The 72089-nt window shown below is 41.4% G+C and overlaps 1 non-coding gene across 1 annotated transcript; it reads left to right on the forward strand.

Moving 5' to 3' along the window:
* Positions 1-8223: 8223 nt before the first annotated feature.
* Positions 8224-8296, forward strand: Trnar-ucu. The gene has a single exon. It is a non-coding gene; the product is annotated as a tRNA-Arg (tRNA).
* The last annotated feature ends 63793 nt before the right edge of the window (positions 8297-72089 follow it).

Genomic DNA, 72089 nt, shown 5'->3' on the forward strand with positions numbered 1-72089 from the left:
AATTGTCCTGCCAAAGCAATGACTACACCGGCTTGAACCGAAGGCAATGCCCGATGGACAGGCTACTACGGCGAAACCCAACAAACTGGACTAGTAGCAGTCCATTGCATCTCTCCTCTCCCAGTCGTGCAACACTTGCCACTGGATCAGGAAAAAGGAAAGAGAGCCAAGATGTGTGGTTGCAGCCTGCACTCAACCTCACCATAAATCAACGCATGCGCAGCAAATACGCCCAACTCATCCTTACCTCTCATCATCATCAAACCCTATACCCCCCAAAGCCCTATGGCGACGGACGAGTGGCGACTGCCGGTGGTCTCTGGTCTTTAATTCTGCACATGGAGCAGCACAGATAAGTTGGTCGTTTATGCACTGGGATTTAGGCAGCAGTGCAATACGGTCCTGTCTGTGCGACTGAGCAACGGAAGAACCCTCTGCTCACCCCACACGGGGAAGGGGCTAGAAAGGTGCACCTAAACATAGTCTGCCTAAAGAAGCCCAACTTGACTGGGCAACCACGCAGTAAGGACATACTATGCAGTCAAAAGCGCAATCAAATCACAGATCCAAACAAAAACAAACCAAAACAACCTCTTGCGGTCGCTGCATGGAATGTCGGGACCCTTCTGGATGCTGGCACATGCGCATCCTGAAAGAAGAACTGCCACTTCATGGCAAAAAAGAGCTGGCTAGGTATAGCATTGACACCAGCAGCCATCAGTGAGTCCCAGTTCCCAGATGAGGGCTAACTCATAGAGACAGGGTCTGGCTACACCTTCTTCTGGAAGGGTAAGCCTGCTGCCGGAAGAAACATCATTTATGGAATTGGCTTTGCCATCCGTCCCAACCTCCTACACAGGCTAACTGAAATACTATTGGGATCAGCTTAGGCGCCTCATGACGCTGTCCCACTGAAATCACTCACGTCATGCGTTCTTCATCCAGTCCATACACCCCAACACTGGATGCAGAGGATGACATCAAGAAATCCTTTTATTACCGGGAATATCAAAATGGCATAACCTCTATCCCCAGAAGACAAGGTTGACTCCTTGACGACTTTAATGCCAGAGTTAAGCAGGAGAGTATAACATTTGGCAGGGGAATTTGTGGGGAAAATGGACTCAGCAAGGCTGTTATTATTTTCTCCTTCTCAGCAAGTGCTGCTCTAGCCTCCACTATCACCCAATACCTTGTTTAGGCAGGCCGACAAGTTCAGGGATCGTGTAGCACCCACGATCCAAACACTGTCTCATTGACCACATCATTCTCAGAGAATCAGAGATATCCTTAACACCGTGCCATGGTGGCCAGACCACTGTGACAATGATCATCGACTTATCCAACAAGCTGCTTCACGTCGCCCCAAAATGGCAAGCAGCAAGCCTCCAGGGTTTTAACACTAAGCGTCTGGAGGATCAAAGACACATACTTTAAACCTTAGCTCGAACATGGGCTTATAAACAATCCAACAGCAAACAAAGTGAATCCCAATTTGAATGGGGATACTCTAATACTGTTATGACAAAGACCTGCAGAGAGACCCTCAGCCAGTTCAAAAGAATACACCAGGACTGGTTTGATGAAAAGTGACCGAAATCAAAGTACTCATCGATGATAAAAGATGCTGCTTTTACTGACTGCAGAACAACCCTCAGCCTCCCGGACCAAAGCTGACACCTCCGCAAGGAAGCTGTACTGAACTTCGCAATCCTAAAAAGAATGACTGGTTTAAAAATAAAAGCGTGAAACACAAAACATGCAGATCAACACACAGATGCACGAATTTTTCAATTCCACTAAAACATTTTATACCCAATCACCTGTGTAGCAAACCCCCTTCATCCACTGCTAGTAACCACAAAAAAACACAACACTCCTTCAACACTGGAAGAGCACCACCATTCATTATATCAAAAACCATCATGGACCTGACTACCCAGCAGGTCCCTCAACATCATAGCTGACACCTCAGCTATCCTCCATCATATGAAGTCTACTGCCATCAAACCAGATGAAAAAAACAACAGCCTCAAGGCCCAGATGGAATCCCCAGCCGAGGTACTCATGCAGAGAATCCCTACTACCAGCCGTCTCCACCCTCCTGGAAAATATTGAAAAATCCCCAATCTCTAAAAGACGATTCCATTGTCAATATTTATAAGAGCAGGACAGAATTGGAATTCGCCTTTACCGTGGGATCTTGTTGCTCCTCATGTTAGCTGTAAGATTGTCGCCAGAAGATCCTCCTAAAGGCTTCTTTTCCCTGGGAGCAGAAAACTTTACCGAATCTCAGTGTGGTTTTAGACCAATAATGGCAGCACCACTGACACTGATCTTTTGCTGTCCGCCAGATACACAGAAAAGTGCAAGAACAGCGTCGTGACTAACATAAACTTTCATCAGTAACCAAACCTACACGACTCGAAATCAACAGAGAAGCCCTCTGGTGGACCCTCCAGCCGATTTGGCTGCCCACCAAAATTCATCTACATTGCGAGGGGCAACCAACGACAGCATGAACGGCAATATCTTAACACAACGACACCCATTCAAGTTCTTCCCCATCCAAACAAGGAAAACAAGGTCTACCAACTCTCTTTTCAAAACAACAGCTCCTTCCTTAATCGTGCCAATGCCAATTTAGCCAGCAGGGTGAACATCGAGAGTACCAGATGAAGGGTCTTTTCAACATAAAGACGACTTCAGAGGCAAGAACAAAGATGTCGGCAACACCGATACTAAACTTCAGTATGCAGACGACCTCGCACTTGTTTGCTCACACTAGACGCAACCTACAGGAGATCCTGAACACCTATGCAGATGTGTATACACTTCGGCCTTGAGGTGAATGTGCATGAAACTCAGATTCTCTTTCAACCTGCCCTGGATCAGACACACCTCCACCCACATCCATCAGCTTAACGGTACTACACTCTCTATGTTGCCCACTTTCGGTATCTCGGCTCCACCTGTCTACCACTGCGGACATCGATATAAATTCCAGCATCGGATCAGATGTGCATCTCAAGCCTTGGGCAGACTCCGAAATCACGATAATATTCAGCCTTGAGAAGCTGAAATTATCACAAAGCTGCACGTATGAAACGGTGCTCCTGCCTACACTACTATGTGGCGGTGAGACATGGATCACATACAGAGAACACTGAGCATAAGCACTACAAACGTAGTCTACGTTCCATCCTCCGAGTTCGCTGGAAGGCAAGAAGGCAATGCCAGCACAATCTTGCTGACACCAGTGTAGGGTATAAAGGCTACCGTATCCGCGAACAACGCTACGTTGGACTGGCCATGTTACCCGCATGGGCGACAATGAACTACCAGCTTAGCTACTTTGCAGTCACCTAACAAATACTAAACGTAACACTGCCGGGCGAATTGAAAAGGTATAAGGATGGTCTTTGAGACATAACTGAAAAAATTGCCGTGGGCCCCCTCTACCTGGGGTCGATTGCTCCCACATCATAACGCTTGGATGGTACCACACGAGAAGGTGTCAATACTTTCGAGTTAGCCGGCTGCAAACCGAGGAAGACAAGCGCCAACGTCGGAGAAGGCAACCACCGCCCTCACTAGATGGGGAGCCCTCAACATGTGCAACGAATGTGGACAGCGCTGCCGGTCCCGTGTCGGGCTCTTTATTCACCTCAAAACTCACTAACCAAGGTGAGCATCCCTAATAACCCATATCATTTACCATAGCTGGATGATCGTGCCATCGATTCCGAGTGACATCAAGTAGTAGTATTAGTATTATTATTGTAACTGTGTCTATAAATCTGCAGTCTCTTTTCTCTTTGCTCATGCATTATTGTGTGTGTGTGTGTGTGTGTGTGTGTGTACTCCTTTGTCTTGAAATGCAGTTACATACTGATCAGAGTCAAAAGTGCGTGTGAACCAATGAAACTGAGTCATAGGAATGAGTCGTATATGTGAGTATTTAACACTACCCTATACACCATAACGAAACACTCTCTACATTCTTTAACACAATCTTCAATACACTCTATCACACTCCAAACACTAACATAACCCGCCATTACAACCTCCAACACACAACAACAGACTACAACATAAACCCCAACACAATAACACACTGCAACACAAACTCCAACACACTGCAACACAAACTCCTACACACTGCAACACAAACTCCTACACACTGCAACACACAATAACAAACTCCAACACAATCTACAACATTTTTTATCACACTCTAAACACAACCTCCAATAAACACCAAGTCTACAACACAACCTCCAACAGACACCTCAGCATCCTCCAACACCCTCCAACACTCGCCAACATCACAATAACACCCAGAACCATCATCACCAACATTCTATACCTTGGAGAAAGGAAGGGTGGAGGGAGGGAAGGGTAGAGGAAAGAAGGGAAGGGTGAAAGGGGGAAGGAGGGAAAGAAAGGCAGGGAGGGAAGTGAGGGAGGGAGAGATAGGACAAGAATGGAAGGGTGTAGGTGGGGGGAGGGAGAACAGGAATGAGGGAGAACAGGGAGGACGGATGGAGGCAGGAACGTAAAGCTAAGCGGGAGAGGAGGGAGGTAAATGGAGGGAGAAAGAGAGGGAGATAAGGAGGGCAGGGAGGAGGGAGGGAGATAAGGACAGGAAGGAGGGAGGACAGGGAGGTCAGGGAGGGCGGGGGGTATGGAGGCAGGAACATAAAGCTAAGCGGGAGAGAAAGGAGGTGAAGGGAGGGAGGGAGGGAGGGAAGGCAGGTACCACAGCGCACCTTACATGTATATGCAAATGCTATGATATGCCAATGAAGAAATAAATCTACAAGAACATGAACTAAATCTTACACTCACTATACACAAGTCCTGGGCCGAGCTGCTCACGTCTGTTCACTGTTACACCGAAGAGCATCATTCATAAGTCTTCTGTGAATATGAATAACCTATAACACTCTACGGTTCAAAGATTAAAAACAAAATATCTATAAAACTCTCTGCAACTGAAAGAAATTAATAATCTTTAATACTTTCTGTAGTCAAAGGATAATAATAATGCTCTCTGCTGGTGAAAAGATAATAAACTCGAGGAAAATGATGACTTAAGAACCAACCTTCCATAGCACTGTTCAGAATCTAACTTAAAATCAATCCTATATCAGTGTGTGTGTGTATGTGTGTATCAGTGCGTGTTAGCGTGTGTGTTTATGTATCAGTGTGTGTGTATGTGTGTGTATCGGTGTGTGTGTGTATGTATTAGTATGTGTTAGTGTGTATCAATGTGTGTATTAGTGTGTGTTAGTGTGTGTTTATCAGAGTGTGTTAGTGTGTGTGTGTGTGTGTGTGTGTGTGTGTTAGCGTGTGTATCCATGTGTATGTATACCTAACTCCATAACTCCAACACACGATATATCCCCGTTACTCCTCTTCATTCCCTAAGGCACTGTGTAGAAACTATTCATTTGTATTAATAATCGTTCCACAGTGTTGTCATATGTTAAGCAGTTACTCTGACCTACATGTATTAGTGAAAGGTCCTCTCCAACATACGTACGTGTTAGTTTCACCTGCATAAACAAGTGAATTCTTTCCTTAGATGTAACTTTGTTTTTTATCTTTTTATTATAATGTTCACACTTATTATTCCCCACCGACCTGTGAGTACATAGTAACCAGGTCCGTTTGTATGTTTAACTATGGCTGCGTTTTCTGTTTTTATGATCGTCGAGGTGAGTACAAGAGGTACTAGTATACAATAGAGAAATTTACTTATTACAATACTTCCGTGGCCAAACTCATCACCGGGATCATTCAGGTTAAAGAACAATTTAACAACCTCTAAATGTAGCCAGACATATCCTCGACTTAGTTTTCACTCAGGCTAACTATGGTGATGACAAAGGCGAGTTGTCGGTTCTGAGTAAACACAAGAAGTACACTGTGCCACGTTCGTAGAGTGATAAGGTATAAATAATTTGTAATAAAAGTTCAATGTCACCAATTCCCCCGCAGACGACATTCTCCAACAAACTCACCGCTGCAGTCGATGGTAGTACAAAGGGTGGCCTCTTCAGACCCCAAATGCCATGTTCAGGTAAGTTTTAATAGTGTTTTTTTATGGTCTAAGTCATGGACATTTCGTAAGTGAAGAAATGTGCCGTGAGGAGCAGCTTATGGGCATAAAAAACTCCCATGTTCACACCAGCTCACCTGTCATGCATTCTTACCTGCTAGACTTTCTCATTTTTTCCCAGTGCATTTACAGAATATATCAGTACTAAATGGAGATACGAGTCAATTTAGAAGTAATGACATTGTCTGGACTTTGTTTTGAGAATGCATTGGGTTATATCATCATTTTTATTAATAAATGGGTACAATTTTACTTTAACTACCATAAGTATTTGGATGCGTAGATTCGAGATAGGCTATATAGGGTAAATTATAAGTTTTGGTCATCCTGTACTTAGACATGTAGACTACTGTATGTTTTTTCTGATGGTTTGCGATGAGTTATGAACAATTTTGACCTTTAGTTCTATCGGAATTACTAGTTTTGAGTTACTATCCCCCCCTTACCGGTGTATGTTAAGCTCACCGTATAACTTATAATATAACTCACCATGCCCTAACCTAACCTAACCTATGACCTGTATTCTCTTAAGCGATCGAAAATGTTTTGCGACAGGAATCTTGTAGAGATAATGTGTCTTATTGTTTAGAGTACTTAATGCCATAGTTAGAATCTTAAGGTTCCCCAGATGACGAAAACCAAAATAATACCAAAATTGTTTGGAATGTTTATACTATGAAATTTGTAGTAGGGGCAGCTAATATCCATTGAATTAGTTGATGTGCTTAGTAATATTTAGATATTCAATATAGTATTACTGTGTTGCACAGTAAAGCACAATTAATTATCTAATAATATTTATTTACAGAGCCGATCAACCGAGAAGGTTGGACAACTACTTCCAGGGTTCATTAAGGCAGATGAAAGAAATTTACCAAAAGTAGATGTCTTTATGATGGTAGAGTATCATCAAGAACTCCGCCATCCAGCTATGAAGCACGTTATATTACATCTGTCACCTGATCATCTCAAGCCCATCCCCCTGGCCATGGTCATCCCTAGTCCTTCCACAACATTAAATATAGACATCAGTGGCAAAAACTTACATTTTCCAGACATGAAATAGAGAACGGTGATGAAAACTTCCATGTTGGAGTTATCGGTCTTTTGCATCATTTTGGCAGCCAGCAAGTAAATACACACGATGATACTTGAGCAGTAATTTATATTAACCTAAAAATAAGGTACGCCTGTGTATATCAACATTGTATATGGCCACAAGGCCTGTATTACTGCTGGTAACAACACATACACCACAGCTGGCTGCGTCAAGGCTCATGCTCGAGCCAACCTATGACGTCACAACCAATCACAGAGCGTTTTCGCAGTCACGTGACTTTTTAGCTACTTTAACCCTTTCTTTTCTTTACGCTTTTTAGCAAAATTTATTTAAAAATATCATTACCATAGTCAATTTAAGCGTTTTCTTTACCCATTAACCTGTCATCTTACGAAAAAATTCCGACAGGGAACTCGTCTAATGGGAGAGCAAAAGATTTTTTTTACATTACTATTAATTGAGTGTAAGTAGCGAAGAGCAAAGGAGAGTGTTGGAAAACTAACATAAACTAACTGTCTATATACATGACTTGTCTGAGGATTGTATTGAATATCTATCTATCTATCTATCTAAAGTTCATGAAAACGACAAAGTCAACAAGGTGATGACTCGTTCAGTAAATAAATGTGTTTACTAAGTCTTGGTACCACCATTTATCGTTATATATCCACACATCTTAAGGAAAATATCGCTTATTTTAACACCTGTAATTTATAACAACAACAAAATAAAGAAAATACCATCGAATATAACTATAATACTGTACTTAAGGTGCAAGTTATACTTGTTAATACTTATTTGTCGGTTCTCAAATGGACAACACACCCATAAGCCTTAATTTTTTAGTAGTTGTTGCCGATTTTGGGGGGTTTGTACTTGTCTACTTATTTCTTTCAAGGTCTTAGTTGTTGATACACAGAAATAAACAACAACAATGTATGAGGCTATTATATTATAACAGCAACATCATACTGTACATGAACGAAAACAAATAAAATATTGAACTACTAACACTTCCTGTTTATAATCTCTATCAGTCCCCATGGCGCAGTGGATAGCGCGCTGGACTTCTAATCCAGAGGCCGCGGGTTCGAATCCCGTTGGGGATGCGTGGATGTTGTTTATTATCCTTGGCAGCGGCGCTCCTCTCTCTCTCTCCGTGCATCAGGAAGAGCTCTCAAGGCCGCGTGTCGGATCATACACACAGACAATACCTTTATGCGAGGTTAACACATACGGATCGATGCGCTTATATCAGATGTTATAAAATGTAGTCGAAAATTACCCGAGTACACATAACCCGGGATGTATCGAGTAAGGAATGTATGAGCTTAATCTGTTTTGTAGTGAAGTGAGTTGCTCATTTTGCATACCTGTGATACAACACAAGAGGAGTTACACCAGGCTCTTTCCTGGGTCCGCTCTTGTTTAATATGCACGACTTTGTTCTGCTTGTTTTAGAAGAAGTTTTATTTTGGCGGATTATTGTGAGTGAAGATTAACGTCTTCCTTCCCACCACTACTGAGACTGTTTCCTCTGTAACAATATTATTACAATAGTTGAAGTTTATTTAACAAAAGTGTTCTTTAATTTGTTAAAGTTGCCTTTTGTTAAGGTTTAGACATGTAGACTTAATGAACATGGCTTAGAGACATGGCCATTGAAGATTCAAACTACATTAAAAACAACAATATATTGTCCAGAAATCCAAAGGTATACAGTTTTATTTGTGAACGTATTCTACGACCTTAATCACATTCGTACACATAGACTATTATAAATTAATTTCAAATCCTTACTTCCCAGTGTATTCTATTCAACCTCTAAACTTAACTACTATATAATGTTACAAGGTAGATGGTACAGCTAACAGCTGAGAGGGTGGCAGGAGTCAAAGCGAGTCATTTAACAACGGAGATCACAACTAACATTCTCCTTGAGTTACCCATTACAACGCTACGTTTTCTTTAATACTTCTATTTTTAGGCCTACACGGTGTCTGTCACTCGCTCGTCCCGACGGTAAAGACAGTGGTTAAAAGAGGGCAGGTTGTGGCGGGTTTGGTGTGGGTCTCACACACACACACAGATATATTTTAAATTTTTATTTCACCAACACAAATACAACCTTCACAGTACTCAGGTGAGCACACGAGACAGAGAGGCGGGTGATTACCTGTGCAATACATCACGGGCATCAGAGTGAAGTACACACACACCCCGCCGCCTCTGTACCCATCCTCACCACGCCGGGGCAGCCCTAACACCAGGGGTGCTCTAGCTCCATCATCATCACGCCCTCCACATCCACTGGCGTCCTGGGCACCTCTCACGCGAGCTGTGTATTACCAGAATGAGTGCACAAGATACCATCACACCCCGGATGACCTCCTGTCAGCACCTCTTACTGGCCAAGATGAATGTCTCTGTTGCTAGTTACTGACCGGGATGTTGGTACAGTCACTGACCGAGATGATGGTACAGTCACTGACCGAGACGTGTGTGTGTGTTCGTGTGTGTGTGTGTGTGTGTGTGTGTGTGTGTGTGTGTGTGTGTGTGTGTTATCATCAACATTCCAGGGACGGATCATTATTAGGTGTTGCATTGACGGACAAACGACAAGATCACCTCAGGTCTAATTAACACCAAAGAAGAAGCAAAACAGAAAAAAGGTGATATAAAAAATGCTAAACAATACACAATATTAGCGATAAAAAAGAACCTAACAATAAATTGAGTAGAAAAAAAACAATATTTAATAAGAAAAAAGATAGAAAGAGAAGGAACAAGCATAACCCCATCCAGGACTCCTAATAATAATAATAAAAATAATAATAAATAAAAACAAGATCAACAGAAATGAAAAGAATGAATTTAAGCTAAAAAAAAATCAAAGACAAACGAATCACTGTACAATAACAAAACAAAATCAGATGAAAATAATAACAATAAGAAATACAATAAGCACCAGCATGCCCCTGTACGGCACCCCAGCGACAGTCATTAGCAGTCGCCTCGTGTCTCCTGGACCACTCACACACCCCACCTGATGCCATCACACACAGCCCGCGACCTCTTCATTAAGTAATATCCCTAATTAGCGTGGGCCAGTGACACCTGCTGTAAATAACATGTGAACCTGTGGCAGAGAGGGAGAAGGGGGTAGAGAGGGGAAGGCAGGGGGAGGAAGGGACAGGGGCGAAAAGGGGTAAAAGAAGGAGAGAGAGAGAGAGAGAGAGAGAGAGAGAGAGAGAGAGTGGGGAAAGGAGAAAGAGGTGGGAAAGAAGGAGACAGAAAAGAAGAGGAGGTAGAAAGCCAGTCTGAGAGGAGGGTGGAGGAAGAGAGGAAAGGGTGAGAAGAGGGAAAGGAGGAAAATGAGGAAAGAGAAGGGTGTTGCAAGAAGAAAGAGGAAGAGAAAGATACATGATGGGAATGCCTAATAAACGCCTGAGAAATAAAATGAAGATGCACTTTTGTAGGTCACTGTTGATGGAAGAGAGAAGGGGTGGTGGCGTGTTGGTGGTAGTAGGGTAGTGGTGGTTGTTGGTGTGGTGGTAGTAGTGTGGTGGTGGTGGGTGTGTGGTGGTGGTGGTGGTGTGATGGTAGTATGGTGGTGATGGTGGTGGTAGGTGGTGGTGGTGGTGGTGTGGTAGTAGTGGGTGGTGTTAGTAGTGGTAGTAGTGTGGTGGTGGTAGTGGTGGTTGTTGTTAGTGTGGTAGTAGTGTGGTGGTAGTGTGGTAGTAGGTGTGATGGTGTGTGGTGGTAGTAGTGTGGTGGTGTTAGTAGTGGTGGTGGTGGTGTTAGTGGTGGTGTTGGTGGTAGTAGTAGTGTGATGGTGTTGTGGTGGTAGTGGTGGTGTTGGTGGTGGTTAGTGGGATTGAGTGATGTGGTGGGGTGGTAGTGGTGGTGGTAATAGTAGTAGTAGGTGTGGTGGTATGGTGGTAGTGTGGTGGTGGTATGGTGGTGGTGGTAGGCAGTAGGTGGTGGTGGTATGGTGTGTGGTGGTGGTGGTGGTGGTGGTGGTGGTGGTGGTGAGTAGTGGTGGCAGTAATGGTGGTGGTAGTAATGGTGGTGGTGGTGGTGGTGGTAGATGGTGGTGGTGGTAAGGTGATGGTAGTGGTGGTGGTGGTGGTGGTAATGGTAGTAGTTGATGGTAGTGGTAGTAGTAACGGTAGTAGTGGTGATGGTGGTAGTAGTGGTGATGGTGGTGTTAGTAGTGGTGGTCATATATTCTTGCAAGTAAATATTGACACATAGTTTGACAAAATGAATTAACCATATATTCTTGCAAGTAAATATTGACACATTAAAAAACTATTTACAAAATATTCAATAAGATTAAACCACGGCAATGTTCTTTAAGGCAAATTCGCCTAGAAAACTCACAACCCATTTTTTACCTCAAATAAAAAATAAAATAAATACTATACTATTTCGTTAAAACAATGACACTCACCACATTGTTTCATTAAGTAAAATCAATAAAAAATGACAATTCGTTAAGATAAAACTAAAACTCAATTTTTGTATCATTAAGACAAAGGCAATAAAGAAAAAAGATGAGATTCTATGTCAACAAAAAATGGACATAAATAAACTCATTCTCTCCTTCCTTCCGGTGACGTGTGGGAGCGTAACAGCGTCAGCTCCATCACCCCCATAATCTGTCCACCTGACCATAACCCATAAAATTAACATGACAAAGGACCCATAAATCGACGCCTTCCTAAACACACCAATTTCATTCCCCCATAACTACCACAAATGGCCACTAAACCATCGCTAACTACCTCTTATGGCTGGGTTAGACACCTGAGTGATTTCAACGCATTGGTTACTACTTATTCCCAGTGGAATTGTATGGAAGTGATGAACCGCTGGGATAATTGGGCTGTTAGAAGCTGTATCGGACGGTGAACACTGATTGGGTGATAAAACACTCGTAAGTAGAGGGAAATTTACCACGATACTTAACTGTTATAAAAGAACAAAGAACTTAAGGTGTTTTTTCCCGTATGATCTTGAGGAACTTACATTATCCTCGTTATCGTGAGATGTTCAAAGATTGCCAAGTATTTTTCAGTTATTTTCTTACTTGAGATATTAAATAATGTGTGTGTGTGTGTGTGTGTGTGTGTGTGTGTGTGTGTGTGTGTGTGTGTGTGTGTGTGTGTGTGTGTGTGTGTGTGTGTGTGTGTGTGTGTGTGTGTGTGTGTGTATGTGTGAGAATATAAATAATAGGAGTTACTTGTATAATAGCTACAGTACACATCCCGTTTTCTATCAGTGAGAAGGTGAGTGAGTCAATCAACACCATTTCTGTGAGTGAGTGACTGAGTGAGTGAGTGAATCAACAAGTTTACTGTCAGTGAGAATGATCGAATCAATCAGACAGTGGTTAAGTCACATATAGAGCTGGAGGCGCAGGTATAGGTATGTGTTTAAAGTGAAGGTAATTATAATGAATGAGAGATATGGTCGTAGCGGTGGTGAATCATGGGTGACCAGTCAAGCGTGAGGCTGGTGTTTACATGAAGCTTGACAACCCCGTCCTGTACACACACACACACACACACACACACACACACACACACACACACACACACACACACACACACACACACACACACACGCACACGCACGCACGCACGCACACACGCACGCACGCACACACACTCAAAAGGTTTCCTCTCGATGTATTTATGGGATAGAAATGCGTATTTTCTTATAAACAAAAAGTAAGAAAATAAGGTTCCCGAGGACGTATTTATATATCGTTCCGTCATATAAAGAGAGAGAGACTAAAATTCGTCAACATTCAATTCTCTCTACCTATCCATCCGCTATACCTTCTTCTCCCCCAACACTATCCATCCCCCTCCACCGTCTAGCCCTCAGCGTCCTCTCACCCATCACGTTATAGATAGGTGGTCAACCCATTACCTTTCTAGCCGACTTACAACCCCGAACACCGATAAAATGAAGCTATATAGTGGTCGGACTATCGATATCCCGAACCCGACCACCGTAAACCAGACCCTTCCTTACACGGCCGTAAATGAGGGAAGGGAAACTCTCTCTCTCTCTCTCTCTCTCCACCTGTCAAACTATCTCGACTTACCATTAACACACACAGTTTTATCTCCTGTTATTTGTTTATGTCGGGGGACGACGTACAGTACACTAGCATGCAAGACTCACACTGCCTTTACTGGGTTCTCTCCCTTGCATACTCGCGAGGCCTGGGGGATGGAAGGAGGGAATGGGGGATAGGGAGAAGGGGAGGGTCAAGAGGAGATAGGGGATAAGGAGAGGGGAAACGAAGGAGAAGGGGAAAGGGAGGAGGGAGAAGGAAGGGGAGAGGGAGAAGGAGGAGGAGAGAACGAGGAAAGAGCAAGGGGGGGGGGAAATAAATTGGGAGGGGAGAATGAAAGGAGGGAGCAAGGAGGAGGGGGAAAGAGGTGAGTGAGGAGGAACTACAGTATGAGACAAGGACAGAAGGACAGGGAGGTGGGGTAAGAATGATAGAAGAAAGAGAGAGGAAAAAAGAAATAAGATAGGGGAGAAAGGAAGGATGGGAAAGGAGATGATAATGATCAACAAAAAGAAGGGAGGGAGAACGAGAGAATAGTTAAGAGAGAGGAATGATATAGTTTGGGTTAAAGAAGGAAGAAGGAAGAAAGAAGAAAGAAGAAAGAAGAAGAAGAAGAAGAATGTATCCTAAAGAAAAGTACAGTACTGAATAAAGAGCCCACTAGAGACACCTGTTATCTATAGGTATTGTACACGGGGTCCTTGTCCTCCCTATGACCAAAATACTGTTATCTCGTTCACATGTGGCTGTACTGTATGTATATCAAGGCGAGACCAGGTGAGAGTCAGGTATAGGGAGTTTATCACAACCATAACAATGAACACTGTGCTCTTTATACCTAGTGTAGCTTGGGATGTGTTTAGTAAGTGTTTCAGATCAGTCGTAAGTTGTCATGTTGGCTATACACAAGTACATTTGCATTGGGTTATTTGATAGAGTCATGGCATTACCGAGTGAGGGAGTGGTTCAAGGATGATCTCTATGCTCGACTACTGGACACACACAAACACACACACACACACACACACACACACACACACACACACACACACACACACACATACATACAGACACACACTATTGTAACCAAGCCCAGTAAACCCGAGGAAAATAAGACCACTTCATTATTTAGTAACGACAATAATAAAGATATACAAAGCGACTGAATCTTCGAGTTAAATAAAGGCAGATCGTAGTGATGTTCTACTATTCTCGTCTATTATGGCTTCCACTTCGTTATTTCTTAAGTGGTTATTCATTATGGCTTCCACATCATTATTTCCTAAGTGGTTATAAGTAACACCGGGAAGAAACAATGATGGTGATTAAGGTAACGAAAGTGAGAGTAACGGAGCTGGCGATAAGAGTTATAGTGAGAGTAACGGAGCTGGCGATAAGAGTTATAGCGAGAGTAATGGAGCTGGCGATAAGAGTTATAGTGAGAGTAACGGAGCTGGTGATAAGAGTTATAGCGAGAGTAATGGAGCTGGCGATAAGAGTTATAGTGAGAGTAACGGAGCTGGCGATAAGAGTTATAGTGAGAGTAATGGAGCTGGCGATAAGAGTTATAGTGAGAGTAACGGAGCTGGTGATAAGAGTTATAGTGAGAGTAACGGAGCTGGCGATAAGAGTTATAGTGAGAGTAACGGAGCGGGGGGCCTGGAGAGAGAGAGAGAGAGAGAGAGAGAGAGAGAGAGAGAGAGAGAGAGAGAGAGAGAGAGAGAGAGAGAGAGACCTCACAATCCATCAACTACCTTCTCAATCAATTATGTTCTAACCAATCAATCCATCTATCCTTTCGTGTCTTAACAATCACACTCTTTCACTAACTAATATCTCTAGCTATCATCAAACCACACACACACACACGCACACACACATCTATCAATCTATCCATCCATCTACAGGGTATACCTATAATCTATCTGATATCTCATTCCTAAACAAAATATTCATTCCATTAACAATCCAGGTATATATGAGTGACGTAATCTACCCATCCACTCACCTGTTGTCTCTAATCTAACCAAATCAACTACCGTATCAATTATTCCCCTCTTATCTATTCTCCTTTATCACACTGTCTATTCAACCCAACTATCCACACAAACCAAACCCAGTACACGAGATCCACTTTTTTATGCATGTCTCTCTCCACCCACCTCTCTCTCCCTCCCTCCCTCCCATGACGACCACCCATACACCCATCACCACATCCTACCCATTAACGCATCACCCATTTCTATAGCCCTACAGGCCCATATCTTATAGCAGCTAAGTATCATATCCGTCACCAATGCACCACCCAATCTCCTTTCATAACTAACCCCTGCGTGTACTAAGAGGCTTTCTAAAACGATAACTTAAGAGCGGCTCACCGTCCTCGTCTACCTGCCCACTGTTACCAGACGGACGTGGCGGGTCGATGGGGAACTCGGCCATGCGTCCAGTGAGGTATTATATAGGGCGCTGGTTTGGTAATACTGTATGGCGTGTGGTGTGATTAGTGTCAGGTTGAAGGCGAGGCTGGCCATAGCGAGACAACAAGGGCGTGTGGGAGGTCAGGCAAGGGGTCACGAGGCGCGGGCGTGTATGGGGAGGATACACAAACAAACACACACACACACACACACACACACACACACACACACACACACACACACACACACAGGTAAGCAATGGTGGGGTATTGATTGTTGTTGATGAAATTACGGGACAAAGGATGGTTTAAGGTAGTGACCGGCCTGGTGCTGTGCTGTGAGGAGAGTGCACCCCACCCGCTATTGTATCACCCCTCCACTCCACCACCCCTACTCCACTCACTCCATTACTCCTCCTACCCTCATCATCATCATCATCATCATCATTATCATCATCATCATTATTATTACCACTATCTTTATCAACAGTACTATTATTTCTGTCTTTATTATCAATTTCTTTACCATTATTCTTATTTAACACTAAGGTCAATAACACAGCAGTACACCTTCACCTATGCCTTCAAGACCTGCCTGACGGAGCACCTACAGTACAGTTATTACCTGCTTCAGTAATACTAATGAGTTATCTACCTGTTGTCTTCCCCTCCTTCCTCTCACCTTCCCTCCTCTTCTTATTTCTTTATTCTTTATTGGTCTTCTCGTCTTCACTTTATTTTGCATTGTTTTCATTGGGTTTATTCTTCCTATTTGTTTTTCTGAATGTTTTTTTTTTATCTTGTTTTTGTTTTTATTTTTGACTTTTGTTACTTATTTTCTCCGCTCCATCTTTTTCCTCCCTCTTCCTTTTTCCTTTTCCCTCCTTGTCCTCCTCGTCTTCTCACTCACCATCTTTCTCACCATCACCATAACTACTACGACCACCACTACCCCCACTACCATCACCTCCACCACCATTACCACTATCATCATCACCTCCACCACAACCACTATCTGTAGCGGATGTTCTGGCCTTCCGGTTTCTCACACTATTCAGTAATGTTATGATCTGTGAGGCATTAGTACTATATTATGTCGATGAGCTTGGCCAGGGAGGAGGGAGGGGTCTGATTTTGTCTACAGTATGTCTGTCTGTGTATTTATATGTTTGAGTCTGTATGTCTGTTTGTATATGTCTGTTATTGCTTGATTGTCTGTATCTTACCCGTAGTGTCCGTCTGTATGTTTTTAGTGTGTATGTTTCTGTAGTCTACATTTGTCTGCTTGTAAACCTGCCTATACATATTGCACACTTGTATTATCTACATACATACTGAATTTATGCTGAATTGTATGAAGATTTGACTGAATAAACACCCATCTATAACTGAAACCCTCTATGATGCCACACAGTCTCTCGAGTAACTGAGAAAACCAGGAGACTAACAAAAATATCAAACAAACACTAAGATCAGGTAACAGAAATAAAACAAACTAAGAAGGTTGAGTGTAGTTGGAGACAAAGAGAGGAGTCAACAATACCAGTGGGAACGTCTCGGAAACTTGAGAACGCTTAGACTGTGTACAAGACGGAAGTAAACTCGTGGGGATACACCAGAGACAAGGTGGACTGGACAGACACACAAACACACACACACACACACACACACACACACACACACACACACACACACACACACACACACAAAGGTAAATCCAAACAGAAAAAAAAAATACTTGAGGTAAATCTTTCTCATGGAGGCAGGACAACACGACGACCATCACCACCTAAGAACACCTCCAACATGACAGGACTGTTAATAAACACAGCGACCATCTCCACAAAAGTCCCTCAGGTTTAACAGTTCCTCAGTAAATCTCCGGCTGACATCCTGATAGATACACTTCACTATAAACGGCTTCACGGTCCGATTAATCTTAGTGATTATACATCTTTTAATTGACTATAATTCACTTAGCTCGTCTCATTAATCACAGCGTATGTAAGCGATGTATGAACCGTCCTTATAATTCATATGTCTTATAATACATTTTAATCTTAAATGAGTTTAGATGGTAGAAATATACGTTTGTTTGAGGAACTTCGCTGTGTGGTACATTTCTAAGGTGTGGTAGACTGATTTTATGATGTGAGAAGCCAATTTATTGCCTCCCCCCTCCCCCCTTCCTTCCCCTTTCTCTCCCATTTTTTCTTTCTCCTCTTCCTTCACCACCTCTCCCCTCCTTTTCCCTTTCTCTCTCCTTTTTATTTCTACTCTTTCTCTATCTTTCCCATTTTCCTTCTCTCCTCTCCTTCTTTCTTTCTCCTCTTCCTTCACCACCTCTCCCTTCCACCATTCCCATCTTCCTTCTCTTCTCTCCCACTTTTTCTCTCTCCTCTTCCCTCTAAAATAGTTAAAAATCCCTAAACATAAAAATTTCTCACAGGATCTTACGTTAAATCATTCATTCACCGAAGTGGACAGAGTAAAGAACCTTCTGACATGATCTGGGGAAGATAATGTCATAGGAAATACCTCCAATACCTTACCTAGGGTTAAGAGGAAATAAAAGACTTAACACAAGATACTCTGAGAATATTAAACCCAGGTCTTGGTCAGCTTCCGGTGTCGTCAAGGTTTTATCGAGCTTGTGTGGCTGCTTGCGTGTGTGCGTGTGTGTGTGTGTATCTGACGCACCAGGTAGTATGTATGTTTGTATGTATGTATGTGTGTATTTATTATAAACTTATATAATTATTTTTAGATATTTAATTCAATTGACGAGTACATGTATTGATAGGAATTAAACTATCATGTCGTTTACTGGTATATTCTGGTCACTCAAAAAACAAACATGGCGGCCGGCCTATAGTTCATCCCCTGAATATTCTCACCCAACGACTCCTCAGACACAGGTAAGTCTCTCAGGTAAGAAGAGCCGTAGGTAAGAGCCTAGTTTGCCCACGTAGCTTTCTGCTCTGGGGCTACAGGAAGGCTGGGGTCCATCTGCATAAATTCCGTTTCCTCAAGATGTGATAAATAGTAATTTCCATCGTGGCGGCGATGACGTGTTCGTATGGCTGGATTTTAGACTTTGAAATCTTTGTAATCAGTTGAAATTACAGAAAACAAACCAATTATATAATAAACCTTTTGCCTTACGATAGTTTAACATACTTTAAGCTAATCCACAATATGTTTTAAGGATCAATCCAACCGCGTGATGCTATATAAAACTTGAGAAATAAATGAATGGGAAGGAACCGAACGTGGCGGCAGAGAACAAGTGAGGGCGGGGAAGCGTGTGCCCGTGAGCTAGTTCAGGGAGGGTGTCACCTGGGCGGACGAACCATAGGTGATGGACAGGTACAATTAAGGGGGCGGTGGCCTTCACAGGTGCTCTATAAGACGCGTATCACGTGTGTATAAGACAAATATGGTTTAAACAGAATAACAGATATTAAATATTAAGTGGGAGAGGCTTGTGTGAAGTATGGCCACGACGGGGTTAATATATATTTGAAAATCTTCGAACAATAATATTTCTTTGAGAACATTATCACATATTTCCGATGAGAAATATATTAGAGAGAGAGAGAGAGAGAGAGAGAGAGAGAGAGAGAGAGAGAGAGAGAGAAACACCCCCACAGGTACACCAACACACAAACCTCACCAGTACCTCAACAACCAAGACACCAGCCTTGGCCCGTCAAATAACATAAACACCCCTACCCTTTGAACCCCGTTTTCTACAACTAGCTGCCACCCCAAACACACCTATAACACCAGGAGGCACAAGACCACCAGTGCCTCACCTTGGAGAAGAGCCAAAGGTATCACGGTGCCCGAGGTTGGTCAACGAGGAAGAATTCTGCCTGGATGGAATCATGACTTGGCAGAGGTTAGAGGTCACGCCAGACCCGAGGATGATGAACGGAGAGGAGACACGGTTCAAGGTAAGCCGCTTGTAAATGGGAGCATCTCTCGTGATGGCTGGAGAGAGAGAGAGAGAGAGAGAGAGAGAGAGAGAGAGAGAGAGAGCAGGACGATAATAGGGAATCATTGGGTAAGATACACAAGAAATGAAATGACATAGAGGTGAGGAAGAAAAAATGTTGAGAGAAACAAGTGAGAATAATAATAATAATAATAAAACTATAATAATAAACAACTCGTAATAAACATATCAATACTCATAATTATATAACATAAACAACAAATAAAAAAAATAAACTTAGGTACTATTTTTAATTTTCCATTTAAATCTTTCAACAGACAACAACTTCCTGCCTTTAATACCTAACTCGTCTGGGCTCTTACGTAACACAGGCAGAGAGATATACCTGTTATTCTTCTCAATTGTGAATATTATCTGATCTATTACGAAACACACCGCTTATATATGTATCTTAATATATTTAGTCTGGGCTATTATTAAACATAGAGATAGTAAAGATACCTTATCTATTTAATATTCCGATAGCTATATTCATACGATTACTATCAGTGTGCAAGATTAGGGTAGACATTTTTTTTTCCACATCTTAATTTGCATATAGTGTTTAGTCTTCAATTACTTCCTATAAATTTTCTACTCATCGAAATCTGATAAGGACTGAGTACATTACGTTAGTTTAGACCATTATCACTATTTAATTGCCTCCTTCACCAGAGTTATTGTAGCGAACTAATGTAAATATATTAATACTCTGGATGTGTATTTGCTTATGTTTTTATTTAATAATTAGTTACGTGTTTTATTTTAGTATATTTAAATTTAGTGAATATTCGTATAAAGCTTATTATTATTATTTTAAGTTTGTCTGTGTGTCTGTCTGTCTTTCTGTCTGTCTGTCTGTCTGTCTGTCTGTCTGTTAACACTCAGTCCATAACAAGATACTGCTAACTTTTGGTCAGAGGTCAAGGTTAACGAGACAGGTCACTGTACTGTAAGTGTTCACATTTATATAATTATGTTCATGTAATTTTCACAATAGAAGGCCACTGACATCACTAGCTGACATCACGACTGGCTGACACAACTAACTGACTGACACCATTACTGGCTAACACAACTATTGGCTGACACCACTACAGGCCAACACAACTATTGACTGACACCACTACTGGCTGACACCACTACTGACCAAAACCACTACTGGCTGACATAACTATTAACTGAACCACTATTGGCTGACACCGTTACTAGTTGACACAACTATTGACTGACACCACTATTGGCTGACATCACATCAGTAAAGCCTGACACTACTACTGGATGACAACTATTGACTGACACCACTACTGGCTGACACAAATATTGACTGACACCACTATTGACTGACTTCACTATTAACTGACGCCACTACATGTTGAAATCGCTACTGGCCAACACTACCACATGTTGGCACCACTACATATTGACACCACCACACGTTAACACCACCACATGTTGACTTCACTACATGTTGACACCACCACATGTTCACATGTTAACACCACCACATGTTCACATGTTAACACCACTACATGTTGACACCACTACATGTTGACACCATCACATATTGACACCACCACACGTTAACACCAACACATGTTGACTTCACTACATGTTAACACCACCACATGTTCACATGTTAACACCACTACATGTTGACACCACCACATGTTGACATCACCACATGTTGACATCACCACATGTTGACACCACCACATGTTCACATGTTAACACCACTACATGTTGACACCACCACATATTGACACCACTACATGTTGACACCACCACATGTTGACATTACTACATGTTGACACCACCACATGTTGACGCCACCACATGCTCACATGTTAACACCACTACATGTTGACACCACCACATGTTGACACCACCACATGTTGACACCACCACATGTTACCACCACTACATGTTGTACACTTATAGTAGTAGAGTATTATAGCGAGAGGAAATGGTAGCGTGTCTCGAGGGTGTGATGTCAACACTGTATATTAACACAGGCACAGTACAAGTGTAGTATATAAAACACCAATGCGTGTTACAGCTTTATTTTACTAGTTCAATAGGGGGGATTAATAGGGGGGTTCGTACACAATTTATGATAGACTATGGTATTCATAACCTAACCTCACAACTAGCACTTCACTAAGTCGATCGTTGGGGAGGTTCGGGAAGCACTTACTGTTACACGTGGAGTTGACAGCACTTTGTCGATGGACCCGGGCTGAGACTTCGTCACACTTAATGGCGGTCTTCTCTCGAGCGGGACTCGGGGACCTGGTAGCTGGCCCTTCCTGGTTACAGACACTCTCTCGTGAGAGGAGCTCCAGCCCCTATATATTGGTCGAGCCGGGGGGTGACCTCTCCTACTGAACTGGGTGTGTCTTGACCGGGTTGTTGGGTCAACAGGAGTGCTGGCTAATTAGCGGGTCCTTGAATTACTAAGGTCATGACGCCGGGTAGAGCTGATCGAGTGGTGGTGAGAATTCTGGTTCCCTAGTGTCAGGTCTGGACGGCTGTGTGCAGGTGTCGTCCTGCCCAGGTGTCTTGGTCAGGTGCGGTTGTAGGTCACCCTGCTAACTCAAGTCATTAGCGGACGAGGTCAAGTCCCTAGGGTCGACCTGAGGTGTGTCAACCCGGGATGTGGTGGTGCCACGAGGTCTGTAGTGTGCTTGCTGTTACATGTGACATAATTCTGGGCTGTAAGCTTTGGTCTGACAAACGTTGACACTACTAAATGTTGACACCTAAACCGACTGACGCCACTACAAACGTACACAAAAATAAATTTAACCAGCTGAATAAAAGAGCAATTCGAACGAAAAAAAAATTAAGTGACGTCACAAATTTCACGTGTGACATCAATAACACAACACATTTAACGCCATCATGGAGACATAACTTAACACACCCTAGAACACACAGAAACACTTTGATTAAATATTCATTGAAAATCCCAAGATCCCAACACGAAGTAGCAGACATACCTAAGAGATTGATGACGTCACAGGAGGTATGAGTAAGGAGTGGTGACGTAGATAGAGATTAATGTTGTCTTGTGTTGTTGAGGTGTTTTTGTGGTTAGGTTAGGTTACGTTAGGTTAGGTAGAATTTTCATTTGTGATGTAAGAGAAATGAAGCATAAATAATGTGATGTAAAATTGAAATGAATTAAAACTGAATTAAAGTAAAAATTGAAAGAAACGAGACACACCAAAACAAAACAAAATAAATTAAATCAAATCATGTGCATATGAAGGAAAGAATCCCCCCACACCCCCCCACACACACACATACATACACATTTTCGTGGCAGCTTAGTGAGGCGGTTAGTGGCCAGGCTTACCGCGCACGACAGACTATCAGCGGAGGTACAGCACGTCGCCTGGCTAACACCGGGAGACGACCAGAAAAATAATAACGGGTCTGCTTCGATTTATTCACTATACTGCTAGACGGCATCCCCCCCCCCCTCACTATTTTAACGTAACTTCCTGGATATTGTGACTCCTTAAGTGTATAAATTCAAGATCAATCGCTGTAAAAACCTCAATTATTCGTCACTGAGAATACGCTACTATGTGAACTGGATAAACTTATTACTTCCTTGATAAAAAGATTTCAATGGTGTTTATAATTATGGTCTTTATAATTATGATTGAAGGAGCGAGTCACCAAGATGATTACTTTTTATAGATCAATTTAGGATTTCAGATGACTCTAATTTGCCTCGTAAGAATAATTCACCACAACATAATCTGGAATTATATCATACTTCACCACAGATGAGAACGATTTTTTTTTTTATAATACAACATATTTTTTTTAAGAACAGAATATTGAAGATAGTTGATGAGGAAATTACATATAAAATTCCATAGTCAAGTGTAAAAGTTTGTAAGTGATAATCAGTTGTCACTTCCTGGATCTAAACAAGGGTTCCAACGGTGATTCTTATTAATGTGAAGATAACGAAGGAATCGGACATACAAGACGATAACTTAGGATTCTCACGTAAGATCCATGAGTGAATAATTCTTGAGAATCCGGATTTATGCCTTATCTTATCTATCACATGAAGATTAGCCACCCCCAGCTTATTTCTCCTCATGATAAAACACCCTAACACGACCTAGGGGAGGGGGGAGGTTAGGATCGTTTGGTTATGTTATGCTGTTAGGTTAGGTTAGGTTAAATAGCGTTAGGGTGATTAATCTTCAGGGAAAATAATCTATGGACTAATCTTCAGGTAATTCCCCCCACACCAAAAAAAAAAAAAAATCGTATTAATGATCTTAACTCCAGGTGACTGTAGGAGCAGGTGTATTAGATGACTCAGACACCTACATAACATTCAAACCTTTAACTACAAAAGGGGCATTTAATTATTCCCTCCCTCTATCTTTACCCGCATCTCTACAGTAATACAGGGTGGTGCATAAGTCGCTTTACTAATAATAATTTGTTTCCTGTAATTTTTGTTTCTGTCGGAGAGTGGTTTATGCACCACCCTGTATTTTTACGTTTTTTTTGGTCTGTTTCAAATGCTCATCATAACTGCGTATCGAGAGATGATGAAGTTAAATTACAGTCTAAAAATCTCTCCTTATCTCTCTTGGTTTTTGTCTGTCTGTCTGTCTATATCTCTTGGTCTTTGTCTTTCTCTCTCTCTTGGTCTCTGCATTTTCTTTATCTCTCAATCATTTCATTTCATCTCTCTCTCTCTCTCTCTCTCTCTCTCTCTCTCTCTCTCTCTCTCTCTCATGTTAATCTAAAGCGCGTTGGGCGTGGGAGGCGAGCCAGACATAACACGGATGGCTGACTTCCCTTCGCGTTTCGGCCTCTTAGAAGTTTAGTACATGTACACCCTCGTGTCTTAACATGTTCAGTACAGTGTCATATGTGTTTAGTACATGTACACCCTCGTGCCATATGTGTTTAGTACATGTACACCCTCGTGCCATATGTGTTTAGTACATGTACACCCTCGTGCCATATGTGTTTAGTACATGTACACCCTCGTGTCATATGTGTTTAGTACATGTACACCCTCGTGCCATATGTGTTTAGTACATGTACACCCTCGTGTCATGTACACCCTCGTGCCATATGTGTTTAGTACATGTACACCCTCGTGCATATGTGTTTAGTACATGTACACCCTCGTGCCATATGTGTTTAGTACATGTACACCCTCGTGCATATGTGTTTAGTACATGTACACCCTCGTGTCACATATGTGTTTAGTACATGTACACCCTCGTGCCATATGTGTTTAGTACATGTACACCCTCGTGTCATATGTGTTTAGTACATGTACACCCTCGTGTCTTAAAGAGAACTAGACAACCAAAATATTTTTGGGGGATCTCATGAAGATTATGAACCTCAGCTTATTTCACTTGATTAAACACCTTAATGCTAACGTAACCTAACCAAACCTAATGCTAACCTAACCTAACCTAACCTAACCTAACCTAACCAAACCTAATGCTAACGTAATCTAACCAAACCTAATGCTAACCAAACTTAATATAACCTAATCCTAACCTAATGCTAACTAAACCTAATTTAACCTAATGCTAACCAAACCTAATTCTAACCAAATCTAACCTAATTCTAACCAAACCAAACCTATTATAATCTAACCTAATCTAGCATCTAACCTAACCAAACCAAACTAAACCTAACAATTCATTTAGTATTAAGAATGTTTAATCAAGTGAACATTATATACGAGTCTTCTTAATTCCTCTTAAGAAACATAATTTATAATACTGTATAAGTTCAATTTTACAATGTGAACATCTATGTTAAAATGACTATGTGACGGGGCTCGTATATCCACTCGTTATGTGCCACGAATACTAAAGGTGTTCAGGTGAAATCAATGTTCTCTGTTCTTTATTGCTGTACCGCAGAACAAGTCTTTAATCAAGAATTCTATTTTCAACTTCCACTTTATTCACAATTCTCGTTCATTCTTTCTTTTTATCGTTCGTAATAAGTGTGTATATCGCCTGACGTAATGCATAAAGGAAGGAATTTATAATGCATGAGAGATCGCTACTACATGAGCCGGATCTGTGTCTTTCATCAGGAGGGAAAATAATACGTTAGAACGACGATTATATTTTTACGATTCCACGACACTGAGTAACTGAGGAGGCCAGGCGCATACCTGAACCCTTCCACGTAAATCACTTAAGGAGGTGGAGGAGGAGAATGTGAATGCAGAGGAGGAGGGGAATATGAATGAAGACCAGGAAGAGAAGGAGTAGTGGGAGGAAAAGGAAAAGAAGAAGGAAGAGAAGGAGGAGGGGGAGATGAAGGAGGAGGGGGAGATGAAGGAGGAGATGAAGGAGGAGGAGGAGAAGGAGGAGGAGATGGAGAAGGAGGTGGAGGAGGAGGGAGAAGGAGGAGGAGGAGGAGGGGGAGAAGGAGGATATGGAAGAGAAGAAGGAAGAGGGGGAGAATGATTATTATTAGTAGTAGTAGTACACAAGAACACAAGAATGGAGGAAACTGCAGCGGGCCTATTGGCACATACTGAGCAATGCCATTTACACCCAACCCCTATCGCTCATAATTATGTCCATCCAAACTATGTTTGAAGCTATCCAGCGTGTTCCAGTTAATCATGACGTTTGATAACGTGTTCCACTCATCCACTATTTACAAACCAATGTTTACGTATCTCGCGCCTAAATCTAAATTTGTTTAATATAAAACCTTTGCTACGAGATCGCTCCTGGCTGGATAATTTGAGTACCGTTGTTTAACCCTGACTTCCATTTATACACCTCGATCATATCGCCCCTCACTCTACGTCTCTCGAGGGAGTGCAAATTAAGCTGCTTTAACTTGTCTCTGTACTCAAGGTTCCTAATGCCCGGGATTAGTCTTGTCATTTTCTTCTGAATTCTTTCTAGGGATTCTATATCCATTCTGTAGTACGGTGACCAAAACTGAACTGCGTTATCCAAGTGAGGTCTCACAAGCGCAATTTATAGTTTTAGGATAACCTCGCTAGTCTTGTAACTAACACTCCTTTGTATGAACCCAAGTACTTTGTTAGCCTTGTTTCGAGCAAATACACATTGTTGACTTGGTTTAAGATTCCTACTTATCATTACTCCTAAAGCTTTCTCATCGTTGGATTTCTCTATAACAAAGTTGTTCACCTGATATCTGGTTTTTGTTTACATCTCCTAGACTGAGGAGGAGGAGGAGGAGGAATAAGAAGAGAGGGAGAAGTAGGATGAGCTAAAGAGGAAGAAGAGGATGACCTGAGGAGAAGGAGGAAGAGGATGAGCTAAGGAGGATGACTTGAGGAGGAGGAGAAGGAGGATGGCACGTACCCTTGGCATGTTAATCAGCGTGTTTGATGTAACAAGAGGCGGTGAACGGTGTTATGAAGGCCAGTGCTGTACGTCTACTGCATATAACATGTAGTATTTGACGTTACAAAGAGAGAGAGAGAGAGAGAGAGAGAGAGAGAGAGAGAGAGAGAGAGAGAGAGAGAGAGAGAGAGAGAAATGTGTTAATATTTTTCCTCATTTCAATTTCTAGCTTAACCAAACCAAACTTAACCAAATTATAGACCTTAACTTAACCAATCAACATCTAACCTAACCTAACCCAACCTATAGAAGAAGTTGTCAATTGTCCATGAAATCCTCTGGGTATATAAGTATCAAATTTAAACCTAATTGTGAAAGAAACTAAACAGGAGACAAACACTAGTACAAACACGGCGTTACAATAGACAGATTTCAGCAGCACAGTTACCAAAGTACAAAACAACGAAAACAGAATAAAACAACGAAAACAGAATACCATATACTTTGGCTCGATGCTTCACCAGTTATGAGGCCGCAAGTATCTCTCGTTGAACTTAATATCAAGGAGCTACTGGACCACAAGTAACACCAACTATTTCACTGAGTCGGGGTTTAGTCATTAACAACAAAGATTTCAGAAGCACACAGACGACTGCTGCTTCTTAGCGTTATCTGCCAATGTTGACAGATTTCTAGACCCCCGCCCTCCCCCCCCCACACACACACACAAAAAGACCAAATAGGCAAAATTATAGGTCAACAAGCTATACCACCTTCTCCTCTGGGATGGGGGAAGGGGTTTAAACACCTGAAGTTAAGCACACCTAAAGTAATTAGAGGCGTTATAAGAGTTCAAACTACTCGGTATAATTTTCTTAAGGATCCGTCAGTACAAAAGGTCATGGTCTAATTATGTGTTAAATGAATAAATACTTCTGTATACTGTATCCGTACTGTACCGGACCTACAGCAACTTAGGTTATCACTGTATTGAGCTTAAGACAAATGTTACTTTTATCTAGTGTCAAATGTTATTTTTACCTGGATGTCAAATGTTAATTTTACCAGTTTTTTTTTATTTATTTATTTATTGGGCACCCCCCCTACATCCTTGTGTAAGGTGAAGCGCAGAAGCGTTTACAGTGCCCAACAGGGAAGCATGCTAAGTTCATGCTTGCCTTTATGTCTCATGAGTTAAGGGCGTAGAAGCCTGAAGAGTCAGTGGTTTATGTCATCAAGTTATTGGAAGCTCCAACAACTTGTCCCTGAATACGAATTCGCAACTTTCGACTTACAACAGGTACCTACTTTACTGCTAGGTGAACAGGGACTAATGGGGCTAGGAAGTAAGTCCAAACAACTACCACCGGCCCGGGAATCGAACCCGGGACATCTCGCTTGCGAGGCAAGAACGGTACCGCTTCTACCACCGATCCCCCACTTTTACCACGGTGTCAAATAAAGATGTATTAAAAAAGAAAAAAACTAATTCCCCCACTATGATCACTGCCACTGAAATGTTACTTAAAAACGTAGCTGGTACTTCAAAGCAAATTCAGACTTCATTTTTTTGTAAGTGTATAGTGTATGTTGGAGTAGGTAGTAGGCATTTACCAAACAGGGAGGTACTACCGCCTGGGAAGATATTGGAAGCATAATGTGTTGTCTAATGGTAGACCCTGCTGCCATATGGCATCACGAAAATTGTGACCAAGTCCCAGGTTGTTGATCTGACATTTTGCCTCATTTACACACAATTGCAGGGTTTCAATTGTTTCTCTTACTTTGACAACACAACATACATAATGTATATCGCTTCTCACTCTTGATTTATTTTTATTTATTTATTTAGGGTTATTATTATTCTTATTATTATTATTATTATCATTATTATTATTATTTTTTTTTTATTAATTTTATGAATTTTTGTAGTAATAATAGTAATAATAATGCTAATAATTATTATTATTATTATTATTATATTTTCGCCCCCCAGGCCCTGATGTGGGCCAGTGACCTATGCCCGGGTAGGTTAATCCCCTTAGTGAAAACAAAAAAACAAAAAACAGAGCCGACAGGAAGGTGCACTGCGGGGTATCCTTCAACACATTCTCACGTTCTGGTTTATTAGAGGGAGTGAAATGTGACTGTAATACTGACTGTTCGTTTCCTATATAGAGTTTCGTATATAGTTTCGTACACGGGCTATTTCGTATATAGTGTTTCGTACACAGGTCGTATCGTATATCGTGTTTCGTACACGGGTCGTATCGTATATAGTGTTTCGTACACGGGTCGTATCGTATATAGTGTTTCGTACACAGGTCGTTTCGTATATAGTGTTTCGTACACGGGTCGTATCGTATATAGTGTTTCGTACACGGGTCGTATCGTATATAGTGTTTCGTACACAGGTCGTTTCGCATAAAAACCTATAATTCTCTTCGTCCACTTATCCTAACGTAACGTAACTTAACCTAACTTAACTTAACCCAACTTAACCTAAACTAATCAAACTTAACCTAATCTAAGCTAACTTAACACCAACTTAACCTAACCTAACCCAAGCTTACTGAACCCAACTTAAACTAACCCAACCTAACACTATATTTACAAAACATGTTAAGGGAAGATACGACCAACACTATTGATGATCAGAGTGGTGACAATACCCTCGTGCAGAATGGCCAATCATATCTAGTAGTTCAACAATGAGGTGATTGGACTTAGCCTATATGAGCAGTACATTGATTATTCACTCTGGATAATATAACGATTAAGGTGATTGGTTATATTCTGTGGATAAAGTTAATAAAAAATAAATAACGCCAAACTTAACTCCATAAAGTTAGCGAACATAAATCTCGCCAAACTTGTTTCATTACAGTTAGTTAACATAAGCTTCGCCAAACTCAATTCCATACAGTTAGTGAACATAAGTCTCGCCAAATTTAATTCCCCACAGTTAGCGAACACCAGATGTACAAAAACACAAAATTTGTCGGTATTCCGGTCTGGTGCTGAAGAAAATAAGCAATAATTTTCTTTAAGAGGTTGTGCCAGCCTGTCTCTTGTCTGTCTGTCTGTCTGTCTGTTTTACTTTCTATCTGTTTTTTTTTCTCTGACTGCCTCTGTTTCACTCACTCGCTCAATCAGAAGTAAGTGCTAAGATTTACTGGAGACCATTATTATCTACCACCATTAACTAGTACCAGTAAAGTATCTACCTGCAGTATCTACCACCATTATCTACCATCATTACCTACAACCAGTATCTACCACCATTATCTACCATCATTATCTACCACCATTATCTAGTACCAGTGACGTATCTACCACCAGTATCTACCACCATTACCTACCATCATTACCTACCACCATTACCTACCACCATTACCTACCATCACCATCATACCCACCACAATCACCAGCTGCATGTAGTAGTAATAATACCAGATATCTCTAGTGCCAAGTCAACTTACCAGGTATCAGTGTCGTTATTCCTGTGGCACTCACTCCTTCCTGTCCACCCCCTCCCTGGCACTCTTCCTAGTAAACAGTAAGATGTCTCACACCACTGCAACTTGGTGTCATGTATTGCAACTGCACCTGTTGTGTTATTTTCATGTACAGGTAAATTTGCATGATGATATATGCACGAGTCATCCCTACCACAGGTGTGTTGATAATTTTAATTGCTTCCCTTAGCCATCTACCACCCACCCACCCAACCAACTACCCACACGCCCATCCATCAACTACCGCCCATATAATTAATAAAAATCCCCTCAACCGCACCCTCTCTTTCACCCATCATTTACCGCCCACATCATTAATACAACACCCTCTACCGCCCCACCCCCACCCACCTCTCTCTCAGTCACCCACCTATCCACCCACACCATCAATATCACGCCCACTCTTTCATCACATCTTAAGCCTTTCTTGAGACGCTAATCATGTTCATTATCAAGGAGCTCAAGATGCAGTGTTGTTCGTCTCTAGTGAGTTTATCTATAGGTGGATCAGTGACGGGGTAGTGTGTGTGTGTGTGTGTGTGTGTGTGTGTGTGTGTGTGTGTGTGTGTGTGTGTGTGTGTGTGTGTGTGTGTGGTGTCATGAAGTAATGGAGATGGTATTTGACTTCAGCATAAATGGTTGGCTTGTCTGACGTGACTTGATAGAAGTGACGATGGTAAAATGGTTGGGGGGGAGGAGGTGCTCTGGGTGGTGTTCGAGTTGTTGCTTGAAGGCATATTGAGAGAGAGAGAGAGAGAGAGAGAGATATCAGCCATATTAAGTTTTATCGACGACAACTGATACCTACAAACTCGTAGTAGTAGTAGTAGTAATAATAATAATAATAATAATAATAATAATAATATTAATAATAATAATAATAATGTCATCATCTATAACACGACTCTTTGAACAATAAAAAAAGTTTACGTGAACAGTGAACAAATCTTCCTTAACTCTATAGTGTGAACAAATTATGAACGAAAGCCAGTGAACATAATATTGAACATTATACCATCTATAAGAATTCGACCTAGTATGAAAATGAAATCATATATGTTATCATTGTGAACAAATCCTCAATATCTTCAGTACTTTGAACGAAAAGATGAACACATGTATAACAATAATATACACACGATCATGTATGCCAACTCTTTTTAATCTCCAAATAAAATAAGAAAATAACACCATCTCCTCGGCTTTACAGTGATCACAACATCAGCTGCTGCAACTACACTCACTGAACAGAATGCTGAACCAGAATTGTTATCTTTATGTGTGAATCGAGAGTAAATCGTGTTCACTTACCCAATTCGATGAACAACACCAACAAGAGGTAAACATTAAGCCAAGGTCAACACTGAACGATGAACACTGACAATAATATGAACAATAATAACAAGGGTGGTCATGAAACAGCTTAAATCACGCAGCTAACATCCGGGGTCAGGGGTGAAGCCGGCAGTCAGCGATCATGCACAAGCAGCTGCAGTCATACAGTCCTGTACAGCAGCTAGTCACTCTCACAATCAATCTGGCAGTCATGCAAAGGTATCCATACATATAATTATACATAACACCTTTTCAGTCACACAGTCAGCTTTAGTCATGCAAAGGTACCCCCATTCATATTGTCATGCACAGCCAGACACTCCCCGGGACATGACGAGACGGCCAAGTTTACAGTCAGGCAAAAGTATTTATTTATTTAGTCATGCACAGCCAGTCTCTCTCACAGTCATGCTTAGACAGTCAGTCTTATCCATATAATTATGGACGTGTAATCACTTTTACAGTCTTGAATAAAGTCATACAATCATTCATGTCATACAGTCATTCACAAGTCTATCTTATGGTTAAATAGTCGAGTTTCCACACACACGCACGTCACAGTCATACACAGACTTCGCTCTATCCTATCCTAAAATCATATACCTCTTGCCCCCTGATTCTTCCTTCCCCTCTCCCCTGACTTTTCCCAGACCCTCTCCTCCCATCTCCCTAAATTCACCATTCCCCTAACTCTACTCTCCCCCGGACTCTTCCCTTCTCTCTCCCCTGATTCGCTCCTCTTCTCCCTCCTTCCCTCCCTTGAATCTACCCTCCCCTCTCTTCTCTCATATCCTCCCCTGACTCGCCCCCCCCCTTTCCCAGCTACGTACATTGATCATAGCAGGACCTTCTCGCTGACACTACTCCTCCCCTCTCCTTCCTCTCCTCTCTCCCCCACTACTCCTCCAGTCAGTCTTGCCTCACAGCCTCCATCAGGATCGCGAGCTGGTGGCCAGAATAAAAAACCGTCTCTTACTGTAAATGCTTAAAGACACAATTGTCCTTCCATCTGTCATCTGGGGTTTCTACTCACAGCTGGTAGCCGGATTCTCAAAAGTACGTGTATGTTAATTCTTTCTCTCCTCTTCAGACAATGAGACGGGATGTTTTCTGAAAGATCCTTACGTTGATTTTTTCTCATATCAGGAAATCTGAAGAACTGATTCATTTAGGATATTATACTGTATACAGATGGTGATATGACCTCTAAATTCCTTTCATTTAGATTAGAGATTATATGAGAATCTTTCAGAATCTGGAGGTGGATATTCTTATGTTACTACTGAGGTCTGGTGGTAATGGCGAGGGGTAGTAGGAAGCGTGTAGTTAAGGTGGAGTCTTGGTGGAATTTTAGATAATCACTCGCTACTTTTACCATCAATGAAAACGGATTACAAGTTACTATTTTCTTTCTCGTAGAGTATGAATAAAAAAAAACAAAAAAACAAAACAGAAAAGAAAACTAGCGCCCATTATAGCGAACCATAAAAGGGGTGACCACGGTAATATTTTAATCGTGTCAAAGGTCACCGAGCAGGAGAGATTCTGCCTATCTCTTATGTTTGCTAATGAAGCGCCGCCACTCGTTAATGCTACAAAATCGCAGCTATATATTACACAGGAGCGAATTTGATATATTACCCGACAAATGACTGAGGTCTTCCGGCAGGAGGGGAGGAAGGCAGGCAGGCTAGGCAGGCTGGTCCACTCTGCCTCTGGGACCCCGGGGGCGAGGCGTACGGTATTCCGGGAGCTCGTACATTAACGTACCTGCATATACAGCTATCGCGCCGCCCACCTTACTATATCAAAACATGCAAATGTGACAGAGGTAAAGACTATTTAATATATTTTCTCCGTGGCTCTCCTGACGTTGACATATTCTGTCGACGTGATGCCCCAACTCTAATGCATTTGAAAGTTTATTGTTTATATTGTTTTAAGTTCTTCTCGTGATGATTAAACCCTGGTCGGATATAGAGGATAATAGAAACCCCTCTTAATATATAAAACATGTAATTATAGGAAAATGGATTGAGGTCAAGATGGATTAGAGAGAGAGAGAGAGAGAGAATTTTAAAAGTGTTTAGAAGTTCTCTCATTGACATGCAAACTGTCAAAGGTTACGATATTTGATCTTTGAGCTGGTCCTCAGAAACGGTTCACTGCTTATCTCTCTTTCTCTAGTTCCACAACCACCACCATAATCACCATCACCACCATTACCACTACATCACCACTACCACCACCACCACAACCACCACCATAATCACCATCACCACCATTACCACTACACCACCACTACCACCACCACCACAATCACCAACACCATCACCACCACTAGCAATAACACCATAATCATCATCACCACCATTACCACTACATCACCATTACCACCACTAACAACCACTTTGAACAACACATAATACGACCACACAAACTTAAGTGTACTGGAAACAAAACAAAGTGTCTCAGAAATAAGTGTTAAAAAGTTGTTATACCCTCAACACCTGTTACCTCAACACCTGTTACTTCAACACCTGTTACCTCAACACCTGTTACCTCAACACCTGTTACCTCAACACCTGTTACCTCAACACCTGTTACCTCAACACCTGTTACCTCAACACCTGTTACTGAAAATTATGTTGTAAAATATATATTAAATTGAGTGAAGTTATATTAGGTTAAGGTGAATGAGGTTAAGTTAGGTGGAATGTTAGGAATCTTTAATTACAGCTCCTCAAATTATCCCGGCGTATGATGTATAGCTGTCACGACTCTGCTGTGAGTAATGACGTAATGTACACAGCAGTCCAGTCTAAAGCAGAGAATAACAGCACCACAAACCGGTAGACATTACAGCATAATAAGAACAACATGCAGTAAGATTTGAGCGTGTAGGAGCTGGACACACACACACACACACACACACACACAAAATAGATTCCAATGGTGTGGCTGATACTCCCATTAATATCTGGCACTACCATGAATGTCTAACGCTACCATGAAGAACTAGTACTCGTACCAACCACAATAAGGGGTGCGGTGGCGAAATGGATATAGTGCTTGCCATTCGTCCTAAGTCGTTGGTTCGATTCCAGGGTACTCCCAGTTCACCCAGCTGTATATAGTATCCTGATTTTGCAGTTGGGGAAGGGGAGACGGTCAGCAGAATGTGGTGGGTGTCAGCAATGAGTGTGGTGACTGGTGGGTGTGGTGAGTGGTGGTGATTAATTTGTGATGGTGACTGATGGTAGACTATGGTGGTAGAGTGTGGTGAGTGATGGTAGAGTGTGATGAATGGTGGTAGAGTGTGGTGAGTGGTTGCAGTGTGGTGAGTAGTGGCGGAGTGTGATGAGTGGTGGTAGTATGGTGAGTAGTGGTAGAGTGTGCTGAGTAGTTGGTAGAGTGTGGTGAGAGGTTGGTAGAGTATGGTGAGTGCTTGAGCGGTGGTAGTGTGGTGAGTGGTAACAGTGTGATGAGTGGTAATAGTGTGGTGAGTGGTAACAGTGTGATGAGTGGTAATAGTGTGGTGAGTGGTAATAGTGTGGTGAGTGGTAACAGTGTGTGGCGAGTGATAATAGAGTGTGGTGAGTGGTAACAGTGTGGTGAGTGGTAACAGTGTGGTGAGTGGAAACAGTGTGTGGCGAGTGGTGTGGTGAGTGGTAATAGAGTGTGGTGAGTGGTAACAGTGTGGTGAGTGGTAACAGTGTGATGAGTGGTAACAGTGTGGTGAGTGGTAATAGTGTGGTGAGTGGTAATAGAGTGGTGAGTGGTAATAGAGTGTGGTGAGTGGTAATAGAGTGTGGTGAGTGGTAACAGTGTGGTGAGTGGTAATAGCGTGGTGAGTGGTAGAGTGTGGTGGTGGTAAGTGGTAATGTGGTGAGTGGTAACAGTGTGGTGAGTGGTAAGAGTGTGGTAAGTGGTAATAGAGTGTGGTGAGTGGTAATAGTGTGGTGAGAGTGGTAAGAGTGTGGTGAGTGGTAATAGAGTGTGGTGAGTGGTAACAGTGTGGTGAGTGGTAATAGCGTGGTGGTAGAGTGTGGTGAGTGGTAATAGAGTGTGGTGAGTGGTAATAGCGTGGTGAGTGGTAAGAGTGTGTGGTGAGTGGTAATAGAGTGTGGTGAGTGGTAACAGTGTGGTGAGTGGTAACAGTGTGGTGAGTGGTAACAGTGTGATGAGTGGTAATAGTGTGGTGAGTGGTAATAGTGTGGTGAGTGATAACAGTGTGTGGCGAGTGATAATAGAGTGTGGTGAGTGGTAACAGTGTGGTGAGTGGTGACAGTGTGTGGCGAGTGATAATAGAGTGTGGCGAGTGATAATAGAGTGTGGTGAGTGGTAACAGTGTGGTGAGTGGTAACAGTGTGTGGCGAGTGGTAATAGAGTGTGGTGTAGTGTCGGGAGGTCCGCGGATTCTGCCCTGGAGCCAAAACATCAGTCAACCAGGGTCTAGAAGCGTCCACCCGTGTTGGTCTAAGTGATGGATTACCCCCCCTACCAGTCAACCCCCTCTCCCTCCATTCTCCCATTCCTCCCTCCTCATCACCCCTCTCCCCTCTCTCTCTCTCTCTCATCTGCCCTTTAGAGCTGGAAGTTTATAGGAGATTGAGGGAGAATTCTTCTGGTGGAGAGAGAGAGAGAGAGAGAGAGAGAGAGAGAATACCTGACACATTAAATACATTAAATAAAATAATGTTCGAACCCGTGAGAAAATTAAGTGTTTATTCATTTTATTTATTTTTGTTATTTACTTGATATCTGTTTTGTTTTTAATTTGTTATTCTTGTATGTTTAACGGAGTGAGTTTGTTGTATTGCAAACATTAACAGTCCCAGTGTATATCCCATCCACCCACACACATCCACCCACACACATCCACCCACACATCCACTCACTCACCAACCCACCCGCTATCTACCCTCCTGCAGGCACCACCCTCCACTCACTCATCCACACACCCGTTCACCAACACACCCACACATCCACCAATTACTTATCCACACACCCACTATCTACTTATCCACACATCCACCACCTGCTACTAATCCACACACCCACCAGCTATTTATCCACACATACACCACCTACTTGTTCACACATCCACCATCTACTCATCCACCATCTACTTATCCACGCACCCACCAATTCACCTAGACACCTGGCCTCCCCTCCATCCATCCACCAGTCTATCCATTCGTCCATCCGTCCACCCATCCATCCACCCGCCCACGACCTGCCACATGACCACACTCCAGGTACTCATTTACATACGCCCGTCTCTTACTATGGTTAGATATGTATTCAGCGTAGCGGCCAACTAACGCGTTAAAACATCAATATTCATGCAACGCCACATAAACCCAACTCCTAGCCACTCTCAGCAACTCCCAGCCACCCTCAGCAACTCCCAGTTACTCTCAGTGGATCTCAGTCACCTTCAGCAACTTCCTAGTCATTCTCAGCAGTTCTCAGTCAATCTTGGCCGTTTGTATCCTACTTTAAACAACTCTTTAGTCTCTCTCAGCTAATCTCAGTCACTCTCGAACCTCTGTCCTGCGTGGCAGTGAGAAGTGATGCCACCCTCAATGTCAAGACCTGGACTCTCTCAGCGGGTTTCAGTCACTTTCAACAGCTCTCGGTCAGTCTCATCAACTCCTGGTCTCTCTCAGGAGGTTTCAGTCACTTTCAATAGCTCTCAATCACTCTCATCAACTCCTGGTCTCTCTCAGCAGGTTTCAGTCACTTTCAACAGCTCTCGGTCACCCTCATCAACTCCTGGTCTCTCTCAGCGGGTTTCAGTCACTTTCAACAGCTCTCAGTCACTTTCAGCAACTCACAGCAGCTCTCTCTCTCTCTCTCAGTAACTTACACACACTCTCAGGAGTTCTTAGTCACTTTCAGTGGTTCTCAGTCACCCTCATCTGCTCAATGCCACTCTTTGGAGCTCACAGTCACTCTCAACAACTCACAGATACACTCTGCAACTCTTAGCTCCTCTGAACAGTTCACAACACCTTCACATCACCTCATTAACATATAATAGTATGACCGTAACTGGTGTTCAGAGAGAGAGAGAGAGAGAGAGAGAGAGAGAGAGAGAGAGAGAGAGAGAGAGAGAGACGACCAACGTAGAGAAAGGGGTAATAAAAGGTAGAAGAGAGAAGATAATTATTCGACCAAACGGGTGTATAGAAGGAAAAAGCAAATAGGGAGAACAGAAATAGATAAGGCAAGAGGAGTTGCAAGAGAAAAAGGAAGAATATAGAGAAGAATGGGGAAAGGACAGGAGTCGAAGGAGTGAAGGAAGAAGAAAGATATGTCAGGGGAAAATGAAGTAATGAAAAAGAAAATAATAAGACATGGAGGAAAAGCAACAAGACGAAGATGGACACAGAGAAAACTGAAAATTGAATAAAGAATCATAGAAAAGAGGAAGAGAAAAAGATGGAATAAAGGAGGAGGAGGAGAAGGAGGAAGAGGAGAAAAAGGAGGAGGAGAAGGAGGAGGAAGAGGAGAAAAAGAAGGAGGAGGAGGAGGAAAATTAGGAGGAGGAGGATAAAAGAGAAAAGAGGTCACAGACGTAGAAGAAAGGGGAAGACTCGACTCTCTGACTGACCCCTCCAGACGTGGGATGAGGTCAGAGGTCCACCCCCCCTCCACCTGTACCAGCTGATCCTAGACAGGTGTTTTGTACACTTGTTGGTGGGTTCATGGACAGGTATATAGACAGATGTTGGTGGGTTCATTGACAGGTATATTACCTGGTGTTGTTGGGACAGGTGGGGGCATGGACAGGCATATAGGTGTTGCTGAGGTCATGGGCGAATATCTAAGACAGGTATGTTAAACAGGTGTTGGTAGGTTATGGACAGGTAATTTAGACAGGTGTACAGTATATACAGCTCATTCATTAATACCTCACTAATTCCTGTACAAACAATCTCAATTCAATTACACCCCGAGTCCCTGAAGCCTCGAGGACGACCGGAGACCGAGGCCATAAACAACAACAACAACAATATGTAATAAGTATTTGGTAAATTTAAATAAAAAATATATAATTACACGAAGAGTAGAAATTAATTCGAGGAAAGAAAATTAATAATATTGTCCAAAGGCAAGATTTCGGTTCATTTAAACTCTTTCCAGAAAAACAATTGAGAAGTTACATTTTGTTAAGTAATCGCAGCACGCAGAGTTCGATTTGCATTTAGATAATATTGTACAAGTAATTCTCTTTCTTACTCAAGAGGACATACGTAGCAAAATAGCATACATAATTTAGCTCAAGATTCGCTTTTCCTTCCCCCGAGAAAAAGAAAACACTGGCAGCCTCCGCGCCAGGTGTAAATACTTGAGGTAAAAAAGCCTAACAGGTTTCGTGTAAAATTTGCGATTAGCGAGAAAAAGATCCACATTGTGTGTGTGTGTAGTGTAAATACTGAGCAGGGCGTCCATGCATTCCCTAATTAGCATTTATCAAGAGTTTTAAAATACCTGATTAGGAGAAGCAGGAATTAATTCTGATTGAACGCGCGAAATTCCTCCAAAGACAACGAAGTAAACCCGTGAGGTCAGTGAAGACAAGGTGGCAGCAGTTTGTGGTCGGTGATGTGTTGGATTTGTCGCCGTTTCCTGATGAAGAGTCTGGGTAATATAGTGCTGTGAGGTCGTTTGAAATATTATATCTATCACTTCCTTGAGTTTATTTTTTAACTTTCTGTATCAATATTTGTTCTTTTTCTACCTAATTAACGTAATTTTTGTTATCTTCTTCACCAGATCTCTCTTCTTACTTCCCTCCCCAATACAATATACCCTCCCTCTCTCCCTCCTTCCCTCCCTCCCTTCCCAACACACTACTCCTTCCCTCCTTAAAACAATGAACCCTCCTTCCCCCCTGTCCTACCTCATCACAACTCCCCCCTTACTCCCACCCCCACCCCCCCCTAATTTTCCATATTCTGTCCCCACAACGTATATCATAGCCAGACATTAGTACCTTCACGGTGGCTGAGCGTGGGGTCGCCCTTTCCATGGTAAAGAGGTATTAGTGGTAATGACTGCTGGTTGAGGTAGTCAGAGTCAGGTGCTGGTCGTGGCGGCATCCTTGAGGCGCGTGCTTGAGACCACTCCTCCTATGGGCACACGACACAGTACATGACAATACCTAAAATAGTGAGGTCCGGAAAAAAAGAGGAGGTTCGTTTAGCGTGTACACAAATGGTAAGGTTCGTTAAACATAGGTTCGTTTAGCGTGTACACAAATGGTAAGGTTCGTTAAACATAGGTTCGTTTAGCGTGTACACAAACGGTGAGGTTCATTTAAAGAGGATGTAAATACCGTGTTCCGTTAACCAGATGCTCATTTAGTGCGTACTCAAATAGTGGGGTCCGTAAAAAAAACAAGAGATTATTTGGCTAGTACAGTACGTGAATAATGAAGTCCGTTAAACAGAAGTACTGTAATTTACCGACCGTAAAACTTTGATATCCGATACACAGAGATTCATATTGCAAGTCCGTAAATTAGAGGTGAACTTGACATACGGGTTTTCACATATTAACAAAGATCATTACTATTACATGCGAACAAAACACAACATATTAAGTATAAATACACCCAAGGACTAGCATCTGCTACATTTTGTTGTGACGAGAGCTCATACCACTATACCTCCACACCATACCCTCACACTGTACCACGACGAGAGCTCACACCACTATATACCTCCACACCATACCATCACACTGTACCATGAACCATGACGAGAGCTCACACCACTATACCTCCACACCATACCCTCACACTGTACCATGACCAGAGCTCACACCACTATACCTCCACACCATACCATCACACTGTACCATGAACCATGACGAGAGCTCACACCACTATACCTCCACACCATACCCTCATACTGTACCATGACGAGAGCTCACACCACTATACCTCCACACCATACCATCACACTGTACCATGAACCATGACGAGAGCTCACACCACTATACCTCCACACCATACCATCACACTGTACCATGACCAGAGCTCACACCACTATACCTCCACACCATACCCTCATACTGTACCAAGACCAGAGCTCACACCACAGTTGCAGAAGGTGTCATTAACCACTTGAGTCGTGTTTCAAGATCACACGAACAAAATCCGGTTTGTTCGGGGGGACTCGAAGCTTTCTTTATTGACCATTATTAACCCCGAACTCTCATATATTTCTTAAGATATAATATTTATATTCCAGGTGCGTTGTATAAGTAATATAAGCAATGTATATAAGTGATATAAACAACGATGTGTATAATGGGTTGACGTTATATATGTGATAATACAATTTCAATGTTGTATACCATTAATATAGATCTGAACTGTATATATCATACTGGAAGTTGTATTATGACGCGCTCTTAATATGATACCATCGATTGCTAATTAACATTTTCAAGGGCACTGGGTTTATCTCAGCTGAATAAAATCGTCCGGCGTTAACCAGAATATAATACCTAAGTGCGCCGCTGCTCTACAGAGGGCAAAGAATAACTGTGTGATTAGAGAGTTATAATACGGATTATAATGAATTATACTCTTTACTGTACGGCACATATGCTCAATGAGATTTAATCTGCCAATCTATCATGAACTTAGAAGAGAAGAGCTTTAGCGTAACTCTAGAGTCATTGAATAACTTTAGAGCCTTTGGATACCTAGAGTTTACAGGTATCTAGAGTCTTCAGGTAACTCTAGACTCTAGAGCTACCGGGTAAATCTTGAGCCTTCAGGTAACTCTATGACTCTGGCTCTGTTGACCTGGCAGCGATGGACAGAACTGTGCCAGTACCTCAAGAGAGTGAGAAATTCTGGACCTCGTCTTACAGCAAAGTGATCCTGCAGCTGGCACGCGACACTGCCATGAGTAATGTCAAAGACACCACAGTGGTACTATGTATCATGCTCACAGACGATGAAGCCCTTCCAGTATGCCTCTAAGAACAACAGAAGTCAACGCTGCCGACTTGGCAGAACTCAGTGACTGGTTGGAGGAGGCGGATTCTCACTTCATTTCATACACCAAATGAGCTATTGAGGGGAGGTGCCAACGTGTCGTAGTGGTATCAATCGACGGTGAACTTTGGTACAAACGGTGTGATTTAGTTTGTCTAAAACAATAATGAAGGTTTCGAGCATGATTTGTTTTTCAATAAATTCATGGCGGGGAAAGCAGACTCATAGTAGTAATTGGAGCCAAACATTGTGAGGTTATGCAATGCGACTTTGTACAGATGAGTGAAATAGCTAGAAACACCTTCTGTGACAAGAAAAGGACGAGATCAAAATCACCAGCCTCCACTTTCAAGGCCACAGATTCTCGGGGTTCAATTAGTCCCATTTGGATTAATGCAACACATAACCATTTGAATGTCTGTTTTGCCGCTTCTGAAAACTCGGAGACGTTTGTGACCAAAAAGGGATCTAAGTGAACAGCAGCAGCTGTCTTCCAAGAAATCATCAAAACGAGCCTCTGTTATCACCACTAACACCACAACCGGAACTACCAACCGGTACTACCACTACCATCACAATTACTACCACCCACACTGCTGCCACCTCTACCACCCTCACTACCCCCAATCCCCAACAATAACCCTTCCATCCTCCCACCAACATAGCTTCCTGCAGTAACCTCTCCCCTAATCACAAGCAAGGTTTGGTCAGGTCACATTTAGCAAGAATCGATTGATACGAAAGAATTCAAGGCCAGGGTCCTTGTTGTGATACCCAGTCTTACTTCTTAATATTATTCAACATTTGTTGAGTCATCTCGAATGCTGATTACCTTAGCATGCTATCGATACCGTTACGCAAGTACTGTAAATGCTCAGTAGTATATTGAAACTCACGTTAATATGAGTGATGGCTCTAAAAATCTGCAAGAAATATTAACTGCCGGAGGCTCCATCAACCAAATTCATCTGATTGGTAAACACGTTTTGGACTCTGGTAATACGTTTGGTCATAACAGGCACCACAGAAGACGCCATTGTGAACCACAAGCTTTCATGCATTCCTCAAGTAAAAAAAATGTGTCGTGTATTATTTGAAATAAAATAATTGAAGGCAAGAAATAATAAAATAATACAATTAACTGCAGACGCACTTTAAAAGAACATTTGAAGTGTTTTTTGGTGTTTTTTTCAGAGAGAGAGAGAGAGAGAGAGAGAGAGACCACTTTCACTACCAACACCACAACTAACACCACTACCCCCAACAACTATCACACAACCACCATTCTACACCTACCCCCATCACTGTTTTCATCACCCCATGCAGTAATTTACGCGCGTGATTTACAGTTGAGTTTATGGTTCATGAGGGAACATTCCATTAGCGTTTCTCCTCCCGCAGGTTCATGAAGACCGCCGCTGGTATACAGTATATTGGCCATAAGATAACCTCCACGCATTGGGTTATCTTGGAGGTGAGGTGGAGAGGTGACTGGTTCTTGTAGGTGAGATGAAGAGGTGACTGGTTCTTGGAGGTGAGGTGGAGAGGTGGCTGGTTCTTGTAGGTGAGGTGGAGAGGTGGCTGGTTCTTGGAGGTGAGGTGGAGAGGTGGCTGGTTCTTGGAGGTGAGGTGGAGAGGTGGCTGGTTCTTGGAGGTGAGATGGAGAAGTGGCTGGTTCTTGTAGGTAAGGTGGAGGTGGTGTAACAGATGGGGCACCTACACCTTTAGCCCACACGCCCATAACCGCCTGCATTCTCACAAGATCCAGTGACAGTGTGTGCGAGTGTTTACAGTACATGTCAAGCCGGCCATTTAGCAATATATTGTACCCAGCCGACTCCAGCGTTAAAGGGCTGCAGGTTTTACCGAAGTAGACCCCGTACTGAGAGCCTTGAGTATAGTGACCATTCAGAAGACAGTAATTTTACCAAGGAATTTGAGAAAACATTCTTGATTGGGTTATTGGGTTGGCCCTCTGAATTGCCAGTAAGGTTGCTCTGAAAACTTAATTTACTATAGTCTGGTTGCGTTCGGTTTGACTCTCTTAAAATATGTCGTATGTAAATATTATGGGTTCCCCTCAGAGCATAATAAAATCGCCTGGCGTTATCTAAATCAAGTATCATAAGTGACGTCCCCGTATTGAAGGGGTTAGTGGAGATAGTCTACTAAATACTTGTGTGTGCGTGTGTGTGTGTGTGTGTGTGTGTGTGTGTGTGTGTGTGTGTGTGTGTGTGTGTGTGTGTGATCTAAGCTTTCACAGGTGAGGGAGCCAGCTGGTGATTTCTCCTCCTTTTTCTGGCTTTTTTACCTTTTCCTACTTTCTCTTTTCATTATCCTGTCCGTAACTATGTGACATAATATTGTTTTCGGTAACATCTGACTGACTGACTGACTGACTGTCTGTCTGTCTGTCTGTCAGTCTGTCTGTCTGTCTGTCTGTCCCAAACATAACTCGAGAACGGGTTTGCGGATTTGCCAAGTGCTGCCATGATAACACATTTTTTCTTCTTTCAAAGTTAAAGACAATAATAATATGAGACAGTCACCAGCGATACCTATATTAACTTACAGTAATACCATCACTAGTTCGATATTTCCCCTGCCATGATAACGGTTCGAGGACAGGGTCTTTCTTCTTCTTCTTCTTCCTCCTTCCATTCTTTCATTTTTAGTCCTGCCTCTTCTCTTTATCACCAACTCCCCCGTGTTAGTGTTGAGGACTAGGCATCGTGACCCACACTAAATCTAACTCGAACCATTACCCAGGGTGTGAGTTTAAGAGAATGTTGACCCCCCACCACCACCACCCCCAGCTCAACACCACATCGTCCAGCTGATTAATATTTACACTGCGAGTTTCTGTCTTAGATACAAGAGGAATGATGTCACGTTCTAAATCGGAATAAAATAAATGTCTACTTTTGATGTGTATATTAAGGGTATTGAGTGAGATTAGAAAACATAAAATAACAAGATAAAACAAAATATATTGTGTAATAATAAAAACAACAATAACACCAACATCATCCACAACAACATCATCAACAAATACATCAACAACCATAACATAAACAATAATAACAACCATAATAATAATAATTGTACGTATATTAAAGTCTAGGGACACAATCATGAATCAAAATTTACTTCTAGAGCGAGATGAGTGAAGGCTGCTACACTTGTGAGATGTCTGATGATGAGAATCGCTTAATACGTCTTGAAGTTCAGTTCTACCAATATAATGACGTCATATAGAAAGAAAGTCTTAAATCATGGGTACAATGACGTCATATAGAAAGAAAGTCTTAAATCATGGGTACAATGACGTCATATAGAAAGAAAGTCTTAAATCATGGGTAAAATGACGTCATATAGAGAGGGAGAATCTTAAATCATGGTTACAATAACGTCATTGAGGGGGAGAGAATTTTAGATCATGGGCACAATGACGTCATAGAGGGGGAGATAATCTTAGATCATGGGCACGATGACGTCATAGTGGGGAGAGAGTCTCATATCATGGGCGCAATGACGTCATATAGTGGGGGAGAGAGTCTTAGGTCATGGGCTCTCATGTATAATATCATTTATACCTCATACTTCACCTGTCACCACAAAAAAAAATATATATTCCTTTAAGAACAATATATATCTTCCTCTACACCTCAGTCATATCATAAATAACTACTAACACATTTTTTTTTTACTTTCCTTTCACTATTCCTTCTCATTATCTATCCCTGACACGTCTATCCTCGAGCTAATCCCTCATTAAGAAGAGCCATTCATTCTGTCTATCTGTCTGTCCGTGATTGTCTGTCTGTCTGTCTGTCCATATTTGCCCATGTCTGTCTGTATCTTCTTCACCTTTACTGTGTTTCATCTTTTGTTTTCTCCCTCTTGACAACAATACGTCAAGGTAGGGAGCTACTTGGTATCAACACGAGGTACCATTATTCCTAACCTTAACACCATCAATAATAAGATAAAGTTGATTCAGCATAAATAAATAAATTAGTATATAATGAAGATATATTTCACCAAATTATCAACATTAAGTGAATAAATACGTGTAATAGATAAATATAATAATGAAGAAAATAAATAATAATGTAGTACAACGGTGGAAAAGATAAATAAGATAAACTTTGTCAACAGAAGAGAAAGAAATATTAAAGTATAACAACAACAATAACACTACCACCATCAACAACAACAACCACAATCAATGACAACAACAACAATGCTTTATCACCATAACCAGTACTACCACCATTACCAACAACAACAACAAATAACAATTAAAACAAAACAAAATCAAGACCAGCATCAGACAGCTATCATGGGGAGGTCACAGAGACAGTATACATCCCACAGGTCGATTAAGTTATCATTTACATCTCATCACTAAGTTAGTAGGACATTAGTATACACAAGATGACCGTCGCTTCATATTAGCCCAACACATTAGTTTGTCAGACGTAATGAGGGGATAAGCTTAGCATATAAGGTGGGGGTATATTGATAGAATATAATGTGAGCATATCTGATAACATCTTGGCTGGTCAGATGTATACCTAAGATAAAACATACCAAGAGGGTTATATGACTCCGTGATGAGCATATTAGCTGATGAGGTATAATATGTCGTGGTGTAGCTGGTGGGATTATGAGTTATAGTTCCACCGCTTATCACTCCGCTACACAACGTGGACTTGTTCTCTCAGCTGATGAATGTAAACAAAGGCCATATGATTGACCAACAAAGAATCTGATTGGTCGAGAGGATGTCAACACAAACCCAATATGGCGACAGGGAGACATTCAACTCAGCGTTCAAACTATAAATCTTAAGAGAAATTATAAGACTTCAGATAATACATTAAAAAAAAAGATAACATTAACATCTTCAGCTTTGTAGAGAATTTTTCCCAAACATCTGAAGCAAAAGGGAAACAAAATATATCTGCCATCATGACTCACTGTACGATAATAACTTAAAAGAACTACGATCTTGTTTATGTTATATTTACATATGCAAAGACAACTGTGAATCCATGATGAGAATTTGAAGCCTGGGGATATAATTTCTTTATTTCAGGGTTAGTATTTCTCTGAAGGAAAGAAATGACAATACTTTTGTTTACTGTTCCTGGTAGAGTAAACAGAAACAGACAGTAATTTTAGTCAAAAGCTTTTTATTCGACTGATAAACTGACGCATGTTGGATCATCTAAGTTCATTCATTACAAGATTACATCACACTGCTGAATATTATTACATCATAAATACTGTATTGTTGTATCTCTTCCAATTTCTATTTTATTCATTACTATTCATCATATTCTCTCATCTCGTACCATTTCTCCCACACCACAATATCGATGTTCCTTTTTGTGTACCGAAAGACTTGGTATTCACAGTGTCGCATCCGCATTGCCCCCAAATGAGCCATAGTGCCTATAACACCCATTTATTTATTTATTGTTCCTTAAATCATAATGTGTCTCATCTTTAACCATGTCTCTTAATTCATAATGTGTGTTTCTAACCTTTATTCTCTCGCGTTGCTCCTAATCTTCCTTCTCTTCCTCCTCCACCCCAGTTTTATCTTCCCTGTCCACTGTATAAAATGCCTGTAGCATAATCCCTCAGTCTCTCTCTCGTTATCTGCCTATTATCCACTATTTTCCCTCTATTTATTTGTTTTTAAATTATGTTTATCTAGGTTCAACTCTCCACAAACCTGGATTTATTATGTCTATCTATTTATCTATCTATTATCTATCTATCTATCTATCTATCAACGTTTCTTGCAAAATTGGAAAACAAACACGACTCTCTCTCTCTCTCTCTCTCTCTCTCTCTCTCTCTCTCTCTCTCTTTCAGATTATTTATAACAAACATAAACAACACACAAAAAATCTGTCGGTCGTTTTACCACGACAACCTTAATAAGATTCATACACCTTCATACACAAACACCCTCAAACATACATACAAACACAAACAGATACAAACACATCCACAGACGTTGACAAACAGACGTAGAAAAGAGCAGGAGACGCCTCGGCTCGACCATGGCGGGGGGTAATAGGCCTGGACTAAAGACAGGGTCACAATAAAAGATTTTACGACCTATAGAAAACGGGTGTCGGGCTAGAGGAGAAACTAGTCTAACCGGGCCAAGCTAAGTTTCTCCCAGACACTCCGCTGATGTTACCTGGTGATGTACAGTGTGTGTGTGTGTGTGTGTGTGTGTGTGTGTGTGTGTGTGTGTGTGTGTGCGTGTGTGTGCAATAAGCGATACTGAACATCTCACAGGTGATTGGTCAACACGGATTAGCGCCTCTAAAATGAATTGGGATATATTAGATGTTAATCTTAAGAGGATGACACTACTATTCACGAGGGATTGGGAAGGTGGGGGACATCTATTCAGAAGTGATATAGGATGATTCGGTGAAGATTGGGAAGGCGTAAAGCTCAGTCACGATTAGGAGAGTTTGGGAGACTGAATTTTGGAGTTGATTGGGGAATTATTTGCGGGGATTAACTAACACACACACACACACACACACAAGACATATGTACAGTCTAACACACAGACAGACAGACAAACATGCATTAGACACACACACAAGACATATGTACAGTCTAACACACAGACAGACAGACAAACATGCATTAGACACACACACAAAATTGACAGCCAACACTGAGTCATCTACCGAGACAGTTGCTTGCTTGTACCTTGAGGGAAGACAAGAATATTAATTCATACATGTTTCAAGATGTGTGTGTGTGTGTATGTGTGTGAGTGTGTGCGTTTATGCGCGCGCGCGTGTGTGTGTGTGTGTGTGTGTGTGTGTGTGTATTTCTCGTGATGCAAAGATGACTGGACGTGTTTTTCTTGTATGTAGAAGAAGTTTGTGTGTATAATGAGTACCTGAGAGAGAGAGAGAGAGAGAGAGAGAGAGAGAGAGAGAGAGAGAGAGAGAGAGAGAGAGAGAGAGATACTCCATCATGACAAGGAATAATTGATGAGGCCCAGAATGATGTTTGTGTGTGTGTGCCTGTCAGTATTATATCATTATTGTTATTATTAGTAGTATTATTAGTGGTAGTAAGTAGTTGTAGTAGTAGTAGTAATTGGGAGTAATAGTAGTAAGTGGCAGTAGTAGTAGTAGTAGTAGGTCTGCATTGCTTTACCTCATGGGAACGAGATCTTTGGCCCCAAAACCATCAACAGTCGCAGATATTGACGATGAGGCAACAGTAACTGAATGTCACATAGATCTACGGCTTAACTAACTCAGCTAGGGTAGCTACTTTTGCATTAGGATAATTAATTTCAAGGTAATATAATGGTGGCGAAGGTGAGGCTATTGGAGGAGGCTGGAGGCCACGTTATATAATAGTAGCAGTAGTAAGTGATAGGAAATAGTAGTAAGTGGTAGTAAGTGGTAGAAGTGGTAAGTGGTAGTAGTAGCAAAAAATAACAACATGAACAACAGAACAATATGTAATAAATTCAGGTCCACCATTAAGGGCGCTGATCCCTACTAATACAAGCGTCCCTAAACAATGGGATACGACCAGTCCGTCTCCATTGTAAGAGAGAGAGAGTAAATGACTAATTAATTATCGACGAACACATTTCATATATTACTTCAGATATTTCCATGTATTAAGTCTCAATCAAATCAATCTTCATTTGCTTTACGGTAACCCTCTAAAATGTTTAAGAATTTCATATAATCGTTGCGACCATCAGCTAACCTAACCTTAGATGGCAGTAGACTCGTAAAAATAGATAAAGGAAAGACAACAACAAGTAACAACAGCAAGCAACAAGTAAGGAGCAGGAGCAACACGCAGTTAATTTAGGTCCTCACCGCCATGAGTGATGTAAATAAAATGACTAGTGACCCAAGGTGGAAAAAATAAAATAAAAACAGTAATGTGATTTATGGTCTGATTTCCATCGCCTCCCTGTTCTGTATCTTCCAAAAATGAGAAAATATACTGATTATTGAACTCGTGTGAGATCTTGCTACACTAATACAGGGTATTTAAGTTATCGCGTTCGTAATATCGGTAAACTGATCCATACACAGAGAGAACAGCCGCCATAACTCGCCGTAATAAAGAGAGAAAGTGTTGATTATCGACTTTGTGCGAGAGGACCACGTAAGGCAGCAGTGACCCAAAGATCAAGTCGCTAACTCAATTATTCTCGAGATATTACGTTTACAACCCAGGCTCACGGACGGACACTTTCTAGCTCCCCTTCCCGCTACTTGGTGAAGGACATCTAGTCGTCGTCGTCGTTGCGTACACAAGTAGCAACAGTATCAATAACATCTATTAGGAACAGCAGCGTGAACCAGGAACCGCAGATAATCCCGACATACATTAAATCCACTTTCAGCTTTCAATGGACAAACACAGCCTTCCATCCACTTTGCTCGCCAAGCCCAGTTTTCATAGCCAGAATCCGGATCTATTAATCTAATGTCATTATAATCCGCTCCGCAGACGCATGGTACACTGAACCCTCCAGCCACAACACACTAAGACCAAAGTTGTGTGTCTTGTGGCCTAGAGGGCGGTAGCGACTTGGATTAACTGAAAGCTGATTGGCTACTATCCCTCGCGACATGTCCAATGAGCGTGTGGGAATTTGTTGTTTTGTCGGGGTAACTCGCTTAATTTGTGCGTCTGGTGAGAATATTTACGGCTGACCCTTATTTAGGCAAACTAGTTGGTGGGAAGGCGAGTCAGCGCGCTCTATGAGAGAAAGGAAATTGTTGAGGATCAGGTGGAATATTAAATACATATTCCTTTTTTGCCTTTATGGTTTATGATGGAGTTAGTCAGGTGTATAAGAAGCAGATATAATGTTACTTTGGATATATGAATACTGGTGTATTTTATAACTCACTTACTGGACATAAGTAACTATACAATAAAAAATCCCATAAAATACAAAAAATATGTAGTAAGTCTAACATGAATTTATTATTACCATGTAACATGTAATCAAAATGATACTAAACATTATATAAACATTTTCTTGAGATAACTGTGCAGTATTTATCAGGTGTCACCACCAGTGTCCCGGCTCACCCAGGTCAATATTATTGTTGTTCTCTCGCTGTTATCTAACTTAATTAACTTTCAATATCAATCACCTCAGATACGATAATGAAAAGTAGATTTTCATGGTATTTAATTTTTTTCTGTAAAACCTTAAATTTTAAATAAATCGCCCATTAATTTTTAAGGATTATATTTATTGTTTTTTGTGGCATAAATTTGCCAGATACTAAATAATATTTGCTTCAGCAAAGATTTCGGAAAGCATCAGAGTTTATGAGGGTATTTTTTATTTATTTTCTTTTATATTGAAGATACTGCACAGGGTAACAGTGGCGGCGAGAGGATTAAGCAGATGTTGGCTAACTAATGATGTTTTTAGTTCAAAATAATATAATTAAACAGAAGAAGTTTAGATAAACAATATATCTTTACTTTTGTAATCATGTATTAATATTGTTTTCCTGAATAAACACCGTTTTAAAGCACTATGTTGCTGCTCACTAATGGATAATGCTCCTTGATGCTGAGCTGTTGTAATTTCTCTATATACTACAAACAATGTCTGGGTAGATTTTTTTTATTTTGCCATCAGTTATTATTGTTATCTTTCCTAAGATGATATATAATGAAATGTCTGTATTACTTCTTAACAAACGTAATTTTTTGTTTTTATTCTACTTAGGATTATTTCATGAAGAAGCTGGACCAAGAATTATTTAAAACATTGTAAGATGATTCATGGCCAGGCAGATATACGGTACACGGTCTCCTGCCTCTGGACACCACTACGCGGGTTTAGTTACTCTTTCCTTGTTTGTTATGTTGTTGTGACTTTTCTTCTTAGACAAATTGAATAAAAACAAATATTACTCCCTTATCATTTACTTTCATTATCTGGGATTTGAAATTAATTAATATTATTAATAGGTTTAAGTGAAAGCTAATACTTCTATCCAATTTGTGGCGCCGACTTTGCGACAACACCCAGCAACAAGCGACAGACAGGCGTGACTCCAGACCAACGGTCTGTTGCGACTCAGTGGCTTGTCTGGTGTCAGGGGAGAACGTTGTCAGTGACTGGCATTGATTGCACAATATTTGCATTATTCGTGAGTTTAATTTCTTATATTTATAAGTATACTAAGAAAAGGAATTAAAGGATATTTATCCTTTAGATATAACGAGTTATACTCGTATGGTGTAAATGTATGCTTTGATGTATGGTAAAACTATTCGAAAAACTAGACCATTTCCTATACACGGAAGCTGTGTAAAAAGATTCGACGAAAAGCAAATAATCCATCTTCAATTACGGTCATAAAGCGTATCGTAGGCTGAACATAGTTTATAGTGGAGACCCGTGCAAGTTTATACAGCCTCACTTTGCTGCTGTCGCCTGGGATAACCTAACGTTACTTCTCATTCACCTGTGAGATTTGTTAGTAATAAAAAAACTGGTTCCTATAATACGGAATAAACTGTTGAAATTAAAATTACCTTCACTGTCGACACAGTACCAGTGTGAACAGCTAAGGTTAAAGCACTGTCTAGTGTAGCATCGATATAACTACAGTACTTTCCCTTCTTTAATGTTTCATTATTTAGGCCTCACTGAGTATAGCAATGTCTTGCTCCCAAGTTGTAAAATAATACCATAACACACACACACACACACACTTGATACTGGACTGAACAGGTTCAGTAAATTGCTGTTTACGGTAAGGACTCTGACTACAGTGATCACCAGTCCTCCAGCTTGGTCTAATAACAGTATTTTTCTTTTTTTCTTCAGGTACAGTACCTGTATTACAAGAGCACCACGCCATTTCCTTGGTAATTGTTTACTGTTAAGGACCAAGCCTTTTGAAGTTGAGGGATGTCAACTCTATCTTGTATACTTAATACCAAATCATAGCTACTTTGCCGACGCTTCCACGAGCCTCTGAGTGTGTGAAACATAAAACTTAAGAGTGAACTGTATAAAGTCACTACTTGGACACATCAAAATTCAGTAGAATCTTTCGTGTCAATGACTGACCACTGGAACAACAACGATTTCCGATAGCACATTGCTTCACTTTTTGCCATACATTTCCTCGAGTCCCACTCAGGGGAGAGTATTGCTAACATTATTCACAGCTTGTTGACACTGGGAGATTTCTGATGTAAGTGAATCATACCCAGGTAATTTGGACCCCAGGTTGGCATATGAGTTTGTTCAGTTCTTAGCGTTGCTCAAGACTGAATATGGAAAGCAAGTGGCTACAGGTCAATGGAAGGATGTGGAACTAGTTGAGTTAATCATGTATTGCTTGATAACTGACAATTATTTTGGATCATGTTCTCCCAATGTGGAAATTGTTCTCAGGGTGTATCTTCGCCTCACAAACTTCAGGCGAGTGAGTCTATAGAAAATGAGCTGCGATTTACAGTAGGACAAAACAGTTTATGTTCTCTGGTGAGTACTGAAGATGATTCACTATGTAAGGCAGACACTTCTACCGTAATTAATGAATTTGCCCGCCAAGAATGTTGAAAACAGTCTCAAAAGCTTATTTGTAAATTTGTAATATAACTATAACAAGAAAGTACAGTGTATAATAATAATAAAAAACTAACCAACTACTACTACTACTATTGATGTTTTTATTTGATATATAATCCCTGATCCATCTACGTTATAAGCAGTTTCCCAGCCGCGTGTTGTGATGTTCAAGGAAGAAAGTTTAATCACTGGTTTAGTTAATATATAAGTTGTCTATTATAAGGAGTGTTTCCCACCAAGGTCGTGTAAGAGAAAGATTAACTACCCACGTTTATATTTCAGAGCATTTATTAATAAAAGATGTTAATATATAATAAATATACATGTATTTTATTTATTTAGGTTAAAAAACTGCAGTGCCAACCATAATAACATTTTAACGTTAAAAAAGGAAAAGATTCTATTTTCAGGAAAGATCCCTGGCATCTTAAAATACTGCGGGCCGCCCCTAGAAGCTTAAGAAAGCTTAATGAATAAATGATACATATGACTTGTATTCAAACCCGAAACTTATATCTTGCATGCAAAGGAAATTCTCGGTTCACTATTAAAGTAAGTTTTCGTTGTTCTTCAAATGTTAAAAAAAACAAAAAAACAAAGTACGAATCTCATCCTTCAAGCAGTTGTGTATATGATCCAGAGGTCACCACCACAACATGTCTCACTGCTGAATATTCCTATTTTTCTCCTGCCCCCCCTAATTTCTGACCCACCCTTGAGTATCATGGGTGACAGTTTCGTCGTGCAGGCCGAGCTATACGATACTGACCAGAGGAAAGTTTTGTACACAGAGAAAGTGAGTTACAATAGTACGTCCTCTGATGTCAGAATGTGTTTATGTCTTGGCTGTGATCGTTCATCTTAGACCACATGACCTTACAATGATCAAACACCACCGGTCAATAATCTCCCTCACTCTGTTATTCTATTAACTTCGGTATCTGAATTAGTGAGTAGTTTCTAGTGTTTTTTTATAGCGAGCAAATATTTAATCCTTTTTATCAAAACAAGTAAGTAAATATAAATTATACTTTGTTACACTCGCACATACCGACCTGAGGGTGACTAATGTCTCTAACATCATGATAGAGTGACCGGGCGAGACCATGAACTCATTCCTATAATGTCTACAATTATAAAATACTTTACAAACATTTTACAGACTTACAAAGGGCTTCAGCGGGTCATTTTATACATACTAGTACAGGCATTAGGAACCTTGAATACAGAGACAGACTAAAGCATCTTAAAATTTGCACTCCCTTGAGTGACGTAGAGTGAGGGGCGATATGATCGAAGTCTATAAATGGAAGTCAGGGTTAAACAAAGGTGATATAACAAAGGTACGCAAACTATCCAACCAGGAGCGAACTCGTAGCAATGGTTTTAAATTGAACAAATTTAGACTTAGACCGCGAGATAGGTAAACATTGGTTTGGAAATAGGGTAGTGGATGAGAGGAACAAGTTACCAAACGTCATCATTAATTCGAACACGCTGGGTTGCTTCAAAAATAGATTGGACGGATATAAGAGCGATAGGGGTTGGGTGTAAACGGGACTGCCCAGTATAGGCCATTAGGCCCGCTGCAGTTTCCTCCATTCTTAAGTGACCCATGACAACTCACCTGGCAATGGTCATGTTAATCCTGATTCTATGTCTATATTCCACAAGACTGCGATTGGTTCACCTCTGGATAAGACGTTCATGTGGCTACGTTTAGCTGCGTTTACGATACTTCCAAAAATTATTCGCATCACTTGAAGATCAACTCCCCACTCATTTCACCTTAAGATTAACCACCCTAACACTACCCTAACCATACCCCCCCCCCCTCCAGTAGCGTTTGGGTATACAGTATAATCCTCAGATAAAATAAACTGGGGTGCTGATCTTCAGGTGACATGATGACTCGACACAACCACAAGCATAACATGAAGAGTGAAAGTCATTCTTTATACTCACTTGTAATAAAGCAATCAAGGTAAAAATGTCGAATGTTAACTGGTTCACTTCTTTATGTTGATGTTAACTGTTTTAGTGTCTGTATAATGTTGACGGTCCAGGCGTCTGTATAATGTTGACGGTCCAGGCGTCTGTGTAATGTTGACGGTCCAGGCGTCTGTGTAATGTTGACGGTCCAGGCGTCTGTGTAATGTTGACGGTCCAGGCGTCTGTGTAATGTTGACGGTCCAGGGCGGTTCGTGTAATGCTGACGGTATTCCAGGCGTCTGTGTAATGTTGACGACCCAGGCGTCTGTGTACGTTGACGGTCCAGGTTCGTGTAATGTTGACGGTCCAGGCGTCGTGGCATGTTGACGGTTCAGCGTTCATGTAATGTTGACGGTCCAGGCGTCTGTGTAATGTTGACGGTCCAGGCGTCTGTGTAATGTTGACGGTCCAGGCGTCTGTGTAATGTTGACGGTCCAGGCATCTGTATAATGTACCTATAACACAATGGTTATCGTAAGGTGCTATAGAGAAATATATGATAACAATGGTATTTAGTGGAGGTGAGATATTTCAGAATGGATTTTAAGATAGCAGTAATACGAAAGAGAGAGAGAGAGAGAGAGAGAGAGAGAGAGAGAGAGAGAGAGATGGCAGGTGAGAGAAAGTGTTTACAGAAAGTGAGGAAACAGGTGCAGAAGGAGGAGGAGGAGGTGAGGTCATGAGCCGAGCAGCAAGTCAGGTCAACCAGGACAGGTCAGCCCCGTGGGAAGGTGGAGAAAGCCGCCTCCCCGGTTCAGTTCTGTAACATAACCGGTACTGTTGAGAAAGACCGGTTACAGTGTTACAACTTCCCGGTTTAATAAGTTATACAGCAACATGTACCGATGAGAAAGTTTGGATACAGTGAGTTACTATTTCATGGTCTTGTTTTTGTAATACTGTACCGGTTACAGGGAGTTACAGTTTCATGGTCTTGTTTTGTAATATATGTGCCGGTACTATTGGTAAGGTCCAATTACAGGACTATACAACCATGCTGCATCTCCTGTAGTCCGAATGTATCACCATGTGTTACCTTAGAGAGGGTGTGTGTGTGTGTGTGTGTGTGTGTGTGTGTGTGTGTGTGTGTGTGTGTGTAATTATGTCATTCTATACCTTATACCGTAACGTGTTTCTAATAAAATTATAAAGGATATTGAAGTAAAATATAAATCGAAAGATAGATAATATAGGTTAAGTTATTTTAAGTTAGGTTAGGTTAGTCTAGGTTAAGTTAGGTTAGTCTAGGTTAAGTTAGGTTAGTCTAGGTTAAGTTAGGTTAGTCTAGGTTAAGTTAGGTTAGTCTAAGTTAAGTTAGTCTAGGTTAAGTTAGGTTAGTCTAAGTTAAGTTAGGTTAGTCTAGGTTAAGTTAGGTTAGTCTAGGTTAAGTTAGGTTAGGTTAGGTTAAGTTAGGTTAGGTTAGGTTAAGTCAGGGTAGGTTAGGGGGCCTGTATGCCTTATGTCTGTTGCACTGCAGGTTATACGTGAAAGAAAAAACTTGTACAGTAGAGGGAGAAAGTTCCTCTGTTGGGACTCGTGAGGAATAAACGATGAGGAGGAGGAGAATGAAGTGGAATGGGGGGGAGGAGGAGGAGGAAGGGGAAAATGAGGCGGATGAAGAGGACAAAGAAGAGGTAGAGGAAAAGGAAGAAAATGAGAGAGGAGTAAGAGGAAAAAAACAATAACAACAAAGAAAAGAACTAGAAGAAGAACAACAACAAGAGCCTAAAGGAAAAGAGGAGAAAAGTGTGTGTGTGTGTGTGTGTGTGTGTGTGTGTGTGTGTGTGTGTGTGTGTGTGTGTGTGTGCAAGCAGGCTGGAGGCATGGATGAGAAAATTGTGTTTGATACCGAAAATATTTATCATTATTTTTTTTTTTACAAAAAGAAGGAAAAAATACTAGATTCTAGATTCCAGAAGTAAAATATCAACAAGTGACATAAATACATAAATAATCAAAGTATAAACAGTTTGGGAAAAAAAAACCCAGGTAGATTTATGATATATTAGAGTGAGTACCCGCTCCTGTCCTGTACATAATGCTTCCACCTGTCACCTAAATTCATCTGTCGTGTTAAATTCTATGTCAACACTCACCAGTAACAAGAATTCAGATTATAATCCTCTCATATTTAATGTTTAAGTCTTAGTAGGTGCAAGTGAGATGTGTGTGTGTGTGTGTGTGTGTGTGTGTGATGTTAGAATGGTTAATATGAGTTCCTAATGACTTTTATCACATTTACCAAAGGATAAAAAATATACCGGTTTTTTTATAACAGACAAACCAATTTTAATGAGTAAAACTTTCGCCTTTTTGAATAGTTAATGTTCTTCTTCTATTAATGGGGTAAAGATATTCATACATGCTAACTATACATAAAAATACTTTACAATAGTGATACAAGATATGTTAATGTACTATATAATTAAATCCGGTTTAGAGTTAGCAGATATAACCAATATTATATGTATTAATCAGGTTACAGATGAACAAATCTCTAAACGGTTCGGATAATTAGCTTATTTTTCTCAACCAAGTCAAGTTTTTAAACACCTCAATCATGTATGTATGTATGTATGTATGTATGTATGTATGTATGTACCTTCAATCAATGATACACCCCATTTGTCTCGCACTTTGACCTGACCTTAACTTAGCCATACATTGCATTAAAACAACAAACAAACAAACATGTATAGTATAACTTACCATCACTAATGTAGGAGGTCCCATGTATAATATATGTATAAATTTACCTTGACTAGATACGTTCTTTTATCCCAATGGCGTTAAAAGGCTACGTTACTGAGTTTACTTCAGTTAATTCAGTGTTCAGTTTTAAAAGGGTTACTTTAGACGTGTTCTTACATCTCTAGTTATCGCATTCCAAGGGTTAAACCATCGTAGCCCTGGAGTTAAGACATAGCACTCAAGGAGTTAAGTCATCGTACTCAAGTTATAAAGTCATCCTACTCAAGAGATTAAGTCACTGCATTCAAGAGAGTAAGTAATCGTACTAAAGAGTTAAATATATAGTACTCAAGGGGTTAAGTTATCGTGGTCAAGGGGGTTAACGTAGAAAACCTATCTAAATTATGTTAAACACTATCTACTATTTAACCTTATCTTTCCACGTTAGGTCCACCCATTATTTCATTTCCCTCTCCACACCGGGGTGGTCCTGTTAGACCTTGCACAAATTATTACCAGTCAGAGATGAATCCCCCTTTCACTCCGGTATATTCTCTCTCTCGCTCTCTCTCAAACAACACAGTAACGGGTTAATTCACACACACACAGCAATACGGTAACACACACACACAGCAATACGGCAACACACACACACACACACACACACACACACACACACACACACACACACACACACACACACACACACACACACACACACACACACACACTTTGTTACACACACACACATGCACACACACACACAGGACACACACACACACACACACACACACTTTTTGTTAGTATTTAACTAGCGACACTCAGGACAGGAGGAGAGTCTCTATGCAACACGGGAGGTTAGTCGTTTTCTGTGTTGTAGCTCAAGAGACACTCAGATGAATTCTAGTTTCTCCAGGTTGATTATGAACACTTAAGACTAGTTAGTATCTGGAGTTAATAGAATGTATCCGATTATGGTAGGAGTCTCAGTGTAATTTTAACTCCATTTTGGGTTTTATCTTGATGCCGAAGCTTGAGTGAGATCCCTACGTTCACAGATTTATTTAATTTTATCCTAAATAGTGGGACCGGTAGACCTGAACACCTATTAGGGGAAGAGCGGATACAACACGTTCGGTACACTGCACTCGACCCACTTCATTTCCTCAAGTGTACAGTTAGGTTAATATTTACCACCGGTTAGACAAGGAGGCTTCCTGGGCATTTAACTAGCGACACTCAGGACAGGAGGAGAGTCTCTATGCAACACGGGAGGTTATTTCATACCGTCGTTTTCTGTGTTGTAGCTCAAGAGACACTCAGATGAATTCTAGTTTCTCCAGGTTGAAAAAAAAAAATTATGAACACTTAAGACTCCTGGCCTTAAAACAAGAGATTCTTTAAGATTAGTCGATTCTCAAGTGGACCAGTTAAAAGCCTTCTCATCGTCCACTCAGTATATAAAAAAAAGAAAGTTTGAGACTCCAGACACACGATATGGATCTTACGATTAACTTACTATCTAACGTAAGAACATTTGACACTAAGTCCAGCTGCCTAACATTCTCTATCAACAGGTAACAAGAGAGACAATTAAAGCAGGTTGCTGGTACAGGCTGCCAGGTGTCGGGTGGTGGAAGCAAAACACGGAAGATAAGTGTAGAGTTTGTGGAGACGATGTGACGTTAATACTTGTACTATATAGGACCAATGGACAAAAAGGAAGTTTATTTGTTCGGGTTTCCATTGGGTGCTAGAATGGTATAGTTATGATGTCATCGTATAAGAGGATTGTATTATTTTTACGTCATTATTGCTATTGTTATTATTTACCATTATCAGCATTATAAACACAATTATTAATGATAAAAACATTATTACTTATCATCATTATCTTTATCATTATTAATTAATAATTCCTACGATTATTCTCATCATCATCACGACGCTACCCACAAGTGACGTCACAACCAGTAGTCGGCATCAACAGCTGTCCAAGGCACGAGATGACCCGCAGCTTTCCTTCCGCCGGCCGCACCACAAGCTCTCATAATCTATTTACCGATTTCCTGTAAAGTGAAACCCTCACTCTTTATTCCCACGCACAGACCGACTGATTTGTTATTCCCCTCCTCCTTGTTTTCCCTCAGCTGACCACCGGACGAAAACAACAGTGAAAAGGTGGAGGAAGGTCGAGGGAAAAACGGAAACTGTGTGTGTGTGTGAAAGGGTGGAAGCGGAAGGGAAGCGAAAAACGGATGTGATGTGTGGAAGGGATTGGGCTTGGCTGATTGGAAAATAAAGCGAATTTAGGGATGGGAAAGAGGGGAGAAAGTGGGAGAAGGAGGAAGAGATGAGGGGGTCGTAAACAGGGAGGGTGTGACAATCCGGCCAATTAATCACCGAATTAGATGTGGGTTGCTAAGCTAAACAGGAAGAGGAGACACGTGACTGGCTTTTGGTAAGTAATTCCGTAGGTTCAATTGGTCCAAAACAAGTGATGTACTCTCTCTCTCTCTCTCTCTCTCTCTCTCTCTCTCTCTCTCTCACACAGTGGCTCAACCACTTCATTGAAATGCGACTCATACAAGACATGGTCTGTGTCTACCTGGCGAGACTGAGCTGGGGTGGCTGGTGAGACTGGGCTGAGGTGGCTGGCGAGGATGGGCTGGGGTGGCTGGCGAGGTTAGGGTACTGGTGAGGGTGGGATGGTGGTGAGGAGTTACTTGGAGAGAGAGACCTCAGCTAATCGACCACCCCAGGATGCAACAGCTGCATCACCAAGGCACCACCAGCCCCGGTCCACCATCTGTAACCTGAAGGTCCACACAGCTGGTGCATGCCACACGTGACCACACTCCTCAACAAATGGACAACAGGCTGGGGACTGTCAGATTTTAGAAGGTCATGAAAAAGAAAATAAGGAACGAGAGTTGACACCCTTTATAGCAACAACAAATTAAACACAAATATCAGCTCCTGAAAGGCTTCCGAAGAGTCTTTCTGTTTTTATCAGGTACAGTATCAGCTGCACGCCAGAGTCCTCAACGCTGCTAGCAACACGCAGTACCATCACTAAGGTCTAACTCACACGTTCTTACCAACATCATTAGTAATCCCTTCTGTATCGTAGCTGCTAACCCACGAGGCCTTGTTACTAACACTGGTGCACTGACACTCAGTTTTGTCCATGTTCGTCGCCCAGATATCTCAGTAACGATAGAGACGATCCTGTTTGACACAACACCGGCAGATTATGATACAGTTTATGACTGCTGTTGATGGTTCCGGAGAAACACTAGAGAAGAACAAGCTAAAGGGATCACTACTTACTCCAGCCAGTGTCTTCACGTCCAACTTAGCGAAGAAGATTGACCTCAACATTTGGAATTGATGTTCTTCACGCTCTGTATAAATGGAAATAAAAATTCCCTATACTGCACAACTACAGACAGCAGTAGCAGGGAGCAGCAGCCACTGTCTAGCTGTGAAAATTTTTTCCGGAACCTCAACTAGCACTTCATTCTGAGATCTTTCAACAATTCCTGACCTCTAGTACCATGTGAACCTCCCCACCCACGTGCCTGCTCCTTCCTTGCTCCTGTGGTGACACACCTACCCGACCCCATAATTGCCAGTAGAACACCAGGTTATATCTGCTCTAGGGACCATATAGCGACCCTCACCTCACTAACCAATTACTGTACGAGTACATGACCTGGATACAGTAAAGGAGGAACCTCATCTGGCTTTACAAAAACCCTCATATGAGGCTGGCAAGAGAAGGGAGGAAAGACGAGAAGGGAGGAAGACCAGAAGTGGGTAATCTCTCGGTGGGAAACTGGAAGTAGGAGAAATTTACGATCTGGTAATATTGGCTCAAAACTATGGTGGTGCCTCACTCAGGATCACCAGAAGTTCTCTGCACACCATATCAATATTCCCTTAATTCGACAGGACGACAATGTTCCAGCTTCTAAGAAAAAAGGCACTGCTTATTGTGTATTACACTTTACGGGAAAAATGCAAGTTCGTGCCCCCCTTCCTCCATAAAGCAGGTTTAGTCTTCAAAGTATCAAAGTGAGAGGGAGTCTTGTTGCAGGTTCTCAAGCCACTAGACACTGGGAAAGTTATTGAACGAGATAAGATCAGACAAGAGTCCTGGGTGGTTGTGTAACTCAGCTTGTATCTTCCAGCATAGGTGGGAAAGAGGCATTAAAAGTGTTCCTGTGAACAGGAGTAACAGCAAGTCTGAGGTGAGCAACTGCAGACAAAGTTCATTACTATCAGTATCAACGAAGGCGCTGGAAACCAAAATCTCTAGACAGGTGTGCGAGATCCCCCAGGAACACAAACTGCTGAGCGGCTCAGTCGGTCGCTAACCTCCTGAACTTATCCACCGCCTGGAACTAGGCTTTGGGTGGTTCCAAAAGCAGCTGTGTAGTAGTAGCAGCCCTGGATACTGCCGGGGCTCTCTGACTGGGTGTCACACCGGGGTCTGCTCAGTAAGCTGTCAGCCACGGGGCTATGGGGGAACACGCTGGCTCTCCCTAGACATTACCCCTAAGATCGTTCCCTCAAGTTACAATTAAAGGGGCGGGGGGGGTGCTAGATGCCGTCAGACAGGAGCTGATGTGCAGCAGGGCAGCATACTGGGAACTTTGCTGTGCGCCATCTATCCTAATGACCTGAATCTAGTTTTAGAGGCATAAGCTTACTTTGATGACTGCATGATTAGCCTCACCTACGCCAGAGAAGAAAGGTCTCCCGCACGTTACACACACAGTCAACTAATGCCTTTAGGGGAATAATCAAGTGGGGTTATAGTAGGTGAATCAACGGTTTTGTGCCTCATGGACCAGGTGGAGGAACGAGACCAAGAAACCTACTGCAGGACTAAGAGCAGGTCAGCAACAGGAGACTCTTCAGCAGATTTGGATCCGAGACACAGCCACACGAGGACCACGACACAGAACACCCCCCCCCTCCCCCAGTATGACCAGGATATAGAGCATAATTTACCAGGAACAAAAACTAAATCAACACCAGTGAACACATGAACACCTTGGTTAACTACTGGCTATAACGAACACCAGTGAACACATGAACACCTTGGTTAACTACTGGCTATAACGAAAACCAGTGAACACATGAACACCTTGGCTAACTACTGGCTATAACGAACACCAGTGAACACATGAACATCTTGGTTAACTACTGGCTATAACGAACACCAGTGAACACATGAACACCTTGGTTAACTACTGGCTATAACGAAAACCAGTGAACACATGAACACCTTGGTTAACTACTGGCTATAACGAACACCAGTGAACACATGAACATCTTGGTTAACTACTGGCTATAACGAACACCAGTGAACACCTTGGTTAACTACTGGCTATAACGAACACCAGTGAACACATGAACATCTTGGTTAACTACTGGCTATAACGAACACCAGTGAACACATGAACACCTTGGTTAACTACTGGCTATAACGAACACCAGTGAACACATGAACATCTTGGTTAACTACTGGCTATAACGAACACCAGTGAACACATGAACACCTAAGGTAATCAATTGTATGGACCAAGTTACGTCTTTAAGTACCATTAAGCCACATTTAAGCAACACATTAGGTTAATAAAGTGTTCAGTGTGTGTGGGAATTATTTAAGGTTCTCGAATAAAAAAAAATCACTATTGATAGATCTAAGACGAGGCTAGGTAGTTCTCAGTTTACCTCAGCTAACTAGCGAGATTAGAGAGAGAGAGAGAGAGAGAGAATTTTTTTTTGTGCGTGTGTGTGTGAGCATGTTTTTGTGCGTGTCTGTTTTTGTGTGCACGCATATATTGTACATGCTCACCCATGCGTGGTAATCCTCCAACATAATTGATATAATTTTCCACTTAAAACATGCCATAGTTGACTTAAGGCTAACGTCGAGGGGAGGCTATGTGTGTGTGTGTGTGTGTGTGTGTGTGAGAGAGAGGTCAGACAAAGTGAAAGGCCAGACAATGAGAGAGAGAGAGAGAGAGAGAGAGAGAGAGAGAGAGAGAGAGAGAGAGAGAGAGAGCCGGACATCGAGATAGAGAGAACCAAACAATGCGAGAAAAAGAGCCAGATAATATGAAAGAGAACCACACAATATTACTGAATCATTTAAGATATAACACCAAGATGACCACCAGAATATACTGTATAGCGTCAAACATCTACTGAGACTGTACTAACTAGCGATAATAATTGAATAGTTATAGTAAAGTATAAGAGCAATTATGGCGCCATTTTAATTTCCATCTTTATAAGCATATCTTAAGTGAGACCATTAAATAAATTCCTACAATACTAGTTGAGAGATGTTAAAAAAAGAAGTATGAATCTGGATTTAGTCTGAGCCAGGTACTTAAAAAAATAATTAAAGGTAAAGAGCTTATTACCTGAGCGAGAGAGAGAGAGAGAGAGAGAGAGAGAGAGAGATATCTTCTTTTTTCTACCCTGTTTGCCTCAATAATAATAATAATAATAGGAAAACCTTCATATATCAAGCTCAGAGGAAAAAACAAGAATTTCTGTCGCTGTCTACTGCTTGATATCACCCAGAGAGGAAAGTCACCAGAGCTACTGACGTATATCTAATGGACGGAGAGAGAGAACTTTACACCATGTACTATATACATATATAGTATCCCAGAGGTACAGGTACAGACAAGTGTGTGTGTGTGTGTATAATGTCAGCCACACCCATAACAACACCTAACACACACGTCAACAGTATACTTTCTCGCCACCTTGGACTTGTGTCGAGTAATACCAACGGGGACATGTTTATCGCCTCCTCCACCACACACTGAGAGGTTTGCTATGCCTCACTGAACTCTGGGTAAAATAATGGTAACAAGTACAGTATATTACCCTGTTTGGTGGTCAAATTTAGTACAATATCACGTGAAGGTTTATAGTCACTCCTTGTTCATTTCAATTGATGGTTAAACACATTAATTTTACCTTGAGGGTGGCGTAGGGTAAGGTAGAGTTAGGTTAGGTTAGGGTAAGGTTAGGTTAGGTTAGGTTAGGTTAGGTTAGGGTAAGGTAGCGTTAGGTTAGGTCAGGGTAGGTTAGGATAAGGTAGCGTTAGGGTTGTTAATCTTAAGGTAAAAATAAGATCGGGTTACTAATCTTCATGTGATCTAAATTCTATACTCGATTTGGTATTAGTGTTCGGTGAGTGGTCGCGCCCGAGGTTAAACATAGACTCAATAATGGTGATCTGATGATGTGTGTGTGTGTGTGTGTGTGTGTGTGTGTGTGTGTGTGTGTGTGTGTGTGTGTGTGTTCTCCTCCTAAATCAATCGTAGGAGGAGAAGGGAAGTTAACGCCCATAAATTCATTATCTGTTGATGTTACTCTTGATGATCATATCTATTTTAAGGTACATGATAAAACAGTAATAATCTTAAACTTCATTATAGATACATTAGGTTTATTTGGACAGTAAGAGTTATCTAGTGTCACTTAGTCCATTAATAAGTTACTTTCAAATCATTATGAACACAAATGACTTGGTTTATAAAGATTCGTTCTCAAGATTTTTCTCCTAATGACGTGTTGACTTTGGGCAATCCGGCAATTTTAGGTTATTTTAGGCCAGATGACAGGACCGGGTGGGCCAGATGTGATGTGTCTTGGTGTGTCTTCAGGGATTACTTTTCCAAATCAGTTTGTGAGTTATGTTTTGAATGGGATTATTTCTGTAGTAAATCTGGCAGCGATGTCAGATTTACGTCACCTGTCTATTGGGTAAATAATAAATAAGGGTGATAAGTATCTCTGTTTTCTCGCACACTACCAGTTACACTTCCTGCCTCCCCCTGGCCCTGTCCTTCACTTACTACAGCTAATTTTATCCCTAAAAAGACTGAATTCTGCCGAGACTGGAACTTAACAAAAAATTACCAATATACTGTAAGGGTCATCTCTCTCTCTCTCTCTCTTAACTGATTTTCTCTTAATCTATTTTGCTGTTCCCCCCCTCCTGAGCCTGCAAGGACCTACCTGACGGTGCAAGGATCTACCTGACGGTGAAAAAGACCTACCTGACGGTGTAAGGACCCACCTGTAGGTGTAAAGACCTACCTGACGGTGTAAGGACCTACCTGACAGTGCAAGGATCTACCTGACGGTGAAAAAGACCTACCTGACGGTGTAAGGACCCACCTGTAGGTGTAAAGACCTAACTGACGGTGTAAGGACCTACCTGACAGTGCAAGGATCTACCTGACAGTGTAAAGACCTACCTGACGGTGTAAAGGCCGCCCTGACGGTACAAGGATCTACCTGACGGTGAAAAGACCTACCTGACGGTGTAAGGACCTACCTGACGGTGTAAGGACCTACCTGACAGTGCAAGGATCTACCTGACAGTGTAAAGACCTACCTGACGGTGTAAGGGCCGCCCTGACAGTACAAGGATCTACCTGACGGTGAAAAGACCTACCTGACGGTGTAAGGACCTACCCGACGGCGTTGGACCAAAATCTACTTAAAGTTGTGGGTCTGGCGGACAAACAGGAGTGAACGTGGTTGAGTGGAGACACACAATGGCGTATCCGAAATGCCTCTAAATGCCTCTCTTTCAGCCAAACCTGTTGTGGGGTTTCTAATGTAAGTTTAGCTGCCTCACTTTATTGCTCGGGACAAGAAATTTATGTCAGTGGAGCTGCGAACGTTTGCCTACTTAATGGTGGCTCCGCCGAGTTTCTCAGGGTTGGCTGACCTGGATCCGGTTTTCCCAAACATTCGTAAGCTAAAAAATTTCTCATAACTACTGACCTGAGCGCGTATCTAACGGACTAACATAAGCGAAGATGCCACAGTGGTGGGTAAAATGACACTGCAAGTTAACAGAGACTACTGTAACTAGACGTACTCTGTTATCAAAGAGTTTACGTAACATGGATTTAATTTTCTGGATGGTGGCTGTCGTCATTTGTTTAAAGAGCGTGATTGTCTCCAGCTTGTTCACCTACTTGAGGAGAGATGGATGGACGGACGGACAGACAAACACAGACAGACAGACAGATAGACAGGAAGCCAAAGGATCAAATATTCACATGAATTAGTAAATTAGTATAATATATGTTGCGTCTGGCTAACAATAACGCCTCGTTTACGTGTTGCATCCTATTAACACCCTTCAACCAGCGAGGTTCAAGCATAATTACGTCATCATTTGTTTACCACAATGCATGATGGGACAAGGGGCGGAGTCGTGTTTGCGATGGTGCGTGTAATTATGGGAGTTGTTACAAGGGTGATTTTAGATTACTCTGTGATCGAGGACAACGAAACTGATGACCTAAGATGATGGCTTATATATGTTGATGATTTTCTACAAGGAAATCAAATTTATAATGTACAGTAGGTAGTAGGCAGCTACCAAATAGGGAGGTACTACCGCCTGGGAAGATATTGGAAGCATAATGTGTTGTCTAATGGTGGACCCTGCTGCCATATGGCATCACGAAAATTGTGACCAAGTCCCAGGTTGTTGATCTGACATTCTGCCTCATTTACACACAATTGCAGGGTCTCAATTGTTTCTCTTACTTTGACAACACAACATACATATATCGTTTCTACTCTTGATTTTTATTTTTATTTTTGTATTTCTTTGTGGTTCTTTATTCTTATTATTGTTATTATTATTTTTAATTTTGTATTTTTATTACTGCATAATTTTTATTTACTATGAATTATTATTATTATTATTATTATTATTATTATTATTATTATTATTATTATTATTATTACTATTACTATTACATTTTCGCCCCCCAGGGCCCGATGTGGGTCAGTGACCTGTGCCTGGGTGGGCTAATCCCCATAAAAAAACAAAAAAACATGAACCCTAAGCTGCAGATCCAAAATGTCCTCACAACCATGACACTGACGACAGCCAGCAGTAAGTTGTGGAGCTGAGCCCCAGGCGAGAGTCGACTATAAGTAGTGTATTGATTTATTGATATTTTCAATTGGTGATTCCATTTTACTTCTACCAAAACTTTACAAACTATTGATTTTAACTTTGTAGAAGCAGACGTACGCTATAGTTTGTGAAGACATGTTATGGTCACTTAATTATTTTTTTTCTTCTAAAACTGAGAATAACAAAACAAAATAAACAAAGAAACACCATTGTTCACCTATGTTCGGTGGTTCACTCCATGAGACAAGAATCACTCAAAATACAGTATGATTTTAGTGTTTTTTTTCCTATTTATATTCAAAAATACTTCGAATTAAAAAAGTACAATGCAGTCAGAGAACATACCATGACACAGCAATGACTCTGATCTTGGACACAAACACTGAACAGCCACCCATGTAATCCGTCACATTATCCGTCTGTCTTTTGATATTATGGCATCACTTAACGAGGTCACACTTTGATGCAGAGGCAACGATATGGTGAAATGGGAGTAGATGACACGGGAGTAAATCATATTATTATTCCTGAACAAACTTTTCATCAATTTTCTTTTCTTACCATCGACTGATAGCGGATAAAATCTTACTGAAAGCGTTCGCCGTGTCTTTGAAACACACGTCGACACACAATAGTTTACTTTTGGCATTTTAGTGGCAAATAAATGCAGCTATGTCAAGCAGCCCTTGTAATTCAAGTGGGATAAGAACAAAGATGGCTGACGCGATCCCGGCTTTACCCCAGAATGCATTGCGGTCAACAAACGGCGACAGAGTTATGGATTAGGTCAATTTATCAGATAAACCTTCCTAATTTCATAACTTCTTGGTGTGGGAAATCGAATGAAGCAACAAAAAAGAAGCAAATAGAAAATGACTGAGCCGGGAAATTAAATATGAAGAAATATAATTGGGTTTATCCTGAGGTGATCTGGAGGACAGCGTGAGCCAGACTTTCACATTGTTTGAGTGCCTCGTCAACTCCCTCGGTTGATTCCTCACACAGATTAAAGTTTCCACTCGTTCTTCCACTTTCATACATAATTTGTCATTGTCACTGAGGACGGCTTCTAGTCATGCACTATGTATAAATATATTTATAGAGATAGGTATGTTTTCTGTAGCTGTGAGGTGATGCCTCTGTACTGTACCTCGTCAGGTTACTTCACTGTAGTCTATCAAGTTTTGTATCCCAGCAGACCTTCTGTACCTGTGTAACCTGTCAAGTAGGTCTACCTCCCTTACTCACAAGGATTCTTCTTACTCTCGACAGTAACATGGAAGACGGGAGGATTAAAACTGAGTTACTCGGTGTACTTTAGGCTCTCGAACTCTTTATTTAATATAATTTATTTGTGTTAAGGATTGTTCTCTAAAAACAATATATTTACTTTCACAAAGATGATATGCAGAAAACTTATTTCACAGAAGCTTTGATATTTGGCCGCCAGAGTACTGTTTGTAAACAACCTTTTCCGCGTTTCACTTTCTATAATTCATCATGTGGTGAGGCTCAGTTAAAGTTATGACGCCAGACCAATTTTTTATTCATTTTTGTTACTAAACGTGATGCTGGATAACAGGGAGGCATATTTACTTATATGCGTAACTGAAATACCAGATATGAGCCTTATATTCACGTTCTAGACAAGAATGTTACAACTCAAGAAACAGAACGACTATTTAAATGTTAATATATAAATATATTCAACAATTTACAGCCTTCACATGGCTCTACAACATATATTTTTCTTATAACATGAAAAAACGATTTACCTGTAAATATAACCAAGGAAATGTAACCAGTTCGTTATCGACAATCACGATGTGGACATGAAATAGATAAAACCAGGTCTTGTATTAGCGCCGCGCTGGAAGATTTTGCCGAGGGTGACAAAGTTTCACTCCTGTACATGCGACTATGCTACTTCTTGTCACCTGTCACAGATTACTGACCAAAAACCTCGTCAGTACATGAACCATTTATCAACAGGGAAATTAAAGCACCAAAAAAAAATATTAACTTTTTTTGGCTTTTAAAATTTAATTCAGGAGGGGTGTGAGTGTTTGGGATACCACGACCTGCAGACTGGTGGGAGACGCAGCCACCGTCACGAACACTGTCGACACGGGCCTCTGCATGCCTGGAATTGTGTGCGTGTTTCTGTTGTGTCTGAGGTCTGTGTCCACACCACCTGTACCACTACCACCTGCACCCCCCACCTGTACCACCAATTGCACCTGTACCACCACTACTAACATCACCGCCACCTGTACCACCATCACCACCATCTGTAACACCATCTAGACCACTACTTTCACCACCTGTACCACCATCACCACCATCTGTAACACCATCTAGACTACTACTTTCACCACCTGTACCACCATCACCACCATCTGTAACACCATCTAGACTACTACTTTCACCACCTGTACCACCACCACCACCTTCACCATCAGTACGACCATCTGAACCACTAAACACCACAATAATCACCATAACCCCTTACCCTCCCCTTAAAAAATAGTGAAGATAATGATTTTTTTTTTCAATTGGATCTTAAAAAAAAAGAAAAAAGAAACTGAAACAGATGTTGTTCTCAAACCTCTGGGCTGCCGTACACCTGTTGTCATCACTCACAGGTGTTCAGTTTACCTTGGTGAGATGTTGGGTGACAAAGTAGTTCAGGATTGTAAGCTTTTTCTGACGTTTAGCAATATTAAAATTAGTCTTATTCACATTAATTTAGTCCATACATCACTTATCGACACTATACAATATAATCCACTCGTTATCTATCCACACATTACCTATCCATATATCGCCTATTTACTCATTATCCACACAGCATCTATCCACACACAACCTATCCACACATCACCTATCCACACATTATCTATCCACACATCACTTATCCACACAGTGACCCGTGTTGACTCCAGCAAATTTAATATGACGGTCCACATCAGGGTGACAGCCGCGGCCATGTTGTCAGCGGGCGTGAGAAACACCCCCCAACCTGACCTGACCTGGATCAACGTGTCCCAAACCCTGCCTTAAACACCTCCTGACCACGGCTACAGACAGACACAAATTACCTTTAAATAATCTACGTATACTGTCAATACTATAACATCAGATTAACTTTTGTTTTTGTTAATTTGAAAGTTATTTTTAATTCGTGGGATTTTTCTGTTTTGTTTTTGAGTTTTGTTTTCAGGACGAAGAGTAAAGACGGAAATACAAATAGATTAACCAATTCTGACCTGGATTTAATGACACAGATCCCGTATTTGGCTTCGGCTCGTGAGGGTAGAGGCGCAGGATGGTTGTAGGGGAAGGAGGGGGGAGGGGAAGGAGGGGAAGGAGGGAAAGGAGGGGGGAGGGGAAGGAGTCGGCTCTTAATGGATTTATCTCTGAAAAGCAACGGAAGGCAGAGAGGTGGAAGGTATTTGAAGGACCTCAGTGTAATGGCGAGGAAGATCACAATGAGGATTTTACACTCGAACTTCGCCCTCTCTCTCTCTCACTTCTCCCCCCTCCTTCCCCTTACCCCCTCCCCCCCTCACCATTCCCAATGAATCCCAGAACAGTAGTGTAAGCTAAGGACACTCCAATGACCTCGCCCTCAGCTAGGTCATCACTATAATGGGGAGGGGGGGAGGGGGGGAACCTAGTGAGGGGATATGTTTATACACCTTCCTCGAGTATGAAATTATTGTAACATTAATTTAATCTATGGATCACCGGAAGAATCTTCTCCTCAGGCAACTCTGGGGTGGCGATTCCTCAGGTGAACACTCTAGGGAGGAGAATTG

Source organism: Homarus americanus, unplaced genomic scaffold (assembly GCF_018991925.1).
Source record: "Homarus americanus isolate GMGI-L3 unplaced genomic scaffold, GMGI_Hamer_2.0 scaffold32929, whole genome shotgun sequence".
NCBI classification, from domain to species: Eukaryota; Metazoa; Arthropoda; class Malacostraca; order Decapoda; family Nephropidae; genus Homarus; species Homarus americanus.